The sequence below is a fragment of the Diabrotica virgifera genome, chromosome 4 (genome assembly GCF_917563875.1).
Source record: "Diabrotica virgifera virgifera chromosome 4, PGI_DIABVI_V3a".
NCBI lineage: Eukaryota > Metazoa > Arthropoda > Insecta > Coleoptera > Chrysomelidae > Diabrotica > Diabrotica virgifera.
The window spans coordinates 259,826,687-259,880,258 of record NC_065446.1 but is presented as its reverse complement, the minus strand read 5'-3'; the positions used below and the strand labels follow the sequence as shown (position 1 = coordinate 259,880,258).

Below are 53,572 nucleotides of genomic sequence, written 5' to 3'. Positions count from 1 at the left end.
TGATGTCCACCGCAAAATTCATTGTATTTTTGATGTGTCTTTAAAAATTTGCCACCATTGGCTTATTTTTCCTTGAATAATATATGAATTGTACTGAATATGCCTATTTAATTTAAAAATAAAATAATTCTACCTTACTTAAAATGTGTTTCTTGAATTATTGATTTCAACCCCTACGGGCCCCTTAAGGATAGCTATGACACGAGATAGGCAACCCATGCTAGAGATATTTGTCTATGTATGAAATTTAATAAAGAAAATGTTTCATCCGGAAAGCAGATGGGTACAGATCGACCTATATTCGGATCCCGTACTATTAATTAGTTCATTCGTTTTCAGCCGAGCTTAGTGTAATCAATGGAAGACTGTGACAGGTACAGCCTTAGTAGATCTATATATATATACACCGTTTTTTAGGCGTCAACGCCCTTCCGGTAGGGATCTATGGAGGAGTGTCACCGAGCCGCAACCCCTTATCCCTTGCCGTACCGCTCCTCCATAATAGGCCGATCAGACACCAGCTTATTCCAGACCAATTCGTAATTCTTTTTAGAATTTTTGACTATGACGTCAGCCTTTTTATTTTTCTATTCACCGGGCTGGGGCACGAACCTCGACCGCATAACCACTATAGATTTGTCAATCGTGCGCCTCAGTCCGCTTGGCTAATCTGATCGACTTTAGTAGATCTCTGCTGAGATTTATTTACTGAATCAACGTTAAAAGGTTACTTCCGATTAATATTACATGAGAGCTTAAAGCTTGTCACGCACCGAGAGCTAAACTATAATATATATTGTGGGCCTCCATACACAGAACAATAATGCAGTGATGAGTGCGCTAATAACCGGCAAAATAGCGTAAAAGACGGAAACCATATTACGTTTGAGAAAGAGATTAAAGTAGCAGAGGTGGGAAATTTAGCGATAGAAACATATAAATTTACATTATCTTAATTGTTTCCCACCTTTAGACGTATCGGACGATTTTGTCAACTATAATCGGGAGTGTCATTAAGAGAAAGGGAAAAAAAAGGAAAAACAAGCAGATAATTATAATAGTAGACACCGAGCCAAGGATATGCAACCTTTATATGTGGGCGATTCTGTCTGGATTATTGATATTAGGCAATATGGAAAGGTAATTGAAATTTGTGAAGAACCACGCTCTTATGTTGTTCAAACTAATAGTGGTCAATTCAGACGTAACAGATGGCATTTGGTCCAGGCACCTTACTATACTCCTGATACCAGTAACCAGTTAGTTCCTAAGAAATTTGTTGACGGCAGCGACTTAGCAACTCCAGGCTTCTCCCACAAAGAAAAGGAGAATGAGAATATAAATAATTCCTCTGATACTTTAGAGACTATACATGGGAGTCAGAGTTGTGGAGTCGATGCTTCACCAAATAAAAGTGATGTCCAAAGTGAACACTTACCTGTACAGGAACCTGATCTGTTATTGAGGCCTAAAAGGAACATTAAAAAGCCAATTTACTTGTCCGACTATAGTAACAGTGACAGTTTTAGTCGATATACTCCTTTCATAAGTCTAAAGGCGAGAAACAATCAATATAATGTAAATTTATGGGTTTCTATCGCTAAATTTCCCACCTCTACTAGTTTCATCTCTTTTTATATCACAACTTAATACGTTTTCCATCTTTTGCGTTATCATCACTGTATACAATGATGAGTGCTCTAATAACCGACAAAAGACGGAAAACACGTTGTGAAATAAAAACAGACGAAACTAAAAGAGGTGGGAAATTATTAATAGAAAACTATAAATTTACATTATATGTATTAACATTCCACCTTTAGACGTATCGGATGAGTTTGACAGCAAATACTTAATACATACAACTCTTGACATTTCCCATTAATTTTGTGGAAGCAAACAAAATAGCGCCATCTAGTGGTATGAGTTATAACCACAAACTATGCATCTAAAACAAAGCTATTTTTATAGGATTAAATGAAAATACAAATTTAGTTGTCAGGTATTTTCTTTAACGTTATATTCTTACTTTTTAATTTACATAATTTGGGTCCAGCTATATATGGAACTTGATTTTTGTTTTTGGAGCTCGTCGGTAGCTTTTTTAGTTCTTCGCCGGCGGGATATTTACTAGCAAACTGAGTATGCTTTTTAGTGAAATGTCTCCAAATTTGATCTCTTGTGTGAGTTTTTCGTGGCAAACGAGGTAAGTCGGAAGGCCATCCGAGTTACATATAAAAGCGAACAACGGGGCCGTCTCCCGAGGAAGTCACGGGGAAGGGGTGCGGTGGGAAGTGATTATAAGCGACTGAGAGGATCGGTGTCTAATTATCGTTAATCCTAATTTCGCCAATTCAAAAGTGGGTATAGAGGTCACAATCCAAGAGGCAACTTTCAAGGGCATTCAAAAGGTAAATATATACAAAGTACAGTGGAACCCCGATAAGTCGGCCCCCGATAACCCGGAACTCCGGCTAACCCGGACCGATTTTTATCAGACAAACATTTCAACAATAAAAATGTATTGCTGTTACAAAATCTCGTAAACCTAATTCATTCATTTGGTGACGTCAATATACGAACGAAACGATTGATGAATCCGACATTACTGAAAATATCAGGGCAATCAGGGTGCAGATGGGACCCTGTCGCGCAATTCGCAGCAAATAAAATAGTCGTATGTTTTTGGCTTCATTTTATTTCGTTTATACATACGCATTTTCAAGGTTCACGAGGTTTTGTACCAACTCTATGTAATATAATATTTGAGAGATAATGGAACCGGATTGAACTACATATAACAGTAAAAATGACTCATGGTACACCACATTCATTGTCGAAAACAACATGCACCTGTATTATCCTTTATTTTTTTGAAACTGTCTGTGTTAGCATTGTTTAGAAAAGACTATTAAAATTCTTTTTTTAACAATGGTCTTAGTCATCACTTTTATTAAATAACATAACATCAGAGACGGTATTATGTGTAGTAAAGTCGTATTATTGTTCGCTTCCGTTTTGTAATCGTTCGTAAATTTATTCAGATTTTGTGTTTGTGTGTCTTTTGTCTATAAGGGCAACAAAACGTAAAAATGTTGTAGTGACAATGGAAAAGAAACTAGAAGCATTAAGTAGAATTGATAAAGGTGAATCTTGCAGCATTATATTATGGTGTCGGTACATCTACAGTATCGGATTGGAAGAAAAATAGAACTAAAATCGAAGAATTTTTTTTTTCAAAATGATAACAAAAGACAGTTTAATCGGTGCAAAGCTAATAAAGCTAAGAATGAGACTTTTGACGACGCTTTGTATGTGTGGTTTTGTGTGGAATGCGAACGTGGTTTACCAGTGTCTGTGTGACAATTATAACGGAGTTTATCTGTAAGCATACCATATTTTATTAATTTTTACCATTTTCTCCGGCTAACCCGGATCGGCCGCGGTCCCAATTAATCCGAGTTAACGGGCAGGGTTGCCAGATGAAGTGAAGCAAAAATCGTGAAACTCGACTACTGAAAATCGTGTAGTCGGAAAATGCTTAATAACCCGTCCTTGAATGGTTACGGGTCTGCGCAGTAACGAAAACTGTGTTACTGCGCATAATTATACGCTATCGCGCATGCGCGGAACCATTCAAGAACGGTTGGTGACTGACTAATATTTATACCTTCCTAATATTTTCAGGGGATTCCCCTATATTTTACTTTAGTGTAAATGAGTACTTAACTTGAGACTCTCCCAATGATGTTTATGTTATCATTATGGTATGTTATGATTAGGCATGAAAGTATAGATTACAAATTTCCGAGGATTTATCTTTCTTTGCAAAGTAATTTTTAAACAATACAGGGAAGTATTAAGTGAATTTTAATAAAAATGTATTAAAAATACTACTGAAAATTTTTAATGGTAAAAATCGTAAGATTTCGTACTTGATTCGTGTAATCGTGTAAAATAGGAACAAATCGTGTAATTACACGATAATTCGTGTAATATGGCAACCCTGTTAACGGGGTTCCACTGTACTACAATGTTTAACAAACAAACACTTGGATTTAGTTAAGGATGCAAAAACTACAAAAGAAATGATTATAGCACTGAAAATATCGAGAGAAAAAGTGTATTTACAAAATTAACATTGAAACGTAAATTGTTAACATTGAAGCTGAATAGAAATGAACAATTAGAAGATTACTTTCTGTTGTTTGATACCCTTATAAGAGATTTAGAAAATGCTGGTTCAAAACTAGAAGAAGACAAAGTATGCCATTTATTACTATTGTTAAACGAAGAATATGAATCGGTCATCACAGCTATAGAAACGATGAATACAAGTATTAAAAAATCGTAAAATCCAGACTATTAGATGAAGAAATGAAAATTAAATCAAAACAAGGTAAAGGTAAACCATCTAATGTTAATGAAATGTCATTCCAAGCCAATAATTTGTTATAAATGTCACAAACCTGGACATATCGTAATGTCACCTAATCTAAAATGGAAGTTGTAGCACATGTTTAAATGTAGAATAAAAAGTTAAATAATTCACTGCGAAGTATTAATTACAAAATTACCGGAGGAACAAATTCTAACAGTTAAAGTAAATAATATTTGCGTGTGGAACTAAAGAGCCGCAGTTTGCCGACCCCTGGTCTAGATTAATAGGTGAAAGGAAAAAATAAATAAAAAAACTTTTAAGCCATTAGTTATATTAATTAGCATACACATCAATATAAATCACAAACTTACCTACTAAGAAATAAAAGAAAAATGAAACAATTCTACAGTTCTAGGGATCTTTAGACATCTTCGACAATAGCATGCCTATATGTATTGACGGTTTGTGCCTAAAAACTTTCTATTGACATATATGTTAATTAGAACCCAGCGATTGCCGACGAGGAAACACCGTCGCTTATACCCAAAGAACCAGTCGAGGTGTTTGCTCTTCCACAATCACCGTTCACAAAAATCAAAAAGAGCATAATCTTATTTTCCAGAAAAAGCCCTCAATTTCGCAACACTGTACTGCCAGATTTCACTTTTATGGGGAATATGCGATAAAAAGGTATTTTAAACCTTCCAGTAGTCGCGCACGGTCTGGCAGACCGGGTCAAAGTTCAATTTTTGATATTGATGAAAGTGAGCAAACTGCAATTTTTTCCTACAGTGTGGAAGGAATCGCGGCCTCAATAACTTCAATGGAGTAAGTAAGAATATTCGATAAAGCTCGCAGTTCTAACTGACCTCCCCATTAATTTGTTGTTGCAACATCTTTACAATAATTCTCAAACTGTTCCTCGCTAACTACTTCGGATTCACCTAATTCATTGCACATAAATGGTTTGAAGTCATCTTTGTTTTGTCTTACAAAATCTGCTGTAACTTTTCTTAAATCATTTACCAACTTATGGCTGTATGACACTATGCATTTTCTTGTATCATTTCTAATATCATTTCTGATATACATTTTCTTGTATCGTTTCTTGTACGTACATTTGTGCCCTGTATAACAATATGCAAGTTCTTGTATCGAAAATTGTATGAAATTTGGCACTTGATTGGTCGAAATTTTGTTTGTCACACTGTCACGTTGTATGGTAGTACTGCGTCTACAGCTGATTTTAAGGATTTTAACAATTCTGGGTCCCTCTTTATTCTTCTTAGCTTGCTCTAAAATTAGATTTTTCCTTTCCTTTGCTTCGAGTTCCTTTTTATTTCGTCGTTTCTGCGCTCAAGATATACATGTATTATTAATGCCATTTCCTACTGGTTGATCTTCAGTCATTTCACTTTCATCTTCTTCCCTGTTTTCCATACTAACATTTAGTGGTTCTGATCAACTATTGTTTTCACTAAGTTCCTTTCTGTGTTTTTCGTCTAGTTCTCGTGATCTTATTTACACATATTTACTGTGTATTCGGTATCCTCGTCTTCATACGATCCATCTTCAAATACCGTTGTTTGTAATGACAATTTTCTCAATTTTTAAGCATTGTCTTCTACACCATTTCAATATAAAAATTAGATTTTTAATTTTCATACAGTTGATTCTACAAGGCAAGATTGTGAATAGGCAAGACTGATGTGAATAGAATAAGATGGGTCAATGTGGTCGCCATCATCTCATTGAAGATAGGAACCTTCTCTGCATTAACAGTAATACCACATTTAGTTTATCTGATTAAAATTTCTGTTTCTTGAAGAATATGTACGTATTATTCATCCTAAAAGCCCAAGTTGTTGGGGCTTTTTTTTTTCAAAAACTAACGTTCAATTAATATCGGTCTCTCGATGCAACTATGCTTCTCCTGAAAATCTACGCGAATACTGGAGGGTAAAATACAATCATTTGCAGAAATCTGGCAACATTATGAAATATCGGTTGCAGTTTTTCAGATAATTTCCTGAGTTTTCGGAAACAATGTGAGAATTACTAAAATTTCCAGCAATTTCCTCTTCCTTCGTTTCCGTTTTTTAATCTTGCCTTAGGGGTGTATTCTGTAACACTTTCGTTAAATTTAAGAGGCCTCTAAAATTTTACCGTCTGTTACAATATTTTTGTATTCTATATCCCTTAAAATCGTAACTTTATAATTAAATAGTTTGATAAATAAAAATGATTAATGGGAAAATGAGTTACAAAAAAAAGAGAGTACTATGATGAACTATCGTAGAACACATGCTAGGATGCTCCAGAGTGATTCCCTTTAAAAAGAATGTTTTACCACATGTGTTACACTTAAAATTTCTAGCTCTAATAGATTTATGAATATTTTTAATGTGTTCCAATCTCTATTTTTTTTTTCACCACAACGCAAAATCTACTACTATTTAAGTTATTATTCTCTGATATCCGCCCCGATGTGGATGGAAAAGTTTCTGCGATCGTTTTTTGCGAAAGGATTTCTTACAATAGATTTAGCTAAAAAAGAAGTCTTCACTTCATGTCAATTTCTTATTTTTAAGTGTTTTGGCCTCTGACAGTTTTTGGACAACTTCTACATTACAAGTAGTTTAAACACGATCAATTTGCTGTATCTAACAGGGCATTTCGAGACTTGACGTTAATGACACCAATATGGTCGGAAATACAAAACTTGTCTCTGTTTATATTTGTACCACATTTTGTTTTTTACCTTTAATAGTTTTCTAGTTGTATTTTCCGAACATTTTGTTGTCAGTTTTGTGAAGTTTTTAGTTGTAGAATTACTTGAACGACTTTATTTAGTTTTAACCGGTGAATAAATGAACATGAGTGAATATTTTTGAAAGTTGTTGGTAGACTACTAGCATGGCACAGGTAGTTATTTAGCATTTTTATAGGACCTTTTATAGCATTTAACCACTGTTCTTCTCTCATTTCACTCAAAATTTGCACTCATGGTAACTGATAAAACTGAACTTGTATCACAATTACTTCGCATTCCACACCTCAAAACACAACAGAAATGAGGAATATTATCTTTTTAAATTAATTCTTCCACTGAAAATGTTAAATTAATCATTGTACAAAACAAAATTACAAAGAAAGGCAACTAAAAACGAATCTAAAACCATATTAAGAACTGACAAATAACATTTGTTTGCCCGTCAGCCGCCATATTGATTTAATTTTGACATGTTAGAATGCCCTATTGAAAACCTTGTAGTGGATTCCTAATATTTTTTAGTGAACCTCTCTAACGTCTTTATAGAATGTCAATGTTATTCTAAAAAGAAGACTGCTAAACGTTAAATTTTAAAAGCCTCTTAAATTTAACCGAAATATAGAATACACCCCTTAATCAGCTACAACAGTCAACATTTCCCACCTTTTTCACTCAACCATAGCTTTCTCAGCGTGTTTAATTTCGTTCCATTTATCAAGGTTTTCAAACTGTTAAAAAACCTGCTGAATGTGCGCCAATTGAGTTTTCGAGCATTTTCCGGAAAAGAAGATTGCACCCCGAAAAGTTTGGGTACAACCTCTATACTTTGCATCAAATAAATGCTCCCTTTTCACAATATAATAAATACATATCATATCATCGGGGCACTATATAAAAAATTACATTCAGTATCGATAGATAATATTGATGATTATAATTAATAACTAGTGCCTAATAATAGTGTATTACCTCTAAAGCTATCTACTCGTTATATAATCATCATTCAAACATTGAAGCCAGATCGATAAAAAAATATCGCAATATTAGAAATTTTCAAATATTCTTCGCTTTTGACTCGACAAAAATTTAAACACATTGCATTATTGATTTCGAGGAAATAATACGAACTTCAATTACACAAATTAGTACAACTCCTCCAAACCTTGCAAATTTTCAATCATGAAGCAAGATTTTACCTGAACAATTTGAAATTTTTCCAAACCCGAAAAAAGTTTATTTATCATACACAGGTAAACAGTTGTACAGTAGAGGATAAACCAATGGAGCACACTTTTACTTCAGCTACTTGAACCGTACGTCAAATGTCGCAAATTATGTCACATAAATGTCAAAATGCCACATAATTTGCAAAATTTTGACATTTTTTTCTTTCCTTTATGTCCACAAATTATGTCAAATTTTGACATTTATGTAACATGTGTGCTTAAGTGGCTTACCTTCTACTTACCACTTAGCAGAACCCGATAAAGCGTTACCAGCGCTTGAGGAAGTAACGGCAGCACTATTGACACTAAGAAATCACAGAGCCCCGGGCCCAGATGGCATTCATGCAGAACCGATTAAGAAAGGGGCAGACAACTTCATGTACAAATACCTCACCTTACAAAATAAAATACGGCAAAGAGAAGAAAGGCCGATAGAATGAAGTGAAAGTCGAACGTTCTTCTGGGCTTTTCCTGCTTTTTTAGCAGCTTTACCATTCGTCTTATCGATGCATTGAAACGCAAACTGACGTTTACTTTTCGAATGTCAAACAGAATCTAGCCAAACACACATAGTACCTCTCCACAAAAAGGGAAATAAACAAGGATGTAAGAACTATGGAGGAATATTACAATAAGCCGAATAAAAATGCAAAAAACTATAAATTTTTATTATATTTTATGCATGTTATCACGATTCATAAAAGTAATATAACCTTAGATTTCGAGGCAAATTGATTGATTTGCCCAGCACAAACTTGGAGAAGATATATCATAGACGAGATAAGATGTTAAGGATAGCCTTGAAACGAGGTGAAGGCCTAAGCGCAAAATAGAACCCGATGGCGTGTTTTCACTGAATCTATGGAATGTTGAATGCATTGCATATGTGAGTTCATTTTAAATGAAAAACGTATGTTGTTTACTTCATTTGAATCTATGGAAGTTCGTATTATTCCTCGAAATCAATAACTCGACAAAAATTGTTCCCTTTTGAGCTATTGCGATATTTTTTCGGAAAAAAGTGAGTTTAGGATATCTTACGTTCTGGCAACATCGACAGATACCACAAATACCTAAACCTTCCCACTAAAGTTAACCAGACAAAGCACCTATCGAATCGAATATTAGTAGCAAGATCCGAGATGTGGTACACGACGAATGATGTGATAAATATACCTGCACACACGCATTTTTAAATTTAAAAATTTATTCAAGTCAAAAATAATATGTAAATTGATTTTAGAAAAAAACCACTAATTCTATGCAAAGTATAGCTTGTAAAATTAGTTGCTATCCTTCTCTTTGACATTGCTTGTGGTCACTTTTCGCGCAAAGGTAAAATCGTTCTAGACATACTTTATGCTCTTGACATTTCGTTAAAGAACCACAAAATGTGACATATAAAGGTGAATATATAACTGACATGTTTCATATGTAGAACGAATTTTGTGCATACAAAAATAGTAAAAAGTCGAAGTCTTTCGAGACATACTCTTCGGAGAATCACAAAACTCATGATACTTTTCAAATTTTCTTTTAAATTTCATATTCTCATAATACTTTTCCCGGTTTGTTCTGAAACAAACATCACTGTGATGAAAAATAAAAAAAAAAAAATAATAGTTCTTCAAGATATATTCTTCAGGGGATCATGAAGCTCGCTTTTCAAATTCTCGTGACTTTTCTCCCCTGTTCTTAAATAAAGTGTACTTTATTGAAAAATTAGTAAAACATAATGGTTTTCGCGCGTAAAGTGACCAAAGCAAAGACGCAATAAGTGATACAAGAAAATATACAGACTAAAGAAACGCTCGTGGGGAGCGATGACGAATAAAGTATGTGTTCACCAAGAGAAGAAAGCTATACAGTAGTCAAATTTGTATCCATTATCACTTTTTGTTGCCGTGTGCCCTTGAGAAATTTGCTGCCTCAAAAACGTATGACAAAACTATAGAGAAACCAGAATTACAGGAAATGGATAATTATAGGATTGGATCTATGACTGTGTATCGATAGCTGTTCACTTTTTGGTCATGATTTTGAGGTACTCGAGGGCATGATGAGCAGCCGAGCCCTTGGCTTCCTTCGGAGTTTTGCCTGTTCCGTAGCAGACGGCCACTGGCAAAGTGGATAGCTGCACCAAGCATTGGTGGCGATTGGTCAATGTTTTTTCTTCGATGTCCACGTAGGTTACCTCGAAGGATTGTTCGCTAGCGATCTCCTGCAAGAACTGAACAAAGTTGAAGTCCTTGGCGTTGAAGCTGAGAGTCTAGAACAAAACAGAAACAGGTGACTCAACCTAACCATTCAGTAGACATCGAAATTATATAAATTTTGATTTCGAGCTTATGAGAACACACAAGACACCAAAGTTCAAATTAAAGGAAGACAAATATAAACTTCATCACAAATGAAATACTGGTCTGCAACCAAATCTTCCTTCTACAAATTTTATCATAAATATGAAGATATCATCATGGCATCTAAACTCCTAGTTGAGTGATTGCCGTCCTCTTTGGGCCCTTTCAGATTCATTTGTTGTGAAGAAACGAGCCTAACATTTGACAAAAGTATTACCGCTATTGAAAAGAGTGTAAATATATTTTTTAGGAAATATTTTGAACTTTTTAGTTATGTTAATTAGCATTTAATGAATGCATAAAGTATGTTCGCATGCACCTATGGGCGGCAGATTCATTTTGAATGCCCGCCATTTTTGTAAAAGACAAAATCTGAGATGGCATCATATCTAAATTTGAATCTTTGTATGTGTGGTCCAAATTATATGCTTCTACCATTAAATGCACAATAATTCTTATATTATTATTTGCACGAATCTGCCGCACAGAGGTACCTATGTACATGTGAAGATATATTCATTTATTAAATGATAATTAATATAACTAAAGAGTTCAAAACATTTCCTAAAAAATTAATCCTTCTTCAAAAATTAATATATACAATACAGGGTGAAAGGATTGAAAAAATAAACAACATATTTTTACAAAAAAATCAGGAAAAACACAACTTCTGGTAAAGCGATTCTTCCGGTTTAAGAGCTCGATCTTATAAATCAAAAAAAGAACCTATATACCAAATTTGGTTGAAATCAGACTCTGCGTTAAAAAGTTATCGTGCTATTAGTCACATATGTATAGTCGCCATTTTGAATGCCGCCTTTTTTGTAAAGGGCAAAATCTGAGATGGCCTCATATCTAAATTTGAACCTTTGTATGTGTAGTATATGTGGTTTAAATTATATGCTTCTACCGTTAAATGCACAATAATTATTCTAATATTTGCACGAATCTGCCGCACATAGGTACATGTGAAGATAAGTTATGCATTTATTACATGGTAATTAACATAACTCATCATCATAATTCGCTTTGCATTATCCCTATGCGGGGTCGGCTTCCCTAATTGCATTTCTCCACACAATTCTATCTTGGGTCATATCAATGTCAATCCCCTTTACCAACATGTCCTGCCTTATCGTCTCCCCCAGGTATTCTTTGGTCTTCCTCTCCTACTCCTTCCAGGAATCTGCATTTCAGCTATTCTTCGAATTGGGTGATTAACGTCTCGACGTTGAACATGACCAAACCATCTTAACCTATGCTCTCTCATTTTGGCATCAATTGGTGCCACACCTAGACTTCCCCTAATATACTTATTTCTAATTTTATCCTTCTTTGTCACTCCACTCATCCATCTAAGCATTCTCATTTCCGCCACATGCATTCGTTGTTCCTCTTTCTTCTTCACTGCCCAACATTCAGTTCCGTACATCATAGCCGGTCTTATGACTGTTTTATAGAATTTTCCCTTCAGCTTCATTGGAATTTTTCTGTCACACAACACACCACTCGCTTCTTTCCACTTCATCCATCCAGCCCTAATTCTACTGCATGCATCTCCATCTATTTCTCCATTACTCTGTAATACCGATCCCAGGTTTTGCTTTTTACAATCAGTTCACCATCCAAAAATACCATTTTATTTGTAGTAACTCCATCTTTAAATGAACATTCCAAATACCGTTTTTGTCCTACTAAGTTTTAAACCTTTTTCCTCCAGAGCTTGCCTCCACTGTTCCAGTTTTTGTTCTAAGTCTCTTTAACAATTTCCTACTAACACGACATCATCATCATACATTAAGCACCATGGAATGTTACCCTGTAGTTTAGCTGTTATTTGGTCCAAAACTAATGAGAATAAATACGGACTAAGCACAGAGCCTTGGTGCAATCCTACTTTCACATGAAATTTATCAGTCTCTCCCACACCTGTCCTAACACTAGTCGTTACTCCCTCATACATATCCCTCACAATCTTTACATATTCACCAGGGACTCCTTTCTTATTGAGTGCCCACCACAGAATCTCTCAAGGAACTCTATCATATGCTTTCTCAAGATCAATGAATGCCATATGAGCGTTTGTTTCTTTACTACTGTATTTTTCCATCAACTGCCTTATAATGAAAATTGCATCTGTTGTTGATCTGCCCTGCATAAAGCCAAATTGATTCTCGGATATTTCGGTCTCTTCACGTATGCGTCTATCAATTACTTTTTTTTCATATTTTCATGGTGTGGCTAAGGAGTTTTATAGCCCTGTAGTTTGTACATTGTTGTATATCTCCCTTGTTTTTGTAAACAGGTACCAGTATACTGCTTCTCCATTCGTCTGGCATTTGTCCACCTTCCATAATTCTATTAAATAGACCTGCTAGCCACCATGTTCCTGTCTCTCCCAATGCTCTCCATACTTCCCCAGGAATATCATCTGGTCCTACCGCTTTTCCTTTCTTTATTTTTTGAAGCGCTTGAACCACTTCTTCGTTTGTTATTTTGCTGACCATTGCTGCTACTGTCTCCGTTGACTCTACAGGCTGTCTGTCAAATTCTTCATTTAAAATCTGATTAAAATGTTTTGCTTTCTTTGCTCTGTTTAGCTATTTTATATATCTTCGTTTCGCCTTCCCTGGTATCCAGTTGATCGTATAGGTTTGAATACGCTTCTGTTTTGGCTTTTGCTACTGCTACTTTCGCTTCCTTTTTCGCCACCACATAATTTTGAAGATCTGTGTCGGATCTGGTTTCTTGCTACTTTTTATATAATTTATAATTTTCTCTTCTCTTTTATTTTTCCTTGTACTTCGTTTGACCACCACCAAGTCTCTTTATCCTCAAACTTTTTTCCTGACGTTTTCCCAAGTATTTCAATAGCAGTCTCTCTAATACTACTGGCCATTTTTTTCCAAATTGTATTAGGGCTTCCTATCATGTTCCAATATATTTTTTCTACTATTCTTCTCCTGAATAGACCTTCTTTCTCATCTTTTAGCAGCCACCACTTGATTTTTTGTGGTCCTCTCCGATATTTTTGTTTAGTTTCGCTTTTTACTTCGATGTCCAGAACAAGCAGCTTATGTTGTTGGCTTACTGTCTCACTAACTATTACCTTGCAGTCCTTGCATTCACATATGTCTTCTTTCCTTATCATGAAGTAGTCTATTTGGGATTGATGTTGTCCACTTTTGTAGGTAATAAGTTGAGTTTAAAGCAGGTGTTAACAATCGCCATATCCAATGCTGTTGCTAATTCAAGCATGTCATCTCCAGCTTCATTTCTAGTTCCAAAGCCTAATCCCCCATGTATTGCTTCGTATCCTGCATGGCTTAGCCCACATGTGCATTGAAATCACCTCCTATTATAACTTTCTCCTCTGAATGGTAATTAACATAACTAAAAAGTTCAAAATATTTCCTAAAAAAGATTTTTTCGCTCTTTTCAATGCCGGTATCACCTTTTTGAAAAATTAACATATACAGGACGAAAGAATTGAAAAAAACACAACATATTTTTAGATAAAAAATCAGGAAAAACGCAACTTCCGGTAAACCGATTCTTCCGGTTCAGGAACTCGATCTTATACATCATAAAAAGAACCCATATACCAATAAATGTGGTTGAAGTCGGACTTTTCGTTTAAAAGTTATCGTGCTATTAGTCACATATGTATTGTCGCCATTTTGAATGCCCGCCATTTTTGTAAAAGGCAAAATCTGAGATGGCCTCGTATCTAAATTTGAATCTTTATGTGTAGTATATGTGGTCCAAATTATATGCTTCTATGATTAAATGCACAATTCTTATAATATTTGCACGAATCTGCCGCACTATGTTAGATATTACAAAGATTTAAATTAAAAGCTTTAAGAACAATCGCTAATGCCCCTTGGTATATCCAGAATGACGCCATACATAGAGATCTTCAGGTACTAACAGTCTCTGAAGAGTGCAAAAAATCTTCTGTACAGTATCAACATAGGTTGCGGGTACATCCTAACACTCTGGCACACAATCTTCTCGACAACCAACAAGCGAAGAGATTAAAGCGATATGATCCCTTGGACCTACCTAACCGATCCTGACAGAGCCTACAGCAGAGGAAGCTACGCCTTCAACAGTGTCCAGCCATTGTGTTCTGTGCCAGTTTTAGTTTTCGTGCTCGTGTATGTGCGCATCTCACTGGTAAACAAACTAATGTGTGTGTGTCGTGATGCTTTGATCACTGGACCTTACATCTCTCTGTCATTGTAACGACAAACAATTTTACTTATTGTTTTCATTGTAAAACAGATTGTAAAAAATCTTGGATGTTAATAAAAAAAAATTAGATTTTTGTTATAACCATGCATGTGGTCTTACATTATTGGATTTGATATTTAAAAAAATATTTCAGTTCTGAAAAGTTACATGCCACTACACATCTACAACCACCTAAGCATAAAATACCCTTAAAAGTAAATACCTGCAAATCGGCCAACTTCTTGCCGACGGAATTTTTCAGCGTTTTGTGGAACTGTGAAACTTTGTGGGACTGCTGGTTGCCCAACTTGGTAATCTTAGTGTCTTTCAGTCCCGAATACCGATTCTCAGCCGAGCTGCCCAGTTTAGTGGCCAACTAAAACAGAATAAAAACACAAAATTGAAATGAAAGTGTGCTATGATAATTTTTTACTTTCTTTCAAAACTCGAAACGATACATGCTGGGTGTCATTTCAATTTTGCACTTTTACTCGTTTGTTTAAAAAAGCCGTGCTCATTTCGTTCGCGCAAGCACTGAAAGACAGTAAAATTACCGTAGCACAAAAAATTTAATAACTATCATATCGTCCCTGCCATTCAAACTATCGAATGTGAAAAGTGGTACTTTTCAGGAGAGCAAAGTAACTCTTTTTTAGAGACTCCTAAATCAGCGCATTGACAATTGGGAAAATTTTTATATTTTTTGTATGTAATGGTTAATCCTCGTTATATTAATAACAATTTTTTTTCTTTCCAAAAAATCACATTCGTTACTTTGCTTTTTTTGTATAAATCAAATATTTGTTTCAGTCCGATGTTTCAAAGTAGCGAATGTATAATAGCGAATAATGTATAATCAAATAATGAAAATCCGTTAAAATGAAATCATAAACTGCCTCACAAGAATTTTTTGGAAGCGATACTGAAACAAAATTCGCACAAATTGTAAACACATGCATTGTGTTCTTCTCAGTAGTTTAGCATTTTCGACAGTTTACAGATTATAATTCTGAATAACTTATAAATAATTACAACACAAACTAACGAATGTGACACATTCGACATTTAGCGTTGTACAAATATACCTTTAGTTATATTTATACAAAACAAAAGTATCAAATATACCATTTTCGTCAGTTTGCGGTCAACCAAATGGAAAAATGTTCATATTCGATAGTTTAAACAGCATATTTCCCTCCAATCAAGCTACAATAACGAGAATTTGCCACAAGATGCATCACATATAATGAGAGGACAAGGTATCGAATATGAAAAACCCGATCACATTCGATAGTTGGAAATGGTAGAGACGATGTTCTTCCTATTAAGAACTGATCTTTTTTTGTTTAAAACTAATAATTATTAATGAGCCAAAACATAAACGTATTGCTCTTCTCAGAATGTGTAACCATATTGAGTCCTCTTTCAGTTGTGCCGTATTTGACATATTCTTGTGTTTTAGACATATCAAGAATTGCTTTGTTGGAAAATAGGTAATAACTTTTCAAATTTTAATTATACGGGGAATATAAAGAGTACCGTTAAAACATAGGACCTCAAAAAGGCACAGGAAAGAGCGTCTACATAGTGTGTGTGTGTGTGTTCACAAAGAGAGGATGGCATTAGATAAACTTTTTGCCACAGATATTTGAAAGTTGAAGATTGAATATGTCATATTAAATTTTGTCGCACTTATTTAGAAACAATCTGTACTGATGCAGAACATGGCTAGTTATTAAAGTACCTAACTTTTGTATTATTTAACATAAGCGAATGAATAAAAAAACAGAATGTTAAGAAAACTGGATGCTATAGTTGGGGTGTAGAGATAGTGCAAACACTCCTGACCATGGAGCTGCGAGAAGGCGGAGTCAAAATTCACGTAAAGGCTACTGCGCCGTGGTCAGGAGTGTTTGCACTACCTCTAATTTCAGTATTTTATAAATGCTAGAATATTCCACAAGGTGTTGCGAACGTTGAGAAAAATCAGTTTGATTCGTACACCCGGTATACAATGAAAATTTACCTTTTAGCAACAATATTATTGCAGCGATATTGCTAAATAGGGCTATAACATCAAAAAATTACTTAAATTGGACAACAGCTTTCTGAGATACGAGACATCAAAAATGACCCATTTTTTGGGGTGCCCGTTTTCTCTAACGCGCAGTGTAGTTACCATATATCCATGAAACTATCATTTCTTAGACTAGTTTATGCTTTACTAACATCAATTCTTGTTCTTTTTCAGAAGATTTCGGCACATTTGAATTACTTGATGTAAATAATTTTTTCCAGAACATAATTACGCTTTAAATGTGATTTAATTGAATTATAACGGAGACACGGTATGTTCGTGTTTCTTTATATCATCATCATCAGTGGCTGTTACAGCTCTTTATGTGTTTCTTCATATGTTTAGTACATATTTAGACTTTGCGATGTAATTTCTATAGACTAAAAGTTTTCTAAATCCATTTTCAAGCTACTAAGACGTTATTGAGCTGAATACATTAATAACAGAATCGTCATTGAAAAGATGATATAGTCAGTTCGCTAAGCCCAGACACAACTGGCTAGTGATTTTAGTAAGTAATTTTGTCAATTTGGTAAAATTGGCAAAAAATAATTACTAAATAGTTAGTAAAAATGCTGAAATGAGAGCTCTCAAATCGACGAATATAGTAATAGAAAAGGAAATTAAGGGAAAAGTCTAAATGTATCACCAATTGATGTCAATTACGTTCAGGGAATGTAAATAATTACCAATATGAAAAATTGTTAAATTGTTCCTGGAAGAAGTAGGAGATGAAGACCTGAAATGATAGAGTTACATGGGCACTACTTACAAAAATATAACCATTTGTGACAAAAACTTATGGGCCTTAAACATAGTTCGAACTCTTGCGGATTCTTAACACTCTCGTAAAAACTGGTTGATCCCAGCATCTAAGTTTCACACGAATAAGTAGACATCCTGGGGATTTTTCGTTGTTTTTAAACATAGTCCGAACTCTTGCGGATTCTTAACACTCTCGTAAAAACTGGTTGATCCCAGCATCTAAGTTTCACACGAATAAGTAGACATCCTGGGGATTTTTCGTTGTTTTTAAACACAGTCCGAACTCTTGCGGATTCTTAACACTCTCGTAAAAACTGGTTGATCCCAGCAGCTAAGTTTCACACGAATAAGTAGACATCCTGGGGATTTTTCGTTGTTTTTAAACACAGTCCGAACTCTTGCGGATTCTTAACACTCTCGTAAAAACTGGTTGATCCCAGCATCTAAGTTTCACACGAATAAGTAGACATCCTGGGGATTTTTCGTTGTTTTTAAACATAGTCCGAACTCTTGCGGATTCTTAACACTCTCGTAAAAACTGGTTGATCCCAGCATCTAAGTTTCACACGAATAAGTAGACATCCTGGGGATTTTTCGTTGTTTTTAAACACAGTCCGAACTCTTGCGGATTCTTAACACTCTCGTAAAAACTGGTTGATCCCAGCAGCTAAGTTTCACACGAATAAGTAGACATCCTGGGGATTTTTCGTTGTTTTTAAACACAGTCCGAACTCTTGCGGATTCTTAACACTCTCGTAAAAACTGGTTGATCCCAGCAGCTAAGTTTCACACGAATAAGTAGACATCCTGGGGATTTTTCGTTGTTTTTAAACACAGTCCGAACTCTTGCGGATTCTTAACACTCTCGTAAAAACTGGTTGATCCCAGCATCTAAGTTTCACACGAATAAGTAGACATCCTGGGGATTTTTCGTTGTTTTTAAACACAGTCCGAACTCTTGCGGATTCTTAACACTCTCGTAAAAACTGGTTGATCCCAGCAGCTAAGTTTCACACGAATAAGTAGACATCCTGGGGATTTTTCGTTGTTTTTGCTCACTTATCGGTCTTATTCAAACACAGCATCAGCTTTTGTAATTTCCCGAACAAATTATTACACAACGACCTGTCCATAGAAAGGTAATGGACACACATGTACTTAACGCGACTTATCAAATTAAGCAAAAAGAAAAAAAAACTCTACCAAATAATACATAAAAAAAAAACAGCAAAAAATTAAACAAAAACTTCACCAATAAACAAATAAAATAAAATGTTATGAAAATAAAAAATATTTATTATTTCAATCTAACTACATAATCTTAATATTAGTAAAGCCCCACACACACGCCTACATATCAACATCACAGCTTACCTCTTCGTCACTCGCAAATGTAGAAGGCAGATTGTTACCCTCCACGGGTAAATCCTGCAAGGATTGCCACATCTTGTGAGCCGCCATTCTCTTGGCTAGCTTCTTTGACTTGCCAGTGCCAATTTCGCGGAATTTCAACACCTGAAAAGAGACAAAATACAGATAACATCATCACAAGAGAAAATTCTCAATGGTTGGCCGTGTAAAGTAATATAAAAACTTCTTTTTATAGTAGGTATGTATATTTAAATATAGGCATATATAAAAAACGATAACTCGCAAATAATAAAATAAAAATAAAAGGTAAAGAAATTAAAGAAGTATAAGTCACTTATTTGGGATCAATCATGGAAAGAAAAGGAGAATGCACGAAAAACATACAAGCAAGAATAACGAAGGCACAATTCGCCTGATGAAAGAAATGAAATAAAATCTGGCAAACAATAGAAATATCAGAAGCAACAAACATCAATGTATTCAATATCTGTGTCAAAAGGATATTACTATACCGTTCAAGAGAAAATCTAAATAAAAGTTGATCGAACCCCCTATTTTTTTTGCTTTTATGCTTGCATTATCCCTTGTAGATCAAAAATACGTCAAAATTAAAATCGGCTACGGGGCACTTTTTTGCGCATGCCTAAAAGAAGATTTTTTCTATTTATTTTCCTGTTTTTTTTTTTATTTTTCTTTATCTGCATAATCGGATTTTCATAGATTTTAATATGTGTGAGTATATATATGATATGTATACACACTCACACATATACACAGACATACACATACACACACAAATATACCGGGTGTTGAAAAGTCAAACGGCCATAGGAAACAATGGGGAATTCTAAACTCTTGAATTTCTGCTTCCCTAATTATTTTAAATCAAATGTCATGAGAAACTATTTGTAGAGGACTTGAAATCTGTATTAAAAACAAATGTTAAAATTGTTCTACGAATTAAACACATTTCAAAATTTTGCAAAAATATAAAGCAATTGCCAGAGAATTATTAGTCCAATCGACCTCTAACAGTCAGATTTGACCTCTAAAAACCATACGAACTATGCTGAATTTTGCTAAAAATATCAACTTTGGTGCCCCAAAAAAGATACAAAAAAGATTGCCAGTCCTACCCCCGTGCTTCCTCCTAAAATCACCCGTCGTAGAGGGGGAAATCGAAAACTTCATATTACCAAGAATATGTTTACGCCGTATAAAAAAATGATTTAACAAGATGCAGCTCAGATATTGAACAAAAATATTTGTTAGCATTTTTTGTGCAGAATGAACCGTTCTTTCAGAAACAACGCTTGAAGCGACCGGCGATTTTAAATGTCAGTTACGCTCGCGAACTCAATTTTTTAAATAGAATTTGTATCAACTTGACGGTCAAAATTCAATATCTTTTGATCAGAGCGTCCTTTTGACAAAAATCCAAATGTATTTTAAAGATAAAATATGTTCAGCTTTGGTGTCTACTTTTTGCATTTTGTAGCAAATGAAGTCAGTTTGTTCATAAGATTTTTAGAGGTCAAATCTGACTTTTAGAGGTCGATTGGACTAATAATACTCTGGCAATTGTTTTACATTTTTGCAACATTTTGGAATGTGTTTAATTCGTAGAACAATTTTAATATATGTTTTTAATGCAGATTTCAGTCCTTTACAAATAGTTTCTCATGACTTTCGATTTAAAAGAATTAGGGAAGCAGGAATTCAACAGTTTAGAATTCCCCATTGGTTCCTATGGCCCGTTTGACTATTCAACACCCGGTATATCGTACCATCAATGCAAGACTATCACAACCCAAAAATTGCCATTTTTTGTTTTTTATGAATCTGTAATGGTAATAAGTAGTCTAACATAATGCAAGAGTATTATAACTTAACATTAATATTGTTTAATAATGTCTTATATTAAATTTTGAGTTATAATACTCTTTCATTATGTTAGACTAACCATTACCATTACAGGTTCATAAAGAACAAAAATGGCAATTTTTGAGTTATGATAGTCTTGCACTGATGGTGCGATATTTGTGTGTGTATGTGTATGTCTGTGTGTATATGTGTGAGTGTGTATACACATCATATAGGTACATACTCACACTTATTCAAATATATGAAAATCCGATTATACAGATAAAGAAAAATAAAAAAACAGAAAAATAAAGAGACAAAAATATTCTTATACGCATGCGCAAAAAAGTGCCCCGTAGCCGATTTTAATTTTGACGTATTTTTGATCTACAAGGTATAATGCAAGCATAAAAGCAAAAAAAATAGGGGGTTCGATCAAGTTTTATTTAGATTTTCTCTTGAACACCGTGTATACGGAGCAGAAACTTGGAAGCTACAGACTTTTGTAAGTAGGTCGTAGGCCCCTAAGAAACTTCGTAAAAATTTACTGGCCTAATGAAATACAAATGTGGGACTACGGAAAAGAACAAAACAAACCAGAATAGTAACAACATTAAGCAGAAGAAATGGATTGGCCATATGTTAAGGAACATCATAAGACAAGCACTCGAATATCAACTTGAGGTGACAAGAAAGATGGGAAGACCAGCTTTCATCTGAAAGAAAACAGTAACCAGAGAACACAACAGAATTGGCTTAAGATGGGGGAAATGAAAAACACAGCAAGGAACAGAGGAGAATGGAAGAAACTGGTACGCAGATTAACCAGAGAATAAACACAGAGTAGATGCGTTGAATTGGCCAAGAGCCATCTTACACCAAGAAATGCAGATGCGCCCAAATCTCCACCAGGAGTGATGGTTCAAGAGAGGGGGATAGAGAGCGCGAGAGAGAGATTTAAAGATATATATTTAAAGATGATAAAGAGTATTTGAAATAGATTTCGATATTGATATCAATTACATAATAACAATAACTAGAGTACTTTTATAATAATTCATAATATAAATAATACGAAAATTACATAAACCCGATTCAGAACAATTCAAGACTACTAGAGTGGGGAATTAATCAATTAAGCGATTATGCAAGTAACGATTGTCCAAGAAAATTCAAAAACTAAATGGTCATCTCTATTTTGCTGGTGAAATTGATACTCGCCGGAGTGCAGTACTCGAAGCGCGCAGTGCTGCCATTTATAGGGTGTATATCTAACCTTGTCATTGGTGAAACTATGAGACTTTATACTGACAATGCCAAACCATCAATATCACGATAACTTATCAATTTATCGTGATTGATAAGTTATCGTGATATAAATTCCAAACCATCAATATCACGATAACTTATCAATTTATCATTATCAATGTCAAAATAGTACTTACATGACAAGCGATGGTGAACTGCCTTTCGTGTGGTAGTCCCTCTTCGTGTTCCATTTCATAGAATGGTGGTGGCCATCTGCGGGACATGCACATCTCTTGGAGCCAGCCAATGGGATTGCCCATCACTTTGTCATCGAACGATGTCACCACCTGATTGGTGCTGAATAACAAAAAGTGGCTAATGTTAATATTATTATAAAATATTATATGATACCTACATATCGTTATTATTTATATAATTCAAATTCAGTTATAATAAAGATTGAAGCGCCCAACAAGCGGAGATAGACAAAGAGGATAGAACTAAAAACGAAGGAAAACCTTCTCCAAGAAGTGCAAAAAAGTATGCTCTCTATTTGTAAGGGTGCATTAAGAAATATGCACTGAGTAGTAACGCTAAATAATCCTGAGAAAAAGAAACACTAGATAACATATGAAACTCTTGAGATGAAAATAATTGAGAATAGAAATCTTTGTCAAAGTGAAAACATCACATAGTAAAGGGAAAAAGCTAGTTTGGGAAACTTCAACAAGGAAATAAAACGGAGATGCAAGACATAAACAACAAGAGCCACGATAAAAAAATCAGCCGAGAGTTTTATTTAGAAAAATACGCTTTAACAAGAGATTTTAAACCTAGAACTTGGACCGTTGAAGAGCAAACAGGAATTCTGAGGAGCAGCAGAGGAGATATAGCAGAGACATGGAGATTATATTGCATGATCTATAAAAGTTAATTAACGACAGGAACTTGTTCACCAAACCCCTGAAGAATGAAAGAAGACTGGCGAACAATAAACTCAAGTATTAACAAAGCACCACATACAGATATAATAACAGAAATGCTCAGCCACAAAAGAAACTGGAAAAAATTGCTTCACTTGCTCTGTAACAAAATATAGTATCCCAAGCAATGGCCTGACGACTGGACAAAATCTACCATAACGACCATACATAAAAAGACAGCTTCCATAAATGTGACAACTACAGAACCATCTCCATTATCTCATATCCCAATAAAATAGTGCTAAACATAATCAATGAGAGACTGACAACTTTCATACAAAGAGAAATACCAAGTGCAAACTGGATTTACCAAAGGTAGAGGTACTCAAGAACATCTGAACACAAATCTAAAGACAAATGCATATTAGAAAAATCTAGGGAATTCAATATCTCATTAAACATTTTGTTTATCGCAAAGCGTTTGACTGGGTCAAAGGGCAACCTTATGGCAGAAACTAAGAGAAGTAGGTTTACAATAATATATAATATAATTTCGAAAATGAATAACCATTTTCAATTTCGTTGCAACATGAAGCTACAGCCGCATTAAATTCTAGTTCAATCAGAGAGTGCAGCAAGCACCTCTACCGTTTCGAAACTTATTAGTCTCTCATCAGGAGGAACATATGCTGCTCTCTCTGACCCAACCACGACAAAAATACCGGCGTGCAGTTACGAATTGCAATGCCCTAGCGACAACTGCTAGCAAAGGACTAAGTTTTCAATCTAATAGCACATGAAATAACATCAAAAATATTACTCCACATCCCACCAGATTGAAAACAATGGGAACCTTCTCTCCGAGGCTTCTAAAATTTGCAAGCCATAACGGATGCTGAGACTAAAGAAGATGAGGGAATTTTACAATTTATAATTCATGTCCCATCTGCTCAGCGCGGTAAAGTTCTATCGATGGGAGTATGAAGAGAACCATTCTCGTTAGAACTTTACCACGCTGAGCAGATGGGACGTGAATTATAAATTGTAAAATTCCCTCATCTTCTTTAGTCTCAGCATCCGTTATGGCTTGCAAATTGTAGAAGCCTCGGAGGTGTAACCAGAGAAGGTTCCCATTGATTTCAATCTGGTGGGATGTAGAGTAATATTTTTGATGTTATTTTATGTGCTATTAGATTGAAAACTTAGTCTTTTAATATAATTTCGCTTATAACTGAGCTATACAAACACACTACTGAAACAGTTTGAGTAGTTGATATAATCTCAAACGAATTCCATCAAGAATAAGGTGTTAAACCATGGTGGAAGAGTATGTTAGTTGCTGAAGGATATATATACAAGCATATCTTCAGAAACAAGGTTTCGTGGATGCTGGCAGGCATACCTTCTAGATATGGCTTTTCCATGCATAAACTTGATATGCAGATAATGAATCATGAATCAACATTAAACTTGCTGCTGGCAATCTATCTATCACCGGATCTTTCCAGAATTGCCAGTTTTATGTCATACTAAATAATTTTATATAATTATAATAATTTAAGTCCATATTTTGTAAATTTAATAATAATGTTATTAGAAGTTATCAAACATTTTTTTGCGTTTATGCTTGTGAGGTCCATAAAGTGCACTATGCCCACATGGACATAAAGTATAATGTCGTTAGTAACAAACAATAAAAACAGAATAATAAACTAGTATGACGCAAATAACATTTTTTAAGATAACAAATCTTTGCACATAAAAATTTATACTAAATTATTATTCCTATAAAATTATTATTCTTTTAAGATAGCATACAAACCGATCATATTCGAATTCGAATCGTTATTAATAAAAATTTAGAGTTGGCGCAATGCTATGAAAATGAAATGATGGTAATTTCGAGACGAATCTATTCATCTAAATTTTATTGTATTTGAGTGACATTACATTTCCCATAAGACGTGCGCGGTGTCCTTTCAATAATATAAAACACTCCCTTTATAAGTTTTAGAGGCCAACTGTTGAGATGCAGCTGCACAGGTCAGGCTTCGCGTGGGTTGCGCTATACAAACGAGTTTTAGCTCAGATAGTAAAGTTGCATAAATGCAGCTATAACTTCGTTTTTATTTCCAATTTTAGGACAGTATTGTTACAAAGGAATGTTTTTGAATATGTACTTACATAAAAAATATTTTTTATTCAGAAAGTAAAAGTCCTTTTAACACATTCGCTGCCAAAAACATTACCGAATGTCGGCTTCCTCCTAAGTAAAATGTACTGTCATAAAAATCAACATAACTGTGTTCTATTGGAGGTATGCGCATCTAGCAAAGTATAACACTAGCTCCAATCGGAGTCACGTGCACGAAATATGTTAAAAATGAAATAAATATTGTAAACTTATATACCAGCTGAAGATTACTGTCACTGTATTGGGAGTCATGTGCACGGAATGTGTTAAAAAAGAAATACAATATTGTAAACTTACATATCAGCCGCAGATTACCTTCTCCTTTTGGAGCCATGCGCATCTAGCAAAGTATCACGCTGGCTCCAATGGGAGTCATGTGCACGGAGTGTTAAAAAAGAAATAAATATTGTAAACTTACATATCTGCCGCAGATTACCTTCTCCTTTTGGAGCAATGCGCATCTAGCAAAATATCACGCTGGCTCCAATCGGAGACATGTGCACGAAATGTGTTCAAAATGAAATAAATATTGTAAAATCACATATCAGCCGCAGAATACTGTCTCCCATTGGAGCCATGCCCTTCTAGCAAAGTATTACACTGGCTCCAATGGGAGTCAGTCGCAAAGAATCTGTTAAAAACAAAATAAATATTGTAAACTTACATATCAGCCGCTCCGGGCGTTCCGTTGGTCTGATTGGCTTGTTCGGGAGTCACTTTTCCGACCAAGAGATCCAGCAAGTTCTTGGCTGCCGAATGTTTGGCGTCTTTCTTCGATCTTCCGGTTCCGGTGGCCACCAGATCGTTGTTAAGGAACACGCGGTAGCGGAAGATTGGCTCGTGGATGGCGCCCTCGATTTGGACCAGTTCGTATTTGGGAGTGATGCCGCGACGGCTCAGCAACTCCTGGAGGACGCTGACGGGAGTCTTGCTCGGCATGGAGGCCATTTCTTGAGAGTAGAGCTGTAACAAGCAAGTAACAAATTATGCGAAAATACAAAGATTGCGCTGGGAAAGTCACCTTATAAGAATGGATAATCAGAGAACACCTAAAGTAAAAGCCAGAGTTTAAAGGAGCCAAATATTTAAAGGCAAAAATGTCCGATTAGTATGTGTTGCCAGTTCTGACATACGGAACTAAAACTTGGGCTCTTAACAACAGCTTAGTCCACAAACTTCAAGTGACTCACGAGAGTAATGGAACGCAGAATGCTCAACATTAAGCTCACTGATCGCATGTTCAATGAAGAGATAGGAAGACGATCAAAAGTAACAGATGTGCTCCAGAAGATTGCCATGGAACTGGGCAGGGCACATAGGGAGAATGGAAGAGAACCGTTGGAAAAAACAAATTCTCGAGTGGCGACCAAGGGCAAGCAAAAGAAGTAGAGGCAGACCTCGAAACAAGATGGGCTGATGACATCAATCGAATGGCTGGATATTAATGGATACAAAAAACAATGAACATAAATTAATGGACACGCGTAAGGGAGGCTTACATCCGATGATGGATGGAATAGCTGTTGATGATGAATATATAAAAACAGAATGCGCAGAAGAGCAAATACAACAAGAAATATAGGAGTTAGAAGAAAGACAACTAGAAAGAACAAAGACGTCAAAAAGCAACTGGAAGAAAACAGAAGGAAAAACTGAACAACTGGTCCTCAACAAATCGAAATGAAAATATCAAGTGTTATGGGAAAAACCACCCCAGCAATAAAAAAAGTCATGTTGTCAAAAAGTGATTAGAAACTACTACATATACTAAAATCATAATAAATATGCACTAGAAATAAACAAACCAAGACATGTTGAATGTTACAAGGTGCACTCCCGAATCATCATTTATAATGTATACACTTTGTAAATCATGATTCCACAACGTATATTATGTACATTGTAAATCATGATTTTTGTGAGTGCTCCTGTCAATTCAAATGTCTTGGTTTGTTTATTTCTAGTGCATCTTTATTGTGATTGTAGTATCTACACTTGAACGAAAAATTCTTAGGCATACCGTAATTTCGGGTGATTTTGACTCACTTTCGAAGTTTAAAAAATGTACATTTCAGTTTTTTGAATACATAAAAGTATGTTTCTTTATTTATGTGTATTTGAGTATATAACTACTATTTTAGAAAAATTACACGAAAACACAAAGAAGCGCTTCCTGTACTATAAAAAAAAATAAAAATGTGGTGTGCAAAGTCACCCGCTAGTGTCGGGTGACTTTGTCTCAAGCTACATTTTATATTTATTCTCTGTGATTATTATTGTTTGGGCTAAAATGACCCTACCAGATGAATCAGAAACAAACATTTTGTTAGGTGAAAAAAACTTATTTAAATTTCAAACAAAGATAAACTAAAACTAACATGAAACTTTACATAGGACCCTAGGTTAACAAAAAATCATCTTTTCTTAACAAAAAATGAACAAAAAACGATTTACAAGCTTTTTTTTAAATCTAGAAAGAAATATCGGTTATCTCCAAGTTCCAATGGCTCAGTGAAATCAACATTAGCCAAGTGGTAGGATATTCTTACGGGGACTTCGGGCCATTGCCATAAACTTCTTTCACCCAGTACCATTACTTGCACCCAACCGTAACAATTATTACTACCTCTTACAAATCCATCGAATTTTCCTGGAAAGCTGTCAAAGTAGTCAGATACAATTACGAAGTATTTAACTCCAATGGAAAGCTTATCTGCAAGTTAATAAACCCTGCAGTTGTTACAAGGCCAAAAGCAAATTTAAAATCAGTATTTACTTACTTTAATTTAATATAGAAGCAACCGATGACCAAAATCCAACAATCAACAAACTGGGACAAAGTCACCCGAAAACCGTTAAATTTTGTAGCACCTTACAAAATAATATCCGACTGTCTAACTGTCTATGTTTAGACTGAAATAACGATGCACAGAGGTTAAGAATTCACAGATTTTCAATATGCCACTATGCAATTAATCTTGCTCTTGGAAGTATTATTGGTTGCCAAGCAATTTTTGCAGTCAAAAAATCTTATGTGGAATGACCAAATTTTAGAAATTCGTTTTTTCGTAACATAACAAGTATTAGCATAATTTATTAAAATTCTCAAACAGTTCATATGGTACTGATGGTGCGGTACAATGAAATTTACTTGATAATTTATTGTACAAATGTCATAGTTACTAAAATATCTTTTTCCCAAAATGAGCCAAAGTCACCCTGGCGGGCCAAAGTCACCCGAAATTACGGTATACAAAATAGTCCAGAAAAATAAGGTATTCCCGTACCTACCAAAACCTCTGTTTTCTGCAGTGGGTTCGGTGGACTTTTTACATTATTTAACATTTAAGGCCAAAAACGAACCAATTTAGTACCAACCAGCTAGTGTAAATGTACGAAATTCATATACTATTTTGCGAATTTCTAAAATAAAAAGTACTGCACCAGCTTTAAAAATTTGCATGAGCATTTACTATAAAAAGAAGTACATGTAATACAATTTTCATTAAAAAATATTGAAAAAGAAATGATTTATGCGCCATCTACTGGCACCGTGAAAATAAAAACATAGCTCCACTGCTGCAGTGATTGGGACTAACAGAGATCCTGAAACATAAAATTCCAGAAAAGTTATTATTGAAATATAAATTATTTTCTATACCATCAACTATGACTTTTGAAAAATATTAAAATTTGGAAAAATGAGAAAGTGTTGATTTTTTTCTAATTTAGCTAAAACATTTTCAGTTTCAAAAACCGCCAAATTGACATTTTTTATCCGATCAAACAACCCCTAGTTGATGGTATAGGAAATACCTTATGATTCAATAATATCTTTGAAATTTTATGTTTCAGGGTCTCTATTAGTCCCAATCACTGCAGCAGTGCACTATGTTTTTATTTTCACAAAATTGTTTTACATACACTTCTTTTTATAGTAAATGCTCATGCAAAATTTCAAAACAATTGGTACATACTTTTTATTTTGGAAATTCCCAAAAAGTATATAAATTTCGTACTTTTACACTAGGATATGCCCTTAAGAACTAAAAAGTAAAGCATTAAAGGAGTTTTACGGTAATAATTTGATAAAACACGTTTAAGGGGGAAAGGAACAAAATGTCGCCTGTTAATATTTTCAATGTGTTTTAAATGTATTCATTTTTTTCGAATCCTGAGAAAACTACCAAATATTTTTGAAACATTTAAACGCAGAATGAAAGATTACGTTATTACCGAGGGCCGAAAGTCCCTTAGAATAAATAAAAAGTTCCTTTTGAATGAAATACTTGCAATTAAAAATCACATTAAATTTTCTCGAGTTTTTCACCCCTGTACCTTATTAAAATAAACATTATAGAAGTTTTCAGGGACTTTCGGCCCTCGGTAATAATGTAATCTTTTATTCTGCGTTTAAATTTTTCAAAAATATTTATTAGTTTTGCCAGGATTCGAAAAAAATTAATACATTTAAAACACATTGAAAATTTGACAGGCGACATTTTGGGCGTTTCCCCTTAAAACCTTAAAATGGAGATTTTTAATGTTAATTTATTAATTTGGCTTAGCGAAACTGGAAGAAACCTAAAAAATTCTTATTTTTCAATAAAAATAAAACTTATAAAGATGAACCAACAACCTTAATATTGTGAGGGTCTTATGTGTTAAAATATGGTTAAAATTAGTTTAAAAGTTATTAGTCTCCCCAAAGAAAACAATAAAATTTGAGATTTTTGCACTTAAAATTCGGCAACGCAACATTTAAATACCACTAATTTAACTCTGAAGACGTTTACAAACCATTTTTATATTTAAATATACGTAATAAAAGAAGTTTTTATACTTACAGCATATAATCGATTTTGTATAATTGACTGGGCGGTCCAGAAATCTACCCTCCGATAAATATTTTGTGAGTTAGATGGTAGAGACGACATCTCAGGATTAGAATGCAGTCAAAAAGATTTAGTGGAGAGTTCCTTACTACTTGGATAACATGTGAGGAATGACAAGAATCTGGACGTCACCAATGGATATCAATTTTGTTGCCAACTCGCAAGGGTTTATCAAATAAATAATTAACATTCTCAGTGAAGTGACTAAGAACAACTGCTGATTCAACAACAAGGGCACGTTCACATGACAAGTGCTTAAAGCGCCTTTGATAACGCTCGAATACAATAGCATGTGAACTTCTTCCTTAAGTTCCATCTTCTATTGAAGGTTGGAAATCATCATGGCAATGCGGAGCCTGTTGACTGCCGCTCTAAATAGCTCTTCACTACTGCATTCGAACCATTCCCGTAATAGGGGAGTGCAATTAGAACGAAAACATGAATTATTTCGGAAAAATTCAAACAAGCTTATATTTTTCTAAAACTTTTTTTGTTAGTTTATATACAAGTTAAAGTAAAAAGTTCTACTCGCAGATTTGGCCGCTAATTGTTTATTAATTGTTTAAACAATAACAACTGTTTTGTATAAATAATTTTAAGAATATCGTTGAATTCATCATTTTACTTTGATCAAATATGTTTGTTTTTGATTATGCTGAATCCGAATATTATGGCATTACAATTTAAAAATTCGTATAGAAGCTCTTATACACTATGTCTGCGTAGCTCGGAGCCACATGCAAAACTTTTTTATTATCCATTTTACGAAAAAAAGTTATTCTTCATAAAATGCTCCGGATAGTCAAATATTTTATACGAGTTATGTCAAAAATATAAATTTCGTTAAAGAGTAAAGTACCTTCTTATTCCAGAATATCGAAAAATACTATTATGAAAAGTTGTTTAAAATTAAAACTGTTTTTATATACAATTACATCATTCTAATCTAAAAAAAATTTTTTCAATCTTTTCTCAAATTACGGATACCCATCATCATTTTATTACAACTATAATAACTATTTTATTATCAATTTTACGAAAAAAAGTTATTCTTTATAAAATGCTCTACCTGGTCTAAAATCGATACAACTACCAGATATCAAACTTTTGCAATTTTATACGAGCTATGTAAAAAATATGAATTTTTCTTAAGAGTTAAGTGCCTTTATTATTTCCAATATTTTAATTAGAAGGATGTAATTGAACACTGAAACATATTTTTTAATTACAAACAACTTTTCTTCATAACAATTTTGATATTGTGAAATATAAAGGTACTTTACTCTTGAGTGAAATTCATATTTTTTTACATACCTCGTATAAAATTAATAAAATTTGACATTTGATGGTTGCATTTTAGATTATACGATGCAGAGTATTTTATAAAGAATAACCTTTTTTCGTAAAACTGATAATAAAGAAGTTATTAATAGGTTTCAAGTTACGCAGACATACTGTATAAGAGCTAAAAAATTTTTTTTGTTGAACATTTACTTTTGTTTAAGCTTATTATTAAATGTATTTTAGGTAAGTTTTATACAAAAAAGTTTTGATCACTTTGTGTAAACATTTTTTTAACTGGTAATTTTCGGTTTTTGTATTACATTTTTGTTATCTTTCGTAATTTTCTTAAAAAGAAATAGTTTGTTTCATCTCTAACGAAAAATAATTTAGTGCAGTTTAAAGATTACATCCTAAGTTTTAAAAAAGCACCTATAAAACTGTAATAAATATGTTCAAACTTGAGTAATACCGTCTTACAGTGGTGGTAGGTAATTCTGTAAAACTACGAAGCTTTCAAAAATTAAATTTTTTGAGACGTCCTATCATTTGTAATAAATTTAAATTTGTAAGTTGTGCAAAATTAAGAGTTTTATAAGAAAGATTGTATTAGTTACACATTTTTATATCATTTTTAAACCAAATTCATGTAAGTCTTACTTTCCGCCCACACCATACTTATGCCCATACATTTTATTTCTCTTTTTATTATAACCATAATGATAGCTAAATTATTCTTCTTTCATGATCAATTTATAAAATTTCATTTGATCCATTAGTTAAAGAATTACATTAAAATATCTCAACCGTGCACTTTGCCGTACGGTGTACTTTGTCGTATGCTAGTTTACAGTGCGCCAATATTTGTGAGAAGGGTGACTTAGAGTTATAAATAAAAAATTAAAAAAGCTACAGATTTAATTTTAGAAAAATTTATAAAATTTTTTTTTTGTAAAATTTTCTGAATTTTTCAACGGTCGTCAGTTTTTTTCTACAATTTATATTTTCGGAGTTATTTAAAAAAAACATCTAATTTCACAGTTCATTTGTTTAATAAAAAATGAAGCACCCACTTCTCAGTAGAACTTTTTGATAAATATGTTGTTTATTAAACATTTCTTAATGAAATTACAAAAAGTTCTATCTTGTTGGATTTTTTCCGAAGTGAAAATCTATATGCACTCCCCTATAAGTTCTTAAGCCAGGATGTTCTTCGTCTTCCCACATTTCGCTTTCCTCGGATTTTGCCTTGCATTTTAAGTTGTAATAATGAGTATTCGTGCCCTCTCATCACATGTCCCAAGTACTCAAGTTTTCGTCTTTTGATAGTTAGTATTATTTCCGGTTGATTTCCTATCCTTCTAGTTACTTCCACGTTCGACGCATGTGAACGGTCTGAATAAAATGTATGTTGTAATTGAAGAGGTAGATTCCAAAAGGACTTAAGTCATTTTTTTCACATTTTGAGGATTTAGTTGGATCTGATTCTAGAGCATCATTTCTAACATTAGAAAAACAATTCATGCCATAAAAGCTTAAGTCAAGTATAGTATACAGATTATAAATCAGTAATGTTTTCCAAAAGTGCTTTAGTCATGCCCTTTCTATGCAGTTGTGTCTCCCACATGAATTTTCCAAAAGTGCGTAAGTCACTGACTAAGGTCGTTTGAATTTTCCAAAAGTGCTTCTTAAGTCACTGATTTAAGGTCGTTTTAAAAAAAAAAAAAAAAATGTTTACCTTCTTAACCCTCCGTTAGTCGCTATCGGTGTCACACCGACGACAGAATTATTCATTCGGGATTTACAAAATAACTGTTTTTTTCTATCGCCACTTTCTGTACCTCTTCCTATCAACTAACCTCGTGTTAGTATACATTCTTACCTCAGTAAAACCTGCCATATCCGGATCAATGTGGCGACAGACCGATCCAGATATGAAAAAATCCGCATATCAAGACCACTACTTATTTTACAGTCTCTGAAACGTTTTCTCCTTCATACATTCCAGTAATCAACGCCGTCAATAACTTTTGTCGATAGACACGTTTTATAGATTCTATAATACATTATTTCGCCATCTTTTAGTTCTTCTTTTAGTGCGTTGTTCAACAGCAGGACTGCCTTTCTCGGTAGATTTCGGTAGATCCGGACGGCGCAGAACCGTCCGGATATGGGGAGGTCCGGATATGGCAGGTTGTACTACTGTACCATTAAGGGGATGGGTACGTATTTTCGGCTGCAATGGTATTTAAATGGGGATTCATTTTTTTTTCGAATCCTGAGAAAACTATTAAGTATTTTTTAAAAATTTAAACGCAGAATGAAAGATTATGTTATTACCGAGGGCCGAAAGTCCCTGAAAACTTCTATATTGTTTATCTTAATAAGTTACAGGGGTGAAAAACAAGAGAAAATGCAGTGTGATTTTTAATTTCAAATATCTCATTCAAAAGAAACTTTTTATTTATTCTAAGGGGCTTTCGGCCCTCGATAATAATTTAGTCTTTCATTCTGCGTTTAAATTTTTTTAAAATATTAGTTTTTTCAGGATTCGAAAAAAATGGCCACCATGTCCCTGGTGATATTTTCCAAATCGAACATTCGCTAACTTTGTCATACAACGCACTAGTCAAATAGAATATTATGATGACGAGACAGTGACAGTTTTAAATATTTGACATGGCATCGGGAATATTTCGAGTTGTTGATTAAATAAATATTGATAGTGTATTTGATAAATAATTGATTTAAGACGTGAAATTAATAAAAAGTTATTTATTGTTTATTATTTATGGGAGATTCAAGCAGAGAATACATCAGGATCTGTGATCTAAGTATTTTGTTGTTAAAGATGTTCAAAATTGTAAGCGTTCCATAGTAACAATATATTATTAAAAAAATCACTTTTCCTCTTTTCTCGATTGAGTATTAGTTTTTGTTGTAGATATAAATTATTACAATCGCTGAATAAATAGTTACTGAAAAAATTATCACATTTATTAACTGAATTAATAATTTACAATTATACCAATAACAGGTATTCAAGAACATTCAAAAGCCATCTCTTTAAGTTAATGATGACATTTTCAAGTAGAATGACATTCTAGTAATGTTCACATATCCATACCAGTGTGAATTTTACTACACATAATTTGCCGTGTAAAGACAGAAAAAGTAGGGATAGCCGTAAAATATTTGCGAATTATGTACAGTACCGATGGCCTTAAGTAAATACAAAACACAAAGGAAAACACTGAAAACAGCTATATACTTCTAGTTATATAATAAGTTATATAATTATATTATAATATAACGAATATAAATACCAGGGAGTGAGGATACAATAAATTGCTCTCCGTAGTGAGCACAACTTAACAGACATAGGACATAGGTAAGAAACTTTGTTTTGAAGCCTATTAATTAAGCTTTAAAATGTGACCTTCTAAGGCTCATTTGCACGCACAGAAGACGAGTTACGATCAATCAAGTTTCGGAAAATACTTACTTTTGCAATTTGCATTGTGCACTAATTTTACAATGAGTTCTAATTGTTGGATTTAAGTTAAGTAAACGTTCGAAATCCTGAGAAGAATTGGTACAGAACGACAACTGATGTGCACAATTAAACAGAGAAAAACGGCATACCTGGGACATATAATTAGAAATGAAAGATATCAGTTTCTGCAAACCTTAATTGAAGGAAAGATCGAAGGAAGAAGTGGAGTGGGCAGGAAGAAAATGTCATGGCTCCGTAATGTCAAACAATGGACAGGACTAAAAAACATAGGAGACCTAATACATACTGCAAGGGATAGAGAAAAATGGTCAAACGTGATCGCGAACATCCATTAGTGGATTGCATAAGAAGAAGAAACGTTTTTTTCTTCGTTTTTTATTAAAGAACAAATTTTACTTGAAACATTTTTTTTATCTTTTTTAATTTGAGCCAGAGCCTTATAAACAATTAAATTGTTTATAACAATTTTTTGACCACTCGGATCGAAATCCACCCTCGAAATTCGTAATCAGCACCCAAAAATCCATAAGAAACCGTCGAGTTTGTCCATCAGAATTGAAAAGGACACGGTGAACCCTCTGGCGCCTAGACTATACTACGATATTGTGGTTCTATTTTTCCTTTTCTATGACGGGATAAATGATGTGACGTGTTTTGAGATCTTTTGGAACTGCGGCAAATTGCAGCGGATACGTGTAATGACGTGTCAAAAAATAACAGAAGTTACAAATAAGAGGCAACATGATGTACAATAGAAAATATCAATATATTTACTCCAAACTTACACTTACCAATTTGGCTTCTTCCCCCAAGGATAACCTCTCTGTCGGTAGATTTCCGTGAAGTGGTCCGTGCCCCTTGCGGTTACCCCTTCTGTTGGGATGGGGGCCGCCCCCTTCCCTTGGTGGGGGCTGAATCGGTCCGGCCGAGTGCATCATGGTCATGTTTTGGGACTCCATGTCGAGCTTTTCTAAATGAAAAAAACAAACGGGAAATATAAGTAAAACTCTCGCAGAATATCAATATTGTGATAATTTATTTAGTAAATACTACATAAAGTAGTGTCCTTGACATGTTTTTCTTTTAATAATAAGTAAATGCAATTCCTAGTAATTTGACTGGCCAGTGACGTCGTGATATACTATTATTATACAGGGTGTATGGGAGGAACACATCGAAATCTTGGAGGGTATTGTACAAGTGCAAATATTTTTTTTATTTCTTTGTGAGTAATAATAACAAAATATTCTAATTCAGTCATAGGTGTTTTGGTTTTGCTTTATTAATAAATGTTTTCGTGTTAAAATCTTAAATGAGATAAAAAATAGTGATAATTTTACAAAAATGATGCGAAGGTGTCCATAAAAAGCCTTTTCTGTAAGATAAGAAGTATTCTCATTTATCATAAGTCTTGCATGTTTTAAGGTTTTATTCACAACTATTGGAGAAATATAATTGAGGTTTTAACACTAAAGCCGGGATCCAACGGCGCGTGGAGTATCAGTTCTCGCACAAAGTCAGTTGGCGCGTCAAAATGTAGTCGGGCCATTCTCATAGGTCATAGAGTATATAGAGCATGGGGTATCACGTACATGTACATGGCTAAATGCATCCATGTAAGCAGAAGATGATAAAATTAGTTTCCGATATGTCCACTATTACAACACTGTGAACTTTTAAACTCATCTGCTGCGAAATCACGTTTTTTGACATATCGGGTTTTGCCTTAGCATCACAGACTTATGGTTCCCATACGACATACGTGGACATTTACAAAGGCAAACATGTGGCAAAATTAAAAAACGCAAAGAGCAATGGAAAGATAAATATTGCACATAAGACTAATGGATAAAAGAGAAACTAGTGGATAAGAGAGAAAACAAAAGTTTGGAATGTTAGAGAAGTTGCAAAATTGAAATTTGCCGGGCACAAATATAAGACAAAAAGAAAACTGATGGAACAAGATAGATAGAGATAAAAAATTTCATAAAAATTATTGCCCTACACACTGTTTGTTAAGATCTTATCACAAGAAATACAAAGTCGCGTTTGAACTAAAACTGTCAGTATCAATGTATATTTTAATAGAATGCCAAATAAAGACAAGCTTTTTGACCATAGCTGATCTGCTGTCCGAAATATTTATTGCAGTTTATTTTACAACCTGACCGGCTGGGCAGTAATTCCGCGGAATATTTAAACAATTTTTCGCACATAAAAACTTATCATATTTTTTCTTAGTAAATGGTTTACCTGCGCGGAAGATTTATTTACCCACTTTACAGCACTGTCAGCTACCCACAACTGATTTCTAGATCTTTCCTTTCTTTTCATCAACAGCCAGCTGTACTTTCTAAAAAGACCCTCGACCATTACAGTGAAGTAGGGTTCATGTTTTCTAAGAAAAAATAGCGGGGATTTATTGTGTAGTAAAGACGATTATAGGGGTTTTTGCAGACAGGGAGGTACTTAGCAGTAGGGATGACTTCAAATGATTCTGCAAATTCGAATAATAGTTGAGAAACAAATAGGAAATTTATATTGTCTGGTCAATAAGAAGCAACTATTATTGACGCATTTTTTTTTTGGCCCGATAAAATAATAAGAAACTTCTTCATATAATAAGAAACGACGAAAATGGCTACAGAAATCTAACACAGACGCTAAATGGCTAGATCTCGAATGGTATATTTGTTTGAAGAAACAAAATAGACCTCTTAGGGGGGCAGCACATCAAAGAAACTTGAAACATGTGGTTGCAAGAAAATTGCATCAAATTTGCCTGGCTAATGGCGATTAAGAGCGTAGGCGCAAAATTTCGCGCCAATGTGTTTTAAATGCAGTTATTTTTTTCGAATCCTGAAAAAACTAATAAGTATTTTTGAAAAAGTTAAACGCAGAATGAAATATTACATTATTACTGAGGACCGAAAGTAACTCGGAATAAACAAAAGTTTCTTTTAAATAAAATATTTGAAATTAAAAATCACACTAAATTTTCTTTCTTTTTTATCCCTGTAACTTAGTAAAATAAACATTATTGAAGTTTTCAGCGACTTTCGGCCCTCGGTAGTATACCAGTCAATGGGAGCAAAAATAGGATATTACCTCCGAATTCTATCCTACTGCATGGATTTTAATGAAATTTTGGACCTAGCCTCTACTTATCTCCTAATTCAAAATCTATCCTATGCCGATGTGTGCTTTTATCTTGGGGGTGGTTCCCACCCCTTCTCGGGGGTAGAAAATTTCTTGATTAAAATAACCACGGAAGTGGCTAGAGAACTTAATTGTAAGCAAAAACTGTTCTAATCATTTTTTTTGAAAACTTATTTTTTGAGTTATTCGTGGTTAAAAATTGGCCATTTTCATTGAAACATAACACCTTTTCGAACGGTTTTTTGCAAATATCTTAAAAACTATGCATTTAACTAAAAAATGTAAAACATTTTTGTAGCTTATAAAAAACCAAAGAGATTAATTCCTTTATAAATCTTCTAGTTATAATATAAAAAGAGATATGGTAGGTGAAAATAGTTTGTTTTTTTGGTGCATGCTCAAATCGTTGTATTCAACTTGAAATAGCAGACAAACGGTCGATTTTAGGAGTATAATGTTACCAACACCTTTTGTAGTGCTTAAAAAGATGTTTAAAATGAGCAATATTAACGGTATATTTCATTTAAACTAAGCTAGATATGCTGCAAAAAAAATGATGATTAATGTATTTTAAGAAAAAATGAGAAGTATGTTTTTAACCTCAAGTTTCTTTGATGTGCTGCCCCCCTAAGAGGCCTATTTTGTTTCTTCAAACAAATACCATCACACAAGCTATCTGAGAAAGGAAAAAAAATTGAACACCGAGATGAAGTCAAGAATTTATAAAGCCAGTGTAATACCAACAATGACATATTATGTATCAGAAACAAGACCCATACAGCCACAACAAAGACTACTGGAAACGGCAGAGATGAGAGTACTGAGAAGAATTACAGGAAATACACTGAGAGATCGAAAGAGGAACGAAGATATTAGAAGACAATGTAACGTACAGTGTATAAACGAATGGACACTAAATAGAAAAAAAGAATGGAACAACCATATAACCAGAATGGGGGAGACACGTGTGGTCAAAATAGCACGAGATAAATCACCAATCGGTAGACGAAGTATTGACCGACCGCGCTAACATGGAGTGACAACCTTCCATAGAGGTATCAATCTGCCAATGAACAAGCAGAATTGCTTATAAAGAAGAAAAAGGAGAAACTCAGTAGTAAAACCAAAATGAAACAGAAAAATATAAAAAAGGATATAAACACAAATAAATGAGAACTAAAGAATCTAATAAGGACACAAAGCAGTCTGAAAAGATTTAAAAAAAATGTAATAACAAAAAAATTCAACAAATAATAGAGATACATAAATAAAAACTTTGAAGGTACTTCAAAGAAAAATTAAAAACTGTAAAATTTCTACCAAGAACTATACAGTAGTAGACCGAACACCAAAGTAAAGATAAAAAAGGCAACTGAATAAACCTTATTAAAAATATTATGTATATTATATATACAGTGAGCACGTAAAGGTTGGAATAAATTCATTTTCTCGAGAATGGACGATTCTGAAAAAAATCCCGAAAGAGGTCAACTTTTATTTTTAAATTACGACTTTTTGGCATGTATATTGTACTAGTGACGTCACCCATTTGGGCGTGATGACGTCATCGAAAATTTTTTTAAATGAGAATAAGGGTCGTGCGATAGCTCATTTGACAGGTAATTCAATTCTCTATTCACTAATATAAACAATAACATAATTATTTATACAGAGTGTCGAAAAAAAAAATTTTTTAATTAAATTTATTGACATAAAAAGAAGAATATGCGTAATTTATTTAATTCAAAATACATTTGGCTGCTCTCGGAAAACAGAAAAAAATGTTTATTTGAAAAAAAATCATTGCTTTTCATTTAAATTAAATGCTTAAATTGTCAAGAGGCAGATGAGTGGCTGCTTTAATATTGAACTTGCAAAATTTAATATTTATTTGTCAAATAAACATTTTTCCTGTTTTCTGATAGCAGGAAAATGTATTTTAAATTAAATAAATTACACAGATTCTTCTTTTTATGCCAATAAACTTGATTAAAAAAAAATCTTTTTGTGCACCCTGTATAAATAATTATGTTGTTGTTTATTTTACTGAATAGAGAATAGAATTACCTTTCAAATGAGCTATGACACGACCCCTATTCTCATTTAAAAAAATCATCGATGACGTCGCCACGCCCAAATGGGTGACGTCACTAGTATGATGTATATGCCAAAAAGTCGCAATTTAACAATAAAAATCGACCAGTTTCGGGATTTTTTTCCAAAATTGTCCATTCTCGAGAAAATGAATTTATTCCGACCTTTATGTGCTCACTGTATACTATCATATGTACAAATTCTTCACAAGAATCATAACAAGATTGGATAAAAAAGACTAGATCTGTACCACAGCAGAGAGTAAGCAGGATTTTGATTTATAAGTTTGGCTTTAACCACCATCTGCAAACTATAAAACAATAAAACATCTCATTGAAAAATTGGTAGAATACAATAGACCTCTGCTATTAGCTTTTATAGATTTGAAAGAAAATGGTTGTAAATCAAACAACTCTAAAAAGTGTATTGATTTTATTTTGGACAATCTGTGCTTATGGTGAAAGAAAAAACAGTTTGTTGAGAGAGACGATTTTTAATAGAACTTGGAAAACTGAGAAAAGAAAGCAACATCATTGTTTATCTGGACTAACTAAGGATTAACGAAGAAGATAATCGTCGGTGATACGGCAATACGTCCTATGTCAAAAATTTCGGTTATTTGGTTTATCTAACCAACAGTGTTATTATGACCTTGACTATGCTCCTGCAGTACGTCCCATGTAAATATCCGATTACAAACTAGATTTTAAAGCAATTGCAAAACGTTATAAGTCGGCCGGGCGGCTTGACTGACTGCAATATGTTCTATGTGACAACGTATTTTGGTTAAAGATAGTGTTGAGAGTGCAGCTAGCGCTGATAAATATTGAAAGGTACCTGCGTATAATATCAAATATGAATCGAGCTAGGAAATTGGTTAGTTTGGCTCTAGATTCTAGATTAACATCAGCAGGAAATCCTAGATGAGAACACCCGAGAACTGAAAACAAAATTCAGATCTAAAGATTTATCTGACGAAAGTGTATAGAGTGATCCAGAACCTAGCTGGCTCAGAATACTCCTGATGATATTAGCCTGCATTCCGCTCTATCGGATTATAGCTCTACTAAAGAAGAGTTGGATTCTGTTACTGGTGATTTATTTGTAGTTGCAACTAGCAATGGCCGTAAAAAAAACGTCCAAGGAGAGGGAAGGGTGATCCAACTAAGTGGAAACGTGCAAAAAATGCTTTATCTAGGCTTAAGAGTGAATCGTACCTGGGCTTTCAGAAAAACTGCGACGGAAAATAAAAACAAACCAGCATAAAACCAAAAGTAAGTAGAAGAAAAAAGGAAAAGGGGTAACAGAATTTCTCAATAGCTTGCCAAAAGTTGAATCACTGTACTGCAGAGTTTCGCAGAATATTTGAGTCCTGGAAATAAAAAAAATGATCTATGCGTTAGTGATCTCGTGGGACTTCACCATGATCCAGTGGAACGTATAATAAAATATAAAACTGATTTTAGCATGGAATGGTCAGATGTGCCTAGAAGACCCATGCAATTGAACATCTCACCAAATAAAACACTCTTATATTCAAGCATAAATTTCTACCCATAGAAACATTAAAATTTTTTCATTTACAATAAATGAAATCAATAATATAGTCGGTTCGCTAAACTCAGACACAACTGGCTAGTGATTTTAGTAAGTAATTTTGCCAATTTGGTAAAATTGGCAAAAAAATTATTACTAAATAGTTAATAATTACTAAATAGTTAGTAATTTTGCCAATTTTGTCAAAATTGGCCAAAAATAAAAAAATTACCGACTAAAATCACTAGCCAGTTGTGTCCGAGTTTAGCGAACCGACTATACCAGGTAATCATCCCCATAGGAAGAAAACAAGTTTCTCGATTAAAAACATTCGTGAATGGACTAAAGATGTCAAATACAGGACAACAATTCCATATTTCAGAAGATCGAGAAGCCTTCGCGATGGTGATCGCCATTTTAGTATGGCACGTGAAGAAGAAGATCACCATTTCTATAATAACCACATCGATGCCTAAATTCATCTACTCGTTTGCATAGTTTATGTTCATATCACCAACAGCTAAACTTAGTTTTTTATTTGCACATGTTTTGTAATAAGTAAAGATTAATTCTACTTACTTATTTCCCTTTCTCTTTTAATCTTTGGGTTTATTTTAACTTAGACCACATCATTTGCAATAGGTTCTATGTCAGCAGCCTTACCTATATGTGTAATATCTATTTATGGCAATACGTTCTATGTGGTCGTAACTCTTTCCACATTAATGCCTTAAAGATAGGTATTATTATTTTCAATATATCCCAAAAACAAGATAATAATACCATAAAATAATATAACAGCTTTGAAGAATTTTCCGAATATCATGTTTTTAGCCTCTCCTGAAAATTTTTAATTTTTGACATAGGACGTATTGCCGTATCACCGACGTAATATTTAATATTGATCTGAGGCTATTCTCTGGTGGCATCTTAACCCTGAAGTACTAACACCCCGTCTCTCAGACCGCATGGCCAGTTAAAAGTGGGAAATTTCCCTTTCTAGAAAATTTTGAAGGTCACTCATTTATGACTTTTCAAGTTGGGTTGTTCTTTGTCTTTAATAGTATTGAATTCAGCAATTTGCGGCAGGTTGTTATTCGAAAGATATTTAGGCTCAAAGTGTGATTTCCGTCTAATAGACGGGATGTTAGTGTTTGTGCCCAGTTAGTCATTACACTTAATGTGCCCCAGTTCGTCAAAAAACATCAAGTAAGGGAATAAAGACCCTGAGGAAACTCATTTGAAATGGTTTGATGAAGTAGAAGACGACATAAGCGAAGTGGAATCAATTTGTGATGAAAATGTTGCCACTGACTACCATTGCTACACTGTACAAACTATAGTACCTGTCATTTTTTTTTGTTTTAACATTTTTTAAAAACCTTTTTATTTTCATTTTTCTTACTCTTTTTTTAACTCGATTATAAATTTTTATTAAGATTCTTTAATTTGTTTAATTTTTATCACACTTTTTTTCAGGAGTAAAAAGGTACACAACAATCCTTCCATTCTTGTTATGATGTTTTATATTTTAATAAATACAGAAAAACTAGATTATCACTTTCGAATACAAACCAAAAAAGTCGAATAGGTGTCCAAAAAATTAATCTACCTGCAGCTATTACATAATAGCTACGAAGCTCAGTGAATCATAATATGAGCATATTATGCTGATCAACTTATGATCATTCCACTTCCAGATAATATGGTGTGGCACGACGAATACCCGATATATCTGAAGCTGAAGATGTTTACGATCAATTGATAGAAAAAGTAAAACTATCTTCTTTTGCGCTGCAAGTAGATGAGGAAACTGATGTTAGAGAAGACATGTTATTATGTGAACCTATTGAAGGCAATACTACAGCAAGTGAAGTAATTTTAATATCATTGATAATTTTTTAATGAAAATGATATTGGGAGAACTGTGTTGGACTATGCACAGATGGAGCTCCATCTATGGCAGGAAAAAATGCTGAACTACAGGCACTAGTTCGAAGGGTGGCTGCTCCTCGTGCAGTTTGAACACATTCCATGATTCATAGAAAATCACTTGTTTTAAGAGATGTGGGTGAAGATTTACTAACAGTATTTGAAGTTATGTATTATGAGTTGTAAATTTGATCAAAAATATCCCATTAAGAGGAAGGCTTTTCGCAAAATTGTGTGATGAATATGTGTTCAGAATATAATCACTTCTATATCAATGTGGAGCATGTTAGCTTTCTTGTGCCAAAGTTCAAAGGGTGTTTGAGCTAAAAAAAGAGATCGCCATATTTCTTACTAATAATAGAGATGAAGCAAACTTGTTTTATGACACGAAATTCCTTGTAAAACGCAAATTTGGTTGATATTTTTTGCAAGACCCACTACTCTAAATAAATCAAAGCAAGGGCCTCAAATTAATGCTATTACGCAAAAAGAGAAGATTACTAAATTTATGAAAAAATTGGAACTGTGGATAATAAGTTTGAAAAATAAAAACTTTGACATGTTTCCCACTATTAAAATGGTACATCTTACATGTCTGAATATGAATGGATTAGAACCCTGATTGCGATTGAAAAAATATGATGATTTTGACCTTAGGACAGGAGAGCAGCAAATGATAATAGACTTATCTAGCGATAGCACATTAAAGCAGATGTTTCAAGATTGAGTTGAGTATTTGTGAAAGACATTGTTAGAAAAATTAAGGGGGCGCAACAATTTTATTTTTTAACCTTCGGATGACCAAGCGGGGGAAATTGTGACCCCAGCGTATGTTTTTCTTTAATAAATTCAAAAGTATTTTCAATTTTAAACTCATTATTTTTCTATTTGACTTTAATATCATTCTAGATATCCTCATTTTTTGAAATAAAAAAAATTTCTGGACACTAATACTCAAGTTGTGATTGGCTGAATGACAAAGTCCATGCCATAAAAAAATAAAAATTAAAAAAAAAACACTTCATTTTTTGTTAATTGTCATTTTTTACCTGTGGGGCGCAGGTACAAATAGGTTGGAAACCACTGGGTTAATGCAATTTAGTTTTTTGTTGGAAATAAGGCACAATTTACTTTAAAATTTAGTTTATTTTTTCATTTCGATTTCCACTTAGGAAATCGTTCATTTCCGCTTCGGGAATCGTCGGAAAATGAATTTTTGAGAAGGATTTCCGGAGTGGAAAATCGAAACGTCAAATGAAATTAATTAGAAGGTAAAATTGTGGCTTATTGCCAACAAAAATACTAAATGGCAAGAACATTTTTTGTAAGAAGATTTATAAGATCACGAGAACATTTTAGACATGAGAACATTTTATTTGACAGCGATTTTATTTGTATGAAAAACAAACATTTTGTTTGAAGAAGTAGGTATGCGATAAAGATCCACAGTCTCCCATTTTAACAAATTTCACATAATTACAAAAAATTGAACACCACCTCTGCTATTAACGATTTTAATGAAAGTTCTAATGTAGGCGGGCTACCGGCCTTTTGACAACATTGACATATCCTGGAGACTACAAATCTAAACTGCATTGATTTTTGTTTTGCATTAGAATTAAGAAAGTATCATTTAAAAACATAAGACAATAAAAATATATGAAATAAAAACGTGGTGTGGTGATGATGGCTTCCCTCCTTCCCACCTAAATGTCATTTATGCATTCAGTTGCCTAGATAATTAACAAAATAAGCAATACGTTATAAATATCGTTTCCCAATTCATTGTAGATTATTTATATCGCAATAATACACAACAAACAAGTCAAATTTTGCTGTTAAAGTAAAAATTTCGCAAGCATTGATCAAGCCGGTAATCACCAAGTACTCGGCCATTATTATAATAACAAGAAATCATTCACAAATCAACATTATTATTGAGCATATTTATTTCGTTGTTACTGTTTATACAGAAAATAATACTTTTTTTAATAAATGTTTCACTTACCAAAGAAAGCACTCGATAATCAATTAGACCTGTCAAAGAATCTAACAACAAGCCTAATGGCGGATACAAAAAGTTCCGGTCAATTTTCCAAATGAAAATGGAGTTTATTCAGAAATGCTAAATTCTTGTACTGCGCCTGCGTGCGTCTGACATGAAGTTAGCAACACATGGCGAGAGCACGAGTCAAACATGGGCGGACCCATTTGGTAACTTATTTAGGGTTTTATTAATTCTCAATATTTTGCAGGTCTCTTGTCGCTGTCGCCTTATCACGCTTAATAATCATAACGCTACATCTTATAAACAAATTCCGGTTGGAATCCAAAGTTAACCTTTAACTACCCGCACATAAAGTTATAACATAACTACACGCGTGGCGTACTTTATACGCCACAAGAAAATACACTTAAAAACGGCGGATTTGTTTTTTTTTTGAAAAAATACACTTAGTTGTTTGTTATAAACCTTATTCGGCATCAGTGAATAATTGGAGTTCCTTCTCAGTAAGAAAATTGGGATTTATAACTGGAATCATGGGATAACTGGATTCCATGGTAAATAAAATTACTAATAAAAATTTTTTTGAAATGTGATTTTTTACAGGAGAAAAAGTATTGTTTATAAAGAAAAATATATTTTGTGCCATAATGACTAAAAAACAATTGAAATATGTACTTATATTACTATTTATATTAATATAATGGTGGCGTATATTGTCCACCACCGGAAACAACAAATAATAAACTGTAAATTACGATCTTTCCAGACCGCCGATTATAGCAAAACTAAAACCAAATTGTAAAGCACATTCCAGTGTTAGGTTAGAGAGATAAACAAAGTCAAAAATTAAATTTTGAAATAGATTTTCAGTAGAATTCTTATATCTGGCGTACAAAATACGCCAGCGCGTGTAGTTAAAGGTTAAGTAAAACATATAAATTAAGAATAGAATAGAAATATGCTTTATTGTCACTGAAAATTTTTACAATTTTATGGACAAAGCTTACATACAGTCAAAAGAAAAATAATATCAATAACAAATAACAAATACAATTTACTAAAATTAGATAAATCGTTAATTACAGTATATAAGTATAAAAGCAAAGACAAATACAATTTATTGCAAAATTTATACAAATTGCAAATTGAACATACTTAAAAATATATATTTTTCTATGGATGCTATACAATGTGCAACTTCTCTCACTACTTACATACATTCAAAACGAACAATTTCTCAGGCTGTGAGAAAAGTCGGGGGTTGCAGTGAGAAATATTTTTTCTCACGGGTTCCATACGTGGAATCGCGGTTTCCATGGTAACATGCACAATACAAATACAAATATTTTTGTCAAATAAAATGTGTCAAATCAAAACTTACCAGGAATTACCTTTCAGAACTGTTCAAATATAACTTTTAACTAACTATAATTTTTTAATAAATACAAGTATATAAATATTAATAATATTAACCTACATACATATATGTGTATGATATGTATTTCATTTCCATTTTGGCATATAATCTACATAAAAACACCTAAATTATTTAATTTTGAAGTTTGAACTCTTGACAAAAACGCATCCATAGAAAAAGTACAGTGTACAACACGTGAGAAAACGACATATTTCTCCCTCGCTTGATTTGCGGCACTCGCCTCGTACCTCGGCTCGTGCCAACAAACTTCTGCGCTCGTGAGAAATATATCTTTTTTCTCTCTTGTTGTACAATATACTATTTTCTTTATAAACAATACTTTTTCTCCTGTAAAAAAATCACATTTCAAAAAATTTTTTATTAGTAATTTTATTTATGTCATTTTATATCATTTAGGTCATCATGAATGTCAAAAATGATTTATATGAAACGTCACTTGATAAGTTTTTAAATCGTGAAAATTATTGTAAAAATGAATAAAACACAATCAAAAATCATGCTACTTCTCATAGAAAACGAAGTCCCGCCAGAGAAGTCCCATCACAAATCATTCACAATCTTTTCTTGAATTTTAAGAGATTGTGATAGTTCCGATGAACAAAATTTAACAGTAACTGAATTAGTGAAAAGAGGAGCCCAAATTTGAAGACAGATGAGCCAAGAGACTATTTTTGATTCCTTTTTGTAAATTTTAAAATTATTTATTGTTGTTTTACAATCAAAATTTAACCCTCACGCACAAGTTGTACGTACAACTTCAGTGAGGAACTGAGTTTATTTTATATGTTTATTTTATTTGCTAGAAATAAACTCCATTATTATTATTATTATTATTATTTATCATGGAATCCAGTTATTCCATGATTCCAGTTATAGATCCCAATTGGCTTACTGAGAAGGAACTCCAAATATTCACTGATGCCGAATAAGGTTTATAACAAACAACTAAGTGTATTTTTTCAAAAAAAAAAATAAACAAATCCGCTGTTTTTAAGTGTATTTTCTTGTGGCGTATAAAGTACGCCACGCGTGTAGTTATGTTATAACTCGATGCGCGGGTAGTTAAAGGTTAATAAGCTACTGCGTATGAAACCCAATTTTCTAGTTATTAATTTAGAAATTCTTCTAGTTAATAATATGGTCTTTTAGATAGATAGGCTTTTGTCATTTTACGGAACTTTGAAAAAGATGTTGCAGATTTAAGTTGTAAAGGGAGATGGTTGTAAAGTTTCTTTGCGGAATATAATATAGATTTCTTTACTAACTCAGTGAATGGGATCGGTAAATAAATATTAAAGATTGAATTTCTGGTGGAGAAAAGATGATTAGGCCATGCTGGAAAGACATGAAGGTGTTTAGGAATTAAACAAACCCTTTATAATAGAATATATAAAGATGGAAGTGTTAAAATTCAGTGATCTCTGAAGTAACTTCTGCAATGTGTAGATCTTCTGAGGCCAAACAGATATCTTATTGCTCTTTTATGCAATTTAAAAATAACATTGAGCAGCTGTACTAGAATCCCAAAAAGAAAAACCATATCGAAGATGAGACTCGAACAACGAAAAATATGTCATTTTAGAAGATGCGAAATTGAGTTCACTTGAGACAGATCTATTGCATAGCAAGCCGAGGCGAGTTTCTTACTTAACGAATCAATATGAAGGGACCATTTGAGGTTGCTGTCTAAAAAAAATACCAAGAAATTTTACAGAATCAACGGTACTGATCTGGCTGTTATTAAGAGGCAAAGGTTGAAGAGCTCTTTTATAGGATAATGCTACTGTTTTATCTAAGTTAAAAGAGAGTAAATTAGAGTCAGACCAGATCTTTATTGTTAATACATATATCGTATTTACCAGTAATTAAATCATATATTGGTCTATTTAACGCAATGTACAATATAGAGACCACTTATATCTATCTATCTAATCAGCCTTAAACAAACATTCTGCGCATAGGCATTTCCTGTTAATCTCCATTGGTCTCTATTCTGGGCGATCTGCATTCAGTTCTGTCCTGCCGTTCTCTTAACGGACGGACGGACGGACCTGCCGGTCCGTCCATCTTATTTGTGGTCTTCCTCTTTTTCTTTTCTGTTCCCATGGTCGCCAGTGTAGAATTCGCTTATTCCATCTTTCATCTTTTTGCCGAAAAGTGTGGCCGGCGACATTCCATTTAAGTTGTGCAACCTCTGTCTTCATACATCGTTCACCTTTGTTTTTCTCTCATCCACGAGTATCTTTTCCTGTCTTTAAGACCGATACCCGACATCTGACTTTCTATTGCTCTTTGTGTTTTGGATATCCTGTCGATGTTCTCCTTTGTGAAAGTCCATGTTTGTGAGCCGTATGTGATAACTGGTAATATGCACTGGTTGAATACTTCCGTTCGCATATATAGAGCTTTTCATTCACAGTCATTTGTTTCGAGCTTAGCTTCTGTCATATGTTGTATAATCTGTGTATAAAATTAATATACACGGATTATTATACCCCTAATAGCACAAGGACGTCCAATGGACGTCCATTGGACGTCCTTCACGGACTTTAGGGACGTCCTTTGGACGTCCGTTTTCGTCCGAGGAACGTCCTTTATACGTCCTATTTTGGTCCAAATGTCGCGCTACCGAACGTCCATTGGACGTCCATCTAAGGTCCGAGGGGACGTATATTGGAACTTAATCGGACGCAAATTGGACCTTAATCGGACGTCCTAGGGGACGTAAATTGGACCTTAATCGGACGTAAATTGGACCTTAATCGGACATAAATTGGACCTTAATCGGACGTCCTAGGGGACGTAAATTGGACCTTAATCGGACGTAAATTGGACCTTAATCGGACGTAAATTGGACCTTAATCGGACATAAATTGGACCTTAATAGGACGTAAATTTGACCTTAATCGGACGTAAATTGGACCTTAATCGGACGTAAATTGGACCTTAATCGGACGTAAATTGGACCTTAATCGGACGTAAATTGGACTTTAATCGGACGTAAATGGGACCTTAAGCGGACGTAAATTGTACCTTAATCGGACGTAAATTGGACCTTAATCGGACGTCCTAGGGGACGTGAATTGGACCTTAATCGGACGTCCTAGGGGACGTGAATTGGACCTTAACAGGACGTCCAATTTTGGTCCAAAGGCCAAGTTGTTAAACGTCCAATGGAGGTCCACCTAACGTCGGAGGGGACGTTCGGTGGACGTCATTTGGGCATTCATAGGATGTCCCAGTTTGGTCCAATGTCTTGCTGCTGAACATCCATCTAACGTCCTGGAAGGTCATTCGGTGGACGTCTAGCGACGATATTTAGACCTGTGGAGAATGTATTGTGGGAAATAAAAAATATATTTTTTAAGGAACTTATATTTCATCTTATATCAAATTACAATTATTGGATATTACAGTATTTACATTAAATTACAATACACTTCTCCAAGAAATTAACGCACCACCTTAAATATGGGGTATATTTGATGTCTCGTATTTCCTAAACCTGTTGTCCCATCTAAGTGATGTTTTTATAATATTATAGCCTAGGCTATAGGTTACCTCCTTAAGCTTGTCATGCTGTAATATATGTATATTATATCATATCGCTCTCTATAGTAATGTGATATAATATATATTACAGTATAGCTCCCTGTGCATGACAAGCATAAGGAGGTAACATATTCTAGGGCCTAGGCTAGAATATTATAAAAAAAATCACTTAGATGCAACAACAGGTTTAGGAAATTCGAGACATCAAAAATGCCCAATTTTTAAGGTGGTGCGTAATGGGCTGTATATACAGGGTGTAACAAAAATACAGGTCATAAATTAAATCACATTATTCTGGGACCAAAAATAGTTCAAATGAACCTAACTTACCTTGTACAAATATGCACATAAAAAGTTACAGCCCTTTGAAATTACAAAATGAAAATGGATTTTTTCGATTATATCGAAAACTATTAGCGATTTTTTATTGAAAATGTACATGTGACATGTGGCATTATTATGGCAGGAATATCTTAAAGAAAAATTATGGTGAAATTTGTGCACCCCATAAAAATTTTATGGGGGTTTTGATCCCTTAAATCCTCCCAAACTTTTGTGTATGTTCCAATTCAATTTTATTATTGTGGTACCATTAGTTAAATTCAATATTTTTGTTTCTTAGTATTTTTCAGATAAGGCAGTTTTTATCGAGTTGCGACTTCTTTTTTAATATGTCCACGTAAAAATTTTATGGGGGTTTTGTTCCTTTAAACCCCCCAAATGTTGTATGTTCCAATTAAACTATTACTGAGGTACCATTAGTTAAACAGAGTGTTTTCAAAACTTTTTTGCCTCTTTGTATTTTTTCGATAAGGCACGTTTTATCAAGTCTGGCTTCTTTTTTAATATGGTTCAAAATATACCTAAAAATGTAAAGCATAAATAAGTTTGCATATTATTACCAAGTCTCCATAATCGTACTTAACCATATACAAATATGTGGTGGATTTGACAAATATTCACAATATTTCGATAAAAATTGACTTTTCGAAAAAGCAATAAGAGGCAAAAAAGTTTTTAAAACGTTGTTTAAATGGTAGGTACTACAATAATAATTAAATTGAAACGTGCACAAAAGCACATTGTTTTCGATACATTGGAAAAAATCACTTTTCATTTTGTAACTTCAAATGAGTGATAAAGGCACAGAGACTTAGATCACGAGGTCACATTGAAAGGATGCCAAAAACGAGGACTCCGAAAAGGGTACTAAACTACACTATAGCTTCAAGAAAGAGAAGAGGAAGACCGGAAAATAGATGGAAGCAAGAGGTCGAAAAAGATTTGGAAAGAATGGTGTTACAGGGTCAGAAAAGAAAAATGAATAAGAGGAAGGAATGGAGAAAAATCACATATCAAGCCAGAGAAGATCTCAGTACATAAAGAAACGTGAAAATGAAGAAAAAACAAACTTTTCAAGCCATGGGCCTCTAAGGCCCTTGGTGCTATTAATATATAACTTCAAAGGGCTGTAACTTTTCTTTTGTGCACATTTGTACTAAGGTAAGTTAGGTCCAATCAAACTATTTTTGGTCCCAGGATATGTGATTAAATTTATGACCTGTATTTTTGTTACACCCTGTATATACAGGGTGTCCCGAAAAGATTGGTCATAAATTATACCACAGATTCTGGGGTCAAAAATAGGTTGATTGAACCTCACTTACCTATATACAATAGTGCACACAAAAAAAGTTACAGCCCTTTGAAGTTACAAAATGAAAATCGATTTTTTTTCATATATCGAAAACTCTCAGAGATTTTTTATTGAAAATTGACATGTGGTATTTTTACGACAGCAATATCTTAAAAAAAAATTAAGTAAAATTTGTGCACCCCATACAAATTTTATGGGGGTTTTGTTCCCTTAAACCCCCCAAACTTTTGTGTACATTCCAATTAAATTATTATTGTGGCACTATTAGTTAAACACATTATTTTTAAAACTTTTCTGCCTCTTAGTACTTTTTCGATAAGCCAGTGTTTATCGAGATATTTTGAATATTTGTCGAATCCACTACATATTTGTATATGGTTAAGTACGGTTATAGAGATCTGTTAATAATCTGAAAATTTATTTATAATTTACATTTTTAGGTATATTTTGAAAAAGAAGCTACATCTCAATAAAAGGTGACTTATGAATAAAAGACTAAGAGACAAAAGTTTTAAAAACACTGTGTTTAACTAATGGTACCACAATAATAGTTTAATTCGAACGTACACAAACATTAGGGGGGTTTAAAGGAAAAAAACCCCCATAAAATTTTTACGTAAATATATTGAAAAAGAAGCCGCATCTCAATAAAAACTGGCTTATCGAAAAAATACTAAGAGGCAAAAAAGTTTTAAAAACGTTGTGTTTAACTAATGGTACCACAATAATGAATTAATTGGAACGTACACAAAAGTTTGGGGGGGTTTAAGGGAACAAAATCCCCATAAATTTTTTATGGGTTGGACAAATTTCACTATAATTTTGTTTTAAGATGTTCCTGACATAAGAATTATACATGTCCATTTTCAATAAAAAATCTCTAATAGTTTTCGATATATTGAAAAAAATCGATTTTCATTTTGTAACTTCAAAGGGCTGTAACTTTTTTTGTGAGCGCATTTGTACTAAGGTAAGTTACGTTCAATCGAACTATTTTTGGCCCCAGAATGTGTGGTATAATTTATGACCATTCTTTTCGGGACACCCTGTATATAAAGGTTATATTTGGTTCTTGGGACATCA

At 33.7% G+C, this 53,572-nt stretch overlaps 1 protein-coding gene and 1 pseudogene across 2 annotated transcripts; both read right to left on the bottom strand.

Annotated features, from left to right (window-relative positions):
- Positions 1–4,695: 4,695 nt before the first annotated feature.
- LOC126883851 (deubiquitinase OTUD6B-like) lies at positions 4,696–5,821 on the bottom strand (annotated as a pseudogene).
- Positions 4,696–45,981, bottom strand: LOC126884146 (interferon-inducible double-stranded RNA-dependent protein kinase activator A homolog). Of its 2 annotated transcripts, XM_050650013.1 has the most exons (7): positions 45,843–45,981; positions 35,905–36,083; positions 26,085–26,383; positions 22,501–22,660; positions 19,196–19,336; positions 15,203–15,355; positions 4,696–10,649 (listed from the first exon to the last, which is right to left on the bottom strand). In XM_050650013.1, exons 2-7 carry the CDS (start codon positions 36,070–36,072, stop codon positions 10,401–10,403), a joined length of 1,170 nt encoding a protein of 389 aa, XP_050505970.1. In that variant the 5' UTR covers positions 36,073–36,083; positions 45,843–45,981; the 3' UTR covers positions 4,696–10,400. The 2 variants fall into 2 exon arrangements, with proteins under 2 accessions (XP_050505970.1, XP_050505971.1); XM_050650014.1 differs by lacking the exon at positions 15,203–15,355.
- Between the last annotated feature and the right edge of the window lie 7,591 nt (positions 45,982–53,572).

What these genes read in the sequence shown, in the direction of transcription:
- LOC126884146 (XM_050650013.1), bottom strand. Translation starts at nt 36,072, where the DNA reads ATGGAGTCCCAAAACATGACCATGATGCACTCGGCCGGACCGATTCAG. An exon ending in ACGCCCGGAGCGGCTGATAT is followed by an intron (nt 22,661 to 26,084) that starts GTAAGTTTACAA and finishes TTTGTTATTCAG; the next exon opens with CACCAATCAGGTGGTGACAT. An exon ending in CATTTGCGAGTGACGAAGAG is followed by an intron (nt 15,356 to 19,195) that starts GTAAGCTGTGAT and finishes ATTCTGTTTTAG; the next exon opens with TTGGCCACTAAACTGGGCAG.